The sequence below is a fragment of the Suncus etruscus genome, chromosome 19, assembly GCF_024139225.1.
Source record: "Suncus etruscus isolate mSunEtr1 chromosome 19, mSunEtr1.pri.cur, whole genome shotgun sequence".
Classification (NCBI taxonomy): Eukaryota; Metazoa; Chordata; class Mammalia; order Eulipotyphla; family Soricidae; genus Suncus; species Suncus etruscus.
The window spans coordinates 1,782,023-1,842,970 of NC_064866.1; the positions used below are offsets into that span (position 1 = coordinate 1,782,023).

The window sequence follows — 60,948 nt, forward strand, 5'->3', positions numbered from 1 at the left end:
GGAAGGAAGGAGGGAGGGAGGGAAAGAAGGAAGGAGGGAAAAATGAAGGAAGAAAGGAAGGAGGAAAAGGGAAGGAGGGAAGGGAGGAAAGAAGGAGAGATGGAAGGAAGGAGGGAAGGAAGGATGGAGGGAGGGAAAGAAGGAAGGAAGGAAAAAATAAAAAGGAAGGAAGGAGAGAAGAAAGGAAGGATGGAGGGAGGGAAGAAAGGAAAGAAGGTGAGGCCGGGCGGTGGCGCTGGAGGTAAGGTGCCTGCCTTGCCTGCGCTAGCCTAGGACGGACCGCAGTTCGATCTCCCGGCGTCCCATATGGTCCCCCAAGCCAGGAGCGACTTCTGAGCGCATAGCCAGGAGTAACCCCTGAGCGTCACCGGGTGTGGCCCAAAAACCAAAAAAAAAAAGAAAGGAAAGAAGGAAGGAAAGAGGAAAGAAAGGAGGAAAAGGGAAGGAAAGGAGAGAAGGAAGGATGGAGGGAGGAAAGGAAGGAGGGAAGAAAGGAAGAAAGGAAAGCAAGAAGGAAGAAAGAATGGAGGAAGAGAAAGAAGGAAGGAGGAAAGGAAAGAAGAGGGAAAGGAGGAAAGGAAGGAAAGGGAAAGAAAAAAGGAGGGAAGGAGGGAAAGGGAAGGAGGGAGGGAAAGATGGAGAGAAGGGGTGTAAGAGGAAGGAAGGAAGGAAGGAAGGAAGGAAGGAAGGAAGGAAGGAAGGAAGGAAGGAAGGAAGGAAGGAAGGAAGGAAGGAAGGAAGAAAGAAAGAAAGAAAGACAGAGGGAAGGAAGGATGGAAGGAAGAAAGAAAGGAAAGAAGGATGGCGGGAAGGAGGGAAGGAAGGAGGTCTCCCCAAAGTCAAGCCTTCCCTGCCTACCTCCAAGTTCCTGGGCTGCCCAGGGTAGGGTTGGGCCTCCTTAGTGATGCTAGGGCAGGCCTGTTGGGGCCTGTTGGACCTGCTGGGGCCTGCCTGGCTTGGCCTGGCCCGTCGCCTTGACGACCCAACGGGGTACAGGATGGCGCGGAGGGCAGAGCCGGTCCCCCTGAGCCGCCAGCAGCTGGAGGAGCTGCGGGTCTTCAAGGTGAGTGGGGTGGGGAGGGGTGTCTGCCTCCAGCTCTTGGGGTTCCCCGGGGTAGAAGCACTGGACTGAGAGGTGAGGGAGGAGGAAGGGACCAGGCCCCAAGGCCCAGCCCTAGGTTGCCAGGAGCCTCCAAACACCTCACAACTTGCAGGAGGGCAGAAAAAAAGCCAATCTGAGGGTCTGGGTTAGACATGGGCAGACTTGCCATTGAACAGCCAATCACATTTCCAGCCTTGACCCCTGAAATTGCTCTTTCCCTATCATCATCATCATCATCATCATCATCATCATCATCATCATCATCATCATCACCATTTTGTTGGGGGCCACACCGGACTATGCCCAGGGCTTATTTCTGGCCCTGCAAGCACTAAGGGATCACTCCTGGCGAAGCTGGAAGACCATGTGGGATGTTTGTGCCAGGCCAGGCGCTGGACTCTAGCCACACAGTTGCCCTCTTGAGCCAGCCTGACCCTTAGCTCTTGCCTCCCACCCTCCACCCCCAGATTCAGACCCGGATCGCTAACGAGAAGTACCTGAGAACCCACAAAGAGGTGGACCTGCTCATAAGTGGTTTCTTCAGGTAGGTGGTTTTCCAGGCTGGTCTTAAGTCTTCACCAACCACTTCCCCCTACCCCCCAGTGCCTTTCGGTATGGCAGCTGTGCGAATGGAAAACTGTCCAAAGGAAGGAAAGGCCAAAAACTCAAGGCAGGAACACCATTGATTAGAAGACTCCATCTTAGATGCTGGTTGGCTAGAGACGGAGGTAAAACTGAGCTAGCAATAGTTTCTTTTTTAAAAAAAACTTTTATTTATTTATTTATTTTTCTGTCAAACCCGGTGACACTCAGGGGTTACTCCTGGCTCTGTGCTCAGAAATTTCTCCTGGCAGGTACGGGGGACCCTATGGGATGCTGGGATTCGAACCACCATCTGTCCTGGATCAGATGCAAATGCCCTACTACTGTGCTATCTCTCCAGCCCCTGAACTAGCAATAGTTTCTGTTTCTGGGCACTGCCTCGGTCTCAACCCTGCAATACCATATTGAATCAGCCCTGCATTAATTATTTACCCTTCTTTCTCTCTCTCTCTCCTTGCCCTGAATCAAAGTTCAAAGCTGGTGAAGACTTTTGTGTCTCTGGTGCAAAAAAAAAAAAAAAAGAAAGAAAGAGATAGAGAGAGAGAAGAAAAGAAAAAAAAAAAGAAAGAGAGAGAAGAAAAGAAAAAAAAGAAGAAAAGAAGAGAGGAGAGGAGAGAGAGACCGAGACAGAGAGAGTGAGAAAGAGACAGACAGAAAAAAGAGAGAAAGAGAAAGACAGAGCGACAGAAAGAAAGAAAGAAGGAAGGAAGGAAGGAAGGAAGGAAGGAAGGAAGGAAGGAAGGAAGGAAGGAAGGAAGGAAGGAAGGAAAGGAAAGGAAGGGAAGGGAAGGGAAAGGGAAAGGGAAAGGGAAAGGGAAAAAGGGAAAGGGAAAAAGGGAAAGGGGAAGGGAAAGGGGAAGGGAAAGGGGAAGGAAAAGGGGAAGGGAAAGGGGAAAGGAAAGGGGAAAGGAAAGGGGAAAGGAAAGGGGAAAGGAAAGGGGAAAGGAAAGGGGAAAGGAAAGGGGAAAGGGGAAGGGAAAGGGGAAGGGAAAGGGGAAGGGAAAGGGGAAGGGAAAAGGAAAGGGGAAAGGAAAGGGGAAAGGAAAGGGGAAAGGAAAGGGGAAAGGAAAGGGGAAAGGAAAGGGGAAAGGGAAAGGGGAAAGGAAAGGGGAAAGGGGAAAGGAAAGGGGAAAGGGGAAAGGAAAGGGGAAAGGGGAAAGGAAAGGGGAAAGGAAAGGGGAAAGGGGAAAGGAAAGGGGAAAGGGAAAAGGAAAGGGGAAAGGGGAAAGGAAAGGGGAAAGGGGAAAGGAAAGGGGAAAGGGGAAAGGAAAGGGGAAAGGGGAAAGGAAAGGGGAAAGGAGAAAGGAAAGGGGAAAGGAGAAAGGAAAGGGGAAAGGAGAAAGGAAAGGGGAAAGGAGAAAGGAAAGGGGAAAGGAAAAAGGAAAGGGGAAAGGAAAAAGGAAAGGGGAAAGGAAAAAGGAAAGGGGAAAGGAAAAAGGAAAGGGGAAAGAAAAAAGGAAAGGGGAAAGGAAAAAGGAAAGGGGAAAGGAAAAAGGAAAGGGGAAAGGAAAAAGGAAAGAGGAAAGGGGAAAGGAAAAAGGAAAGGAAAAAGGAAAAAGGAAAGGAAAAAGGAAAAAGGAAAGGAAAAAGGAAAAAGAAAAGGAAAAAGGAAAAAGGAAAGGAAAAAGGAAAAAGGAACGGAAAAAGGAAAAAGGAAAGGAAAAAAGGAAAAAGAAAAGGAAAAAGGAAAGGAAAAAGGAAAAAGGAAAAAGGAAAGGAAAAAGGAAAAAGGAAAGAAAGAAAGAAAGAGAAAGAAAGAAAGAAAGAAAGAAAGAAGAAAGAAAGAAAGAAGAAAGAAAGAAAGAAAGAAAGAAAGAAAGAAAGAAAGAAAGAAAGAAAGAAAGAAAGAAAGAAAGAAAGAGAGAGAAAGAAAGAAAGGAGGGAGGGAGGGAGGAAGGGAGGAAGGAAGAAAGGAAGGGAGGAAGGAAGGAAGGGAGGAAGGAAGAAAGGAAGGGAGGAAGGAAGGGAGGGAGGAAGAAAGGGAGGAAGGAAGGGAGGGAGGGAGGGGAGGAAAGAAGGAAGGGAGGGAGGGGAGGGAGGAAGGGAGGGAGGAAGGGAAGGGAGGGAGGGAGGAAGGAAGGGAGGGAGGGAGGGAGGAAGGAAGGGAGGGAGGGAGGGAAGGGAGGGAGGAAGGAAGGGAGGGAGGGAGGGAGGGAGGGAGGAAGGAAGGAGGAAGGAGGGAGGGAGGGAGGAAGGGAGGGAAGGGCATTCTTTAGTCTTTTTTGTTGTTATTGTTGCTTTGGTTTTTGAGCCACTCCTGGCTCTGCACTCAGGGGTCATTCCTGGTGGACCATATGGGATGCCAAGGATTGAACCGGGCTCAAACTTCGTGCAAGACGAATCCCTACCTGCTGGACTGCTGCTCCACTGGCATCCCATTTGGCTCCCTGAGCCCACCAGGCATGACAGCTGAGTGCAGAGCCAGGAGTTGCTAAGTCCACAGCTGGGTGTGGCCCCAAAGGAAACCAAGCAAAGCAAAAAGGAAAAGTTAAGTCCCCACAGCCAAGTTTCTCCTCTTAAGTTGCCCAACGAGGATCCAGCCCCTTCCCTGATTTGCAGCTGGATCTGTATTGGACCCCAGAGGAGCTGGGGTTCAGGGTCAAAACCCTCTTCTTTTTTTTTTTTTGTATCAACATTGCATCAGTTTAGGTGCTAACATGGTTTGTTTTTTGTTTGTTTGTTTTTTAAACACCTTGATTACATACATGATTGTGATTGGGTTTCAGTCATGTAAAGAACACCACCCATCACCAGTGCAACGTTCCCATCACCAATGTCCCAAGTCTCCCTCCTCCCAACCCGACCCCTGCCTGTACTCTAAACAGGCTCTCCATTTCCCTCATACATTCTCATTATTAGGACAGTTCAAAATGTAATTATTTCTCTAACTAAACTCATCACTCTTTGTGGTGAGCTTCCTGACCTCCTCTTCTTAAAGTTGACTCTGAGGGATCTGTTTCCCAGTTTTTCCTGCTACTGTATTCCTCTCCCTCCTTGCTTTTCACTGTTTCTCATTTAGTTTAATTCAATTTATTATTATTATTATTATTATTATTATTATTATTATTTTATTTATTTGGTGATACTCAGGGCTCTATGCTCAGGAACCAATCGTGGTAGGGCTTAGGGGTCCATCTGGGGTGCCAGGAGTTGAACCCAGATTGTCAACATGCAAGGCCAGCACCCTATCTGCTCTCCACTCCTACTGTTGATCCATTTTAGCCATTTTTCGAAGTTGCAGCTGAGTCTCAGAGAATAAATAAATTGAGAATAAGAGGATACAAGAAATCCTCTGTGAAATTTGGGCTTGCAGAGTTTGGCTTGGGCCAAAGGTAGTTTAGGGTTCCTCTTTCCTGTGTGCAATAAGAATCAGGCCATCATTGACAGCGTTTTAGCTTCTAGGGGGAAATAAAAGATGATTTGTGCCTCTCCTGCGGAGCTGGTTATCCAAGTGAGGGAGGATTCCAGTGGAAGGTTGGGGATTGCTCATGTTTTTGTTTTTGATTTTGGGCCACACCTGGCGGCACTCAGGGGTTACTCCTGGCTCTGTGCTCAGAAATTGCTCCTGGCAGGCTCGGGGAACCATAAAAGATGCCGGAATTCGAACCACCATTGGTCCTGGGTTGGCTGCTTGCAAGGCAAACGTCCTAAAGCTGTGCTATCTCTCCTGGGGATAGCTCTTAAAAGGTTGAATTTTATTTCTTTTTGCATTATTCACAAAGAATTCGAACGTGTGTGTGTGTGTGTGTGTGTGTGTGTGTGTGTGTGTGTGTGTGTGTGTGCGCGCGCGCGCGCGCGCCCACACATGCATGCAGGAGGAGGGGAGAATGTTTTAGCCACACATCAGAGATGGCTTTTCAGGGGCTGGAGAGATGGCACAGCGTAGGGGCATTTGCCTTGCATGCGATTGACCCAGGAGGGACCTGGTTCAATTCCTGGAAATCCCCCTCAAGCCTGCTTGGAGCAATTTCTGAGCCCCCCCCCAAAGGAATGGAACAAGAAGGGTGGGTGTCCACAATCACGAACCTTGACAGCATGACCCCTTTCTGCCTGAGCAAAGCAATGCGGACGAGTGCTGCCAGGAACACCTGAATTCGGGATGCAGTTGGTTTTGAATTAACGTTTGGTCATGGAAGGTTCAGTAACCTTTTACTATCGCCAGCCATAACTGTCATACTATTTCCCACCCACTCCTGGTGTTATGACAGTTGAAGAAGATAAAGCCTGCTCTGTAGCCCCTTTGCTCTTCCTGCTTCTCTGGTTTTGGAATATTGTTCTCCCTCAGTCATTTACTGACATCCCAGTGGGACCACAGGGTCCCAGTGAATGCAAGCCCTTTGGAGACTCCAGAGGTTTTGCACTTTAGTACAGCTGGGAGGGCATTGGCCTTGCACACGGCCAACCTGAGTTCAATTCCTGATCCCCCAGATGATCCCCTGAGCACTGCCCGGTGACACCTCTGAGTGCTCAGACCTGAGTATCAGCAGATATGGTTCCAAAATGAATACACAAATGAAAATAAAAAAGAAAGAAAAAGGAAAGAAAAATCATTCTCTTTGGATCTCCTGGTGCCCAATTTATTTTTATTTTATTTTATTTTTGATTTTGGTGATGCTCAGGGGTTACTCCTGGCGATGCACTCAGAAATTGCTCCTGACTTGGGGGACCATATGAGATGCTGGGATCGAACCCAGGTCTATCCTGCGTCAGCCGCGTGCAAGGCAAACACCCTACCGCTGTGCTATTGCTCTGGCCCCCTGGTGCCCAATTTAATCCCCTCTTATATCAAACATTTCCTGGGAGTGACATGACCTTTTGGGCATCTGACAACTTGGTCATTTCTTTGAAGTGAGGGTTTTGTTTATTTGTTTGGTCGGTTGGTTTTTGGGTCATAATCAGCAGTGCTCAGGCCTTTATCCTTTTTTTAATTTATTTTTTTATTTTTTCTTTTTGGGCCACACCCGGTGATGCTCAGGAGTTACTCCTGGCTATGTGCTCAGAAATTGCTTCTGAATTGGGGGACCATATGGAACTCTAGGGGATCGAACCATGGTTCGTTCCCAGGTTAGTGCGCGTAACGCAAATGCCCCACTGCTTGTGCTCCAGCCCAGGTCTTTGTTCCTATATCATCACTCAGGAATTACTCCTGGTAGTACTGGGGAATCAGGAATTGAACCCTGTTCTGCCTGGTACATGGTAAGCACCTGACCCACTTTACTCCCTTTTCAGCTCCAAGGTGCAGTTATTTTATATCTTTGGTTTCAAAATCAACCTCCCCTCTTACCTGGTACAATAAGTCGATAGAATTTGTGCTAAATTATAAGCAAAATAAATGAGAGAAGCAGAACATCTTTGGCCCACAAGGTTTCCAGGATGGCCACTTGGGAAGCTTATAGAATGACTTACAGAATGACTCAATTTAGGAACTTGAGCTAGTAATTAACTTCAAAAAGTCTAGTTTCCACAGGGCCAGAGCGATGGCACAGTGGTAGGGCATTTGCCTTGCATGCGGCTGACCCAGGACAGGCCTGGTTCGATCCCTGACATCCCATATGGTTCCTCAAGCCAGGAGCGATTTCTGAGCTCAGAGCCAGGAGTAACCCCTGAGTGTCACTGGGTGTGATCCAAACACCAAAAACAAAACAAAACAGTGTTTTCACTGAGACAATATTTGTGAATGGACTTTATGAATCATATACTCTGTGGTATTTTCACATCTCCAGGGGTGCTAGGACTGAGGAGGTGGGGTGACTCCAGGATCCGTCCCTGGACTGCAGGCTCAGTAGCCTTTTGGGGGTCCTCCTCACCTCATTTCAGGACCAAAATTTCTCCAGAGATTCGCCCACCACTCAGGATCTGACTGTTACGTTGATGCTTAAGTTCCATGAAAGCATTCCCTGGATGAAAGCCTTGGGGCCTGCTGCTAGAAACTCAGTGGGCTGTTGCCCCCAGACTGACTGCTTCCTGGCCCCCCCCAAAGAACCCCCTCTTTCCCCTTATTCCTTGATGTTTTCCAGAGAAATACTGCAAAGACGACCAGAAAACATCCCTGAGTTTGCTGCTGGTGAGTATCTTTGTGTCCCAGCGAACTAGTGATTTGACTAAGCTCAGTCTGGGAACCCCAAGCTTCATTCCCTCCCCTCTTCACCCGAGGAGCTCTAGGGCTCTGCTCACTGCCCATGAGGACAGACAGACGTGCAAGATGATCAATGAAGCCAAACATCCTCCTGTGGTGGAATGAAGGCTGTGGAGATTCCCCTAGGATCTCTTAGCAGCTATTTGTGCAGAAATCTTCAAGGCCGAGTTTCCACCCTGGCTGCCCATTAAAACCACCAGGGGAATGTTTAGGGAATGCGTGTGTGTGTGTGTGTGTGTGTGTGTGTGTGTGTGTGTGTGTGTGTGTGTGTGTTGGGGGTTGGAGAATGCCAAAACTCCTCCCCCAGGTGGGTATTTCATTACTGGGGTGCAGTTCAGAAAGGCTCCCAGGGTGAGGCTAATGGGCCTCTGCCCCCAGTGGCTGAAGGGCTGGAGCTTGAAGGGCTGGAGTAGGAGCTGAGAGTCCCCCAGCCTTGCTGGCGACTCTTGGCCTAGCAATGGGGCCACTTATCTTAGACCTGGAGTACTGGGAGGAAAGGACCAGTGTTTAAAATCCTGCTTGCAAAGTCTCTGCTGCAGCTCAGAAGCCAGAACATGTCCCTAGCCCACGTGGACATGGGCCCCAGTTACAGTCCTGCAGGGTAGGGTAGGGTAGGGTCCCTTTCTCGGTCTGATCATCTTATTTATAAAGAGCAGGGGACAGCAAGTTATATTTTTTTAAACTTTATTTATTACTGATTGCTTGGTTTTGGGACCATACCCAGCAGCGCTCATGGGTTACTCCTGGCTTTGCGCTCAGAAATAGCCCCTGGCTGGCTGGGGGACCATATGGGATGCCGGGAATCGAACCGAGTTCGTCCCGGATGGGCTGCCTGCAAGGCAAATGCACTACCTCCGTGCTATCTCTTCGGCCCCTTTGCTTCTATTTTTTGGCAGGGGGCTGGAGAGGGGGCTCCCACCTGGTGGTGCTCAGGGCCCTGTTCTCCAACCCTGCACTTGGGAATTACTCCTCCGGGCAGTGCTCAGGGGTCCATATGGGATGCCAGGCATCGAACCCGGGTGGTCACACGCAAGGCCAGTGCCCTTCCTGCTGTACTTTCGTTTCAGTCGCTTCTTTTTTTAATTTTTATCCCAGTCTATTTCACGGATCCAGAACTTCCCAATAAGATTCAGATGGAGCTAATGAAAGAGAAGAAAGTGACTTAATTAGCAGAATCTTGACGCTCGGCGGCTGCTGAGAACCCCACAGCTAGCTGGCCTCGACGGTGGACGCCTCCCTTTCCCTTCCCAGCAGAGGCGCCTTACTTCTCTCTGGTGAGAGGATGCTCTGGCTCTCAGCTGGGGTGTGAACAAAGCCAGACTGGGGAGCCAAAGAGAAATCCGTGCAAGTGTTTTGTTCTCTTGACACTATTTTGGGAACTGGGGACTGCGAAGAGAGGCCCAGAGTCTGTCTGGCATGTCTGGGCAGGCAGAGAGCTCTGAGGAGCCAGGGAGCAACATCAGAAAGGGAGGGAGTAGGCCAAGGGCCTATAGAGATACTAGAGTGGAAACAAGCCTGCTGGCTATGCACCCCACACTGTAGCGCACACACTACAGAGGCCTTTTCTGTGTCCTTGGAATGGCCAGTGGGGAAAGGAGGGTTCCATTGCTTCTGGAAGAAGAGGTGCCCTTTTCCTCCATGCTTCGAGCTCTCCAGCCAGTCTCTGTCCTTCCAACTCTTTTTTTTTTTTTTTTTTTTTTTTGGTTTTTGGGCCACACCCGGTGACGCTCAGGGGTTACTCCTGGCTATGTGCTCAGAAGTCGCTCCTGGCTTGGGGGACCATATGGGACGCCGGGGGATCAAACTGAGGTCCGTCCTAGGCTAGCACAGGTAAGGCAGGCACCTTACCTTTAGCGCCACCGCCCGGCCCCTGTCCTTCCAACTCTTGCACATGGCAGAAGAGTTCTGAAGGACTCCAAAGATTGGCTGGATTTGTTTGTTTGTTTTTGGGTCCCACCCAGTGATGCTCAGGGGTTCCTCCTGGCTAGGCGCTCAGAAATTGCTCCTGGCTTGGGGACCATATGGGATCAAACCATGGTCCGTCCTAAGACAGTACATGCAAGGCAAACGTCCTACCACTTGCGCCACCGCACCAGCCCTGCTTGGATATTTTTCTTTGGGCGGAGAAAGACACATTTCTGACTTCATGGCACCACTTCTGCCTTGCAGGATCCTTCAGAAGCAAGCAGGTCTGTGTCCATGAGCTTGGCTTTGGTGCTGCCTTGGACTCTGTTGGCTTTAGCAGATGTGACTCAGACTAAGCAGACCCTCATGCTTGGCTGTGACTCAGAAAGTGGGGCTCTTCAGCCCCCTGCTGAAGGCCTGTCTCCCCACTAGCGCCTTCAGTCAGTTCCCTCTCAGGCCCATGAATGGAAGCGAGCTACCCTCGAGGCACCCACTGGATTTAGCCAAGGCCACAGGACCACCTGGTGTTCGTGTTCTGAGCTTCCTCCTGGGTCCACAGCACAAGGGGGAGAAAAACTTATTTCCACAGAAATAGAACTAGAAGATAAATAGATAAAGGAGAGAGAAAGAGAATAATCAGCCACGGATTTTCCACTAGGGCTTGTGGCAATCACAAATCATGAGTCTCATAGGCAAGTGGGGTTTTGTGGCCTTGTCTCCGGAGGAATATTCCTTCCCGAGGTCCTTGGGTCCTTGGGGCCACACTCGGTGGTGCTCTGTGCTGGGATGAGCTCCCCGTGTTAGTTATTGGGGCCTGAAGAGAGTTGATCAATCACATGCCAGTCAAATGCATCCCCCATAGCATAGTAGTAGGGCATTTGCCTTTCACACAGCTGACCCAGGATGGACCTGGTTCGATCCCCGATGTCCCATAGGGTCCCTCGAGCCAGGAGCGATTTCTGAGCATCTAGCCAGGAGTAACCCCTGAGCATCATCATGTATGGCTCCAAAACAAAATCAAACAAAATCAAAAGCATTCCCTTGTCCCCCACTAGAGGACCTCAGGAACAGTCTGTCCACCTGCTTTTTCACTTAGGCTGAGCAGGGGGCCAGTTGGTCGCAGTTGTCCTCCAGGCCTTGGAGGTGGAGGCTGCCTGTATCATGTCCCGCCTTTTCCCTCCTTTACCCACGGGCTCCTCTTGTATTGCCATGCACCTGAGCCAGGAGTGATTTCTGAGCACAGCCAGGAGGAACCCCTGAGCGTCACCGGGCGTGGCCCCAAAATAATTTAAAAATAAAAATAAATCATATTTTAGCAGCCACAGCTCTGACAAAGAGGTCGCCCCGTTTAGAACATCTGAATGGATGGCACCTCAAAAGACACCTCAGCTGCGAAGTGGTGGCATCTTGCCTGGCAGACCCGCGACAATGCTGGGAGGGAGTGGAGTGAGTGGCTTTCAAGAGGGGTGATTTAGTCTGTGGAGAGTGCAATGACTCATCCTGGGGGAGATCTGGGGTGTTCCTGGTGGAAATGAGAACTGCAGTGTAGGTGGCTGTACTCGTGACCCCCACGACTGTGGTCACACCCGGTGATGCTCAGGGGTTACTCCTGGCTCTGCACTCAGAAATTGCTCCTGAAAAAAAAAAAAGAAAAAGAAAGAAATCACTCCTGGCAGGCTCAGGGGACCATATGGGATGCAGGATTCGAACCACCAGACTGGAGAGATAGCACAGTGGTAGGATGTTTGCCTTGCACACAGCCAACCCAAGAAGGACGGTGGTTCAAATCCGGCATCCCATATGGTTCCCTGAGCCTGCCAGGAGCGATTTCTGAGTGCAGAACCAGGAGTAACCCCTGAGTGCCGCCAGGTGTGGCCCACAAACAAAAATAAATAAATAAATAAAACAAATAAAAATAAGTCAAATAAATAAGAGAGGCTGGAGCAATAATAGTACAGTGGGTAGAGTGTTTGTCTTAGACTCAGCAGACCCAGATTTGATCCCTCCCACTTCATATGGTCTTCTAAGTCTGTATTAGAAGTAATCCCTGGGGGCCAGAGAGATAGCATGGAGGTAAAGTGTTTGCCTTGCATGCAGAAGGTTGGTGGTTTGAATCCCGGCGTCCCATATGGTCCCCTGAGCCTGCCAGGAGTGATTTCTGAGCATAGAGCCAGGAGTAACCCCTGAGTGTTGCCGGGTGTGACCCCCCCCCCCCAAAAAAAAAACAAGAAGTAATCCCTGAGGGGCTGAGGCAGTGGGGCAGGGCATAAGGCATCTGCCTTGCCTAAGCTAGCTTAGGAAAGACCACAGTTCAATCCCCTGGCATCCCACATGGTCCCCCAAGCCAGGAGCCATTTCTGAGCGCAGAGCCAGGAGGAACCCTTGAGCACCGTGGGTTATGGTCCCAAAACAAAAACCAAAACAATGCAAGAAATTACTCCTGGCAGTCTCAGGGGACTAGATGGGATGCCGGGGATCAAACCCAGGTTGGCCTCATCCAAGGCAAATGCTGTGCAAGCTCTTCAGCCCCTAAAGAGGAGATTTTTATCCAATAAATGGCAATAGGCAAGGGACAACAAATAATGCCAGCATAATGCCAGGGGGGGGGGGTCTTAACGGGCTGTCGCCTCACTACTACCTGACTTCACCTGTGGACTCTGGGTGAGGTTGAGTGTCCAGGGGTCTCCTGAACATTCTCCGGAAAGGATGAAAGTAGGGGTGCTATGATACATTCCACATATCTCCCATCATTCCTGAGAGCTCTAAACTTGCTGCTGTCACCTTGTTTGTATGCGGGAAACCCAATCTTCAACAGTATTGTAAATCATGGGGGGTCTTCAAAAGAGCTTGGACCCCACCTCCTCTACTGGCCTCTAGGCCTAGCAGCAGAAAGAAAGAAGGTTCGAGAACCTAGAGTTCTGGGGGCACTAGAAACCCCCGGGAAAATAACTGTGCATCTCTGCTGGGCTGATAAAAGTCAGACTGGATGGGAGCATTTGTTGTTGTTGCTCTGTTTGTTTGTTTGTTTTGGGATCACACCCTGCAGTGCTCAGGGGTTACTCCTGGTTCTGTACTCATAAATCGCTCCTGGCAAGCCCCAGGGACCATATGGGATGCTGGGATTCAAACCACCTGTCTGTCTTGGGTCGGCTGCTTGAATGGCAAATGCCCTACTGCTGTGCAATCTCTCTGGCAGATGGGAGTATTTGTGAGTTGAGCTTGCCCAGAGCTGGTGGCGATGTCCTCTGGAGTCTGGAGGAAGGACAGCAAGAAGGGGAAACTGAGTCAGTGCTGGGCTTCTGGACAGGAGACAAGTGAATATCCAAACATGTTTGCTGTTTTCCATCCATCACTGGGCTCTGTTTAACTTTGAGGCCAACATGAGGGGCTTCTTGGAAATGTAGAGAGTGGGCCTACTCTCTTGGGATCGGGGACCACAGGGCCAACCCCGTCATCCCCAGGATTGCTGTTCCTAGACAGGAGAGGGAGGCTGTGGCCAGAACCCCACAGCTTGGGCCTCTGCTGCCCCCTCATGGGGCATGAGAAATTCTGTCTCAGCTGGGGGAAAAGGAAGGTGGAAGGAATGGAAACAGCCACAAATTTAGATTCCTGGGGAGAGACAGATAATACAGTAGGGAGAGCAGTTGCTTGGCATGCTGTGGAGCTGGGTTCAATCCCCGGCATCCCATATGATCTTCAGGTCACCAGGAGTAACCCCTAAGTTTATGATTCAAAACCCATAAAACTAACAAAAATCTAGATTTCTGTAACCAAGATTTTTTTTAGGGGTTACAAAATCTAGGGCCTGAGCCTAAGCACCTTGTGTGTTTCCTTCTTGCAGGTGCCTGAAGAGGGCCCCAAGATCAGTGAAGCGGCTGAGGTGCTTTCTTGCTTCGATCTCTGGCTTTGCATTCAGTCCCTCTGAGCACCCGGATTATGGCCCCCAAACCAAATAAAGCGAAGAAAGAAACGTTGCAGGGTGAATCAATGATGTAGTCACTCGTTGAGTCAACAACTATTAGAACGCATAATCAGGTTGCAAAGTTTTGGAAATAAGACCTAGTCTTTCCTAGTAGTGTGCAGAGATGGTAGGTACAGTTGGTAGGGCATTTGCCTGGCATGCAAGTAACCTGGTTCAATCTCTGGCACCACCAGGGTTGGCACCACCAACTCTGTCAGGAATGACCCCTGAGCACAGTCAGTAGTATGAAAACACAACCAGGTATGGTATGGCCCCAAAGCTAAAGAAGCCAATCAAAAACAAAAACAAAACAAAATAAAAACATATTCTTTCCTCAAGAAACTTATAGTGAATGAAGACATCCAAGTATTGTAATCAGAGGCTGGAGGGATAGCACAGTGGGTAGAGTGTTTTCCTTACTGTTGACCTGGGTTTGATTTCTGGCACCCCATATGGTTCCCCCTGGAGCGATCCCTAAGTGCAGAGTCAGGAATAACCCCTGAGCATCCCTGGGTGTGAAGCAAAACCCACACACAGAAACAGAGACTGGTCATCACGTCTCATGAGTGAAATGTGGAGATGCGAGCCTAGCGGAGAACCCTCTCTTTACCAACCCCAACAACAACCAACATGGGTGATGGGGCGGCAGGAATCAGAAAACATTTCTCCACATGGGGAGTATATGTGGGAATCGTAGGCACGAGTTATTAATCTAATCCCTTTTCTCCCCATTATTCAATATTAATCAATTAATCATTACATTATTACATCTGAAAGGACATTCTTGTTTGTTTTGGGGCCACACTCAGCTATTCTTGGATCTGCCGGGGAAAGTCCTTCTAGAAGTTCTCCCTCATTCTTTTTCTTTGGGGGGGGGTGATGCTCAGGGGTTACTCCTGGCTCTGTGCTCAGAAATCGCTCCTGGCTTGGGGGACCATATGGGATGCCGGGGATTGAACCCATTTCTGTCCTGGGCCAGCCGAATGCAAGGCAAACACCATACTGCGATGCCATTGCTCCGCACCCCCCCCTCATTCTTGCCTCAGTTTTGAACACAGTTCAGGGCTATGGTCGACATTAGGTCTGCCACTAGAAGAAAGTGTTTTTTGTTTGTTTGTTTGTTTGTTTTTGTGGTTTTTGGGTCACACCTGGCAGTGCTCAAGGGTTATTCCTGGCTCCATGCTCAGAAATTGCTCCTGGCAGGCACGGGGGACCATATGGGACGCCGGGATTCGAACCGATGACCTCCTGCATGAAAGGCAAATGCCTTACCTCCATGCTATCTCTCCAGCCTCGAAGTGGTTTGATAATCACCTCTGCCTCGTGGAAGTGACTGAGGCACAGATGCTAGGAAATGTCTGCTTGAGAGCAGCTGGCCTCTAAACACACCGCACTTACATACATACATATAAACACATGTGCGCACTGAGGTATTCAGCATCCATGGGAATGTTTCCAAAGAACCACATGTGCTTTGCATGGACAACTTCTCACAGCCCTGTGAAAAAAGAACCACTTCTCAGCTTTGGTGAATGAACCCAGCTGCTGTTTCCAGGTGTGTGAGCACACCTGGCTGTGCTCTGAATTCAGGGGTCACTCCTGGTGGGGCTCAGGAAACTGCAGATATTAAAACCTGGGCTGGCCATGTACAAGGCAGATACGCTGCAGGTTAGGGGATTTAATTAATTAATTAATTAATTAGAGGCAAAAGGAGAGATGGAGCCAGAGAGATAGGACAGTGGGTGAGGCACTTTCTTTTTTTTCTTTTTTTGGTTTTTGGGCCACACTGGTGACGCTCAGAGGTTACTCCTGGCTCTGTGCTCAGAAATTGCCCCTGGCTTGGGGGACCATATGGGACTCTGGGAGATCACGGTCGTCCTAGGTTAGCATGCACAAGGCAGATGCCTTACGCCCTGTGCCACTGCTCTGGCCCCAGGGAGGCGCTTTCCTTGCATGCTCCAAAACTGGGTGTGATTACTGCCACCACATATGATTCCCTGAGATCTACTAGGAATAATCCCTTGTTGCAAGTCAACCCCTGAAGAGGTTGACTGATGGAGGAATGAGGATGAGGCCTTTCTCCTCCAGTTCGGACCACAGTTACCCTGTTCAGCCGACGGTTCTGAGGTGAAGCGGCGGGAAGAAGGCCAACAGGCAGTCAGGCTTCCGAAGAAAACAGCTCTTTATTCCGTGAAGAGGCCGAAGCCCAAAGGCCTAAGAATAGGCCCAGGAAAAAAAGCGCCCCCTGCCTTCCACAGACCCTTGCTTTTATCTCCCAGAATCAGGGACCACCCAATGGTGTGATCAGGTATCACCCAATGGTGGGAGCAGAATCAGGTACCACCCTAGGATGGGAGCAGAATGCCAGGTCCCACCCTAGGGTAGGACACAATCACCGATCAGGGTAGGGTCAGTAACATAATAATCCCATTAATATGTTTACATACAAAACAATCCCTGAGCACAGAGCCAAGAATAAGCTTGTTGACTGTGGCCTCAAAACAAAAAAATTATTTTTGCTTGTTTTTTTTTTTTTTTTGGGTATTATTACACCTGGCAATAATCATGGAAAACTCCTGGCATGACTCAGGGGACCATAAGGGCCATTGCTGGGGATTGAACCCAGGTTGGCACTGTGCAAGACAAGTGTCCTATCCATTGTACTGGGACCCTCGCCCATAGAAAGCAGTGCAAAGGGTTTTTACTTTGCATGTGGCTGACCTGGGTTCAGTCCCTGGCATCCCATATGGTCCCTTGAGCATCACCAGGAATAACCTCTAAGAGCAAAGCCAGGAGTAATCCCTGAGCACTGTTGGGTGTGTCCCCCCCCCCAAAAAAAACAAAGAATTTCACATAAATGAAATAATGTTTTGGGTTATTTTTGTTTGAAGTTCATACCTGGCAGTGCTCAGGTGCTACTCCTGGCTTTGCACTCAGGAGTAAATTTATTCCTGGTAGGTCCCGGAGAGATAGCACAGCGGCGTTTGCCTTGCCAGCAGCCGATCCAGGACCTAACGTGGTTGGTTCGAATCCGGGTGTCCCATAGGGTCCCCCGTGCCTGCCAGGAGCTATTTCTGAGCAGACAGCCAGGAGTAACCCTTGAGCACCGTTGGGTGTGGCCCAAGAACCAAATAAATAAATAAATAAATAAAAATTTATTCCTGGTAGTGCTCGGTGAACTCTATGGAGTGCCAGGGGTTGAACCCAGGTTAGCTGTGTGAGGCAAGCACTAGACTTGCTGTACTGTTATTGCTGTCACCCGAACGGAATGATGTTTTTTTTTGTTTTTTTTTTTTTGTTTTTTTTTTTTTGTTTTTTGGGCCACACCCTGTGACGATCAGGGGTTACTCCTGGCTATGCGCTCAGAAGTTGCTCCTGGCTTCTTGGGGGACCATATGGGACGCTGGGGGATCGAACCGTGGTCCGTCCTAGGCTAGCGCAGGCAAGGCAGGCACCTTACCTCCAGCGCCACCGCCCGGCCCCAGAATGATGTTTTAATCAATATTTCGTCCTTATTTTGTGTCTTTATTTTGTTCAGTATGATTCTATTGCTTACACAACAGTTAATAGGCATTCAGATGTTATCACTGGGGGAATAAAGGTTAGGTAATCATCAACATATGAGTAACTTCTCATTCTCTTTAGTAAATGTTTAGGTACAAATTCCCTGAAATAGTTTTTGTCTCACTTTGTAAGGAATTGCCAAATCTTTCTACATTCCTACCAGCTAGTTTCTCTGCATTCTTCTTAGTATTTGACATTGTTATAATTTTTATTTTAGTCCTTCTGATAGCTTACAGTGCTATTTCATTGTGAGTTTTTATTTATTTTTTTTAATTTTGGGGCCACATCCGATGGTGCTTAGGGGTTACTCCTGGTTCCGAGCTCAGAAATCGCTCCTGGCAGACTCCGGGGACTATAGAGGAAGCTAGAGATGGAAACCAGGTCAGTCGAGTGCAAGGCAAATGCCCTACCCACTCTCCGATCGCTGGCCCCTTGTTGTGGTTTTAATTAGTTTGATGGCTGATTGTTAAGCATCTTATTTTTTATTTTTTTGGTTTTGGGGTCACACCCGGCAGCGCTCAGGGGTTCCTTCTGGCTCTACACTCAGAAATTGCTCCTGGCAGGCTCGGGGGACCATATGGGATACTGGGATTCGAACCACCAACCTTCTGCATGCAAGGCAAATGCCCTACTGCTGTGCTATCTCTCTGGCCCCAGCATCTTATTTTTAAAAATATTCTTTTAGATGAAATATAGTCATGTCTTCTATTTTCAGATTGGGTTGCTTGTGGATTTTTTTGGTGTGTGTGTGTGTGTGTGTGTGTGTGTGGTGTGTGTGTGTGTGTGTGTGTGTGTGTGTGTGTGTGTGTGTGTGTGTGTGTGTGTGTGTGTGTAATACTTCTAAGGACTTGGGATGCTGAAGATCTAACTCAGGTTGGCTGCATGCAAAGTCAACACCCTAATTGCTCCAATTTATTTTTGTTCACATGTGGCTGTGCCCAGGTTTGACTTCTTGCTCTGAGCTCAGGGATCACTCTTAGTAGCCCAGGGAAACCATCTGCAGTGCCAGGGATTGAACCTGGGTCTCTTGTGTGCAAGGCAGCGCCCTACCCACTGTACTAGCTGCCTCCACCGATTTGTCTTATCAATCCTTTTTTCGGGTTTGTTTTTGGGCCACACCCGGCAGCACTCAGGGGTTACTCAGAAATTGCTCCTGGCAGGCTTGGGGATGCGGGGATTTGAACCACCGTCCTTCTTCATGCAAGGCAAACACCCTACCTTCATGCTATCTCTCCAGTCCCTTATCAATCAATTCAATTGATTCTTCTTCCAATAGTCTGCTCTTCATTCCATTGATTTGGATTTTGGATCACACCTGTAATGCTCAGGGGTTACTCCTGGCTCTGCACTCAAGAACCAGTCCTGGCCATATATGATGCTGGAGACTGAACCTGGGTGGGCTGTGAGCAAGGCTAGTGCCCTACCTGCTGTACTATCTCTCTGGCCCATTTTTTTTTAAACTGGTGTTTATGGGGGCTGGAGTGATAGCACAGTGGATAGGGTGCTAGTCTATTCATCAGTTAATATTAATATTACTTAATTAATATTGAGCTGGATTTAATCCCCCGAAGCCCATATGGTCCCACTAGTCTGCCACACAAGGCAGTGTTCATGGCTTATTTCTGGCTCTGCATTAAGAACCCTGAGTGTGACGGGCCCGGAGAGATAGCACAGTGGTGTTTGCCTTGCAAGCAGCCAATCCAGGACCAAAGGTGGTTGGTTCGAATCCCGGTGTCCCATATGATCCCCTGTGCCTGCCAGGAGCTATTTCTTTTTTTTTTTTTTTCTGAGGATAATTTTTTTATTATGAATTATGAGAACAAAAGATGCAAAGAAAGAGGATAAGGTAAAGTTACAGTGGAAGGACAATCACCCATAACATAATTATCAGAAGTCCCCTTGCTGATATCTTAACTTTGAACTTTCACCAAAGAAAGTTAAGATAAATAAAACAGAATCCATGTGCAATTACTTTGTCCCTCAAGTCCCCAGATTGTAGCACATTATAATATTTCTTAACACAGGAGCTATTTCTGAGCAGACAGCCAGGAGTAACCCCTGAGCACCGCCGGGTGTGGCCCAAAAACCAAAAAAAAAAAAAAAAAAGAACCCTGAGTGTCGGGCCCGGAGATTTAGCACAGTGGCATTTGCCTTGCAAGCAGCCGATCCAGGACCAAAGGTGGTTGGTTCGAATCCCGGTGTCCCATATGGTCCCCTGTGCCTGCCAGGAGCTATTTCTGAGCAGACATCCAAGAGTAACCCCTGAGCACTGCCGGGTGTGACCCAAAAACCAAAAACCAAAACCAAACCAAAACAAAACAAACAAAAAATAAAGAACCCTGAGTGTGGACCAAACCTCTTGCCCCCCACCCCCCAAAAAGTAGAAACCAATGTCTAAGCTGGTTTTACCCTCCCAAAGTTGCAGGACTTCTACTTGTCAACAATTGTTTCTTTTATTTATTGTCTGGGTTTTGGGCCACCCTTAGCAGTGCCCAGGGGTTATTATTTTTTTATTATTATTTTTTTGGGGGGTCACACCCGGCAGCGCTCAGGGGTTCCTCCTGGCTCTAGGCTCTGAAGTCTCTCCTGGCAGGCTCGGGGGACCATATGGGATGCTGGGATTCAAACCACCATCCTTATGCATGCAAGGCAAATGCCTTACCTCCATGCTATCTCTCTGGACCCTCAGGGGTCATTTCTGGCTCTGCACTCAGAAATCACTCCTGGCAGGCTTGGGGGACCATATGGGATACTGGGGTTCGAACCTGGGTTGGCCACATGGAAGGCATCACCCCATAACAATTGTTTTATACGGACAAGCCTACACAGTTTTACTTCATTGCCTGTCTGGACATCCATTTCACAACTACCCAACAATAAGTAGTCTCAAATCCTGTGATATAGAAACCATGTTTTTCTTTTTCAACATTTCTATAAATGATTTACAAATAGAACAAATTCCCCAGGGACTGTGATAATACAGCAGGTAGGGTACTAGCCTTACATGCAGCTGACCTGGGTTTGGTCCCGGGCATCCCATATAGTCCCCCAAGCACTGGCAGGATTGGTTCTTGAGTGTAGAGCCAGGAATAAGTCCTGAGCACCACCGATTATAGCCCCAGAGCGGAATCAAACCTTAAACACATCTTGCATTGAGGCTTTTTATTGCAGCTTCATTTTCTCCAATGATTAACCATAGGCCTTAGAGTTCCACAAGGAATCCATTCAGTGACTTTATCATAAATAGAGCTTATTAGAATTCTTTTTTTGAGGAGGCCACAGCTGGTCTGTGCTCAGGGCTTCTTCGTGGCTCTGCATTTAAGGATCATTCCTGGTGGGCTGGAGGGACCAGATAGGATACTGGGTATTGAATTTGGGCTGGCTACAAGCAAAGCAAGATCCTTGCTGTACTATCACTGTAAGGAATCATATGTTAGCAATCAAACCTGGGTCTGGCTGTATGCAAGGCAAGTGCCCTTTTTGCTATATATACTTCTCTTTGGCCCAATACATTCTTTTCTTTTTTGGGGGGACACACACCCAGTGATGCTCAGGGGTTCCTCCTGGCTATACGCTCAGAAATCACTCCTGGCTTGTGGGACCATATGGGATGCCTGGGGATCAAACCGAAGTCCATCCTAGGTTAGCACATGCAAGGCAAACACCTTACTGTCTGCGCCGAAGCTCTAACCCTGTGTTCTTTTCTTTTTTGGGGGCCACCTGGCAATGCTCAGGGTTATTCCTGGCTCATACTTAGGAACTACTACTGATAGTGCTCAGGGGGGCCTTTCAGAATATAGGATGTCAGATTGACTGTGTGCAAGGCATCTTCTTTCCACCTCTTCTTTAGCAGTGGAGCCTCAGTGAACCAAGAAGACACCCCATTTGTCCTACACCCAATTCAAGAATCACAGTCAACACCGCCTAAGAATATTATATCTTTATTTCTGAGAAAAATTCAGTTGGACGGTGAATGATGGGCCAAGTTCGATACAAGGAGACAAGGCTACTTCTTCCTATGTTCCAGTGAGTTCCAACAGAGGAAGAGACAAATAAGATCTTGATCTTCTGCTGCTTTTCTCTTCATTCAAACTACAGCCCAGTAGCTGAAGCAACACGGGCCTAGCAAGGTTGACTGTGCTGAGAGATGATGTGAGAACTTAAGCAGGTCCCTGGGGGGTTGACTGGGCTTGGTGGAATCAGGGTGCTGGTCTGTCTGTGTCCCTGTACCGTCATCCATGAGAATGAACGCTCAGGTCACCTGGAGCTGTTCAGGGCAGCTCCTCTGGCAGCTTGCTGGGCTAACCAGTGCTTGTATCGCTTCGTTTTGGGCCTTTCAAAATTCACCACCGACATAGGGACCCTCACGGTGTCAATTCCATTTACCTGCACACAAAACAAAATTTGGTTTTGTTTTGATTTGAAGAAATCCGACAGATTGGTGTCAACAGCACCGAATCTTTTTTTTTTTTTGGTTTTTGGGTCACACCCAGTGATGCTCAGGGGTTACTCCTGGCTCTGCACTCAGAAATCACTCCTGGCTTGGGGGGACCATATGGGACACCGGGGGATTGAACCACTGTCCGTCCTAGATTAGAGAATGCCACGCAAACGCCGTACCACTTGTGCCACCGCTCTGGCTCCTCAGTTTGGTTCTTTACGGTTATAAAAAGGACACAAACACAGTTCGGTTTTTAGCACTGCATGGTCCCCAAAACAACACTGGGATGGGGTGGCTCTGGTGGCCCCAGATGCCCCGGAGCAAGTGCTGCTTGGGGACTATCCCACCAAAAACATATATATACATGTACACACACTTACTGTCACGTCACACCAATACTCGCCCCACCGTGTTATGGACTCTTCTGGTAACTTCAATGCATGTGGGGCGACCACTATACCAAGCTGCAAAAAATAGCCAAGAGTCGTTCTGCTTCTCTGGCTGCCACAGCAGGCGACCTTAAAAGACAATTCTAAATTTTTTTTTTAGTTTGTTTTGTGTCATCTCCAGCAGTTCTCAGGGTTTACTCCTGGCACTGTGCTCAGGGGACCAGAAGTGATGCCAGGAAACAAACTTGGGTCAGCTATGTGCAAGGCAAACAAGCACCCCACCTGCTGTATCATTGCTCCAGCCCCTGGATTCTAGAATTTGCTGACCTGGGTTCAATTTCTAGCATCCCACATGGTCATGTGGGCCAGGTAGGAGTAATTCCTGAAATGCAGAGCCATGAGTAACCCCTGAGCACAGCTAGGTGTGATAACCCCCCCCTCCCCAAAAACCCCTCTATAACTGGTGGCAAAGGATCTCAGTTCCAATTTCTCCTCATAAAGGAAGCTGGATTCACAAAGGCAACTATGGCCAAAGTAATCCATCCACTAAAATCAAAATCCGCCAGTGAGTCACAGTTCCTCATGACAGAAGAAATAAAACTATTTTTTCTGTCAGTTTTCAAATTTATGTGCCCAATATAAAAAAAATAGTGCTCGCCATCACTCCTGATTAGGGAAATGCAAATCAAAATAGCTGAGGGGTTAGAGTGGTAGTTGAGTGCTTAGGGTGCTTGCTTGAAGCCAACCTGGCTTCGACCCCTGTGCTCCGTATGATCCTCTGAGATTATCAGGAGTACTTCCAGAATATAGCCAGGAGTACATCCTGAGGATCACTGAATGTGGCTCCAAAATAAAATGATAACACTGATATACATTATCTCACACATGAGAGAATGGCACATATCAATAAATCTAGAAATAACCAGTGTTGTTGAAAATATGTGGAGAAGGAACCTTCAGCCACTGCTGGCAGGAATGTCTGGTTCAGGCTCTATGGAAAAGCAATAGCAATCTATACACAAAATAGCAATAAAATTCACATGGAACCAGCAATACCATTTCTTGGTACCTATACCCATAACACAAAACATTAATTCAAAAGTATATGCACCTATGTTCATAGCAATTGGTACAATAACCAAGATATGGAAGAGTATACAGCTTCTATAAGAACAAAAATAAAGCAATCTTCAGAAACATGAATGGAACGAAAGGTTACCATGCTGAGTGAAGTTAGGAGATGTATGATACAATATGATCTTGTCTGCCGTGTACAAGGTAAACACCTAACAGTCCCGGGAAACTGCCATTTACAATATTAAAAATCCTGGGGACAGAGAGATCACACAATGGTGGGGTGTTTGCCTTGCATGTGGCTGACCTGGGATGGACCTGGTTTGATTCCTGGATTCCCATATGGTTCTCCAGCCTGCCAGAGGCAATTTCTGAGTGCAGAGTCAGGAGTAACTTCTGAGCGCCACCAGGGGTGACCCAAAAACCAATCAATCAAGTTAAAAAAATTTTTTTTTTACAAATCCAGTACCTGGGGAATGGAAGGGAGATGCCCAGAACAACAGTACAGTAGGTAGGGAATTTGTTTTGCATCCATCTGACCTGGATTCAATCTCTGGCATCCTATATGGTCCCCTGAGCCCACCAGAAATGATTCCAGAGTTCAGAGCCAAGAGTAAACCTCTGTGCACAGCCAGGTGTGGTCCCCAAATGGGGAAAGACAAAAAACAAAACAAAACAAAACACCCTAGTACCTCGATAGGAAAAAATAAAAGACTGCTCTTCCCTAGGATAATTTCCTTAATAATAGAAATTAAAATTTATATATGTGTACATTGCAATATTTCTTAGAAAGGCAAAGAAAACATAATGAAATACAAAGATAAAGGACCTCCAAACTTATACGGTCACTCTTTATTCTGTTCTTTGTTTTGGGGTCACACACGTGTTCATTCTGGCCCTGTATGCCCACTCTTTTTATTTTAATTCTTTATTGATTAATTGATTGGTTATTGGGCCACACCCAGCGATGATCAGGGACTACTCCTCGCCCTGCACTCAGAAATCACCACTGGCAGGCTGGGGGACCATATGGGATGCTGGGAATCGAACCAGGTCCTTCCACAGGGTTGGCTGCATGCAAGGCAAACGCCCTACTGTTGTGCTATCTCTCCGGCCCCTGTATGCCCACTCTTGATCCTAACCCTTAGCCATTTCATTCCTGCTATGCTTGGAACTGACCAAGATGACTTCCTGGACCCTAATAAGGGTATCAGTTCTGGCCAAGGGTCTAGTGATTTTTTGGGGGATACTCACATTTTTGAAGAAGTGGCGGGCAACTATTTCAGGATTTAGTTCCCACTTGACGTTGTTCTTCATCCCCACTTCCAGATGGCAACTTTTTAGAAATTTCACTGTCTGAGAGAAACAATAGGTATAAGACGGGTTAGAACTGTAACCCAAGGGCTGGAGAGATAGCATGGAGGTAGGGCGTTGGCCTTGCATGCAGAAGGACAGTGGTCGAATCCCGGCATCCCATAGGGTCCCCTGTGCCTGCCAAAGAGCAATTTCTGAGCGTAGAGCCAGGAGTAACCCCTGAGAGCTGCCGGGTGTGACCCAAAAACCAAAATAAAAAGAAAGAAAAAAAGAATTAGAACCCAAGAGCTGGAGTGATAGTACAGTGGGCAGGGCACTTGCCTTGCACACAGCCAATCCAGTTTCAATCCCCAACATCCCATCTGACTCCCCAAGCACTGCCAGGAGTCATTCTTGAACACCACCAGGTATGGCCCAAAACCAAATAAAGAAAAATAAGAACTGGAATCAAGGGGCCAGAGGGATAGCACAGTGGTAGGGCATTTGCATTGCATGTGACCGACCTGGGAGGGACCAGGTTCGATTCCTGTCATCCCATGTGGTCCCCCAGCCTGCCAGGAGTGATTTCTGAGTGCACAGCCAGGAGTAACCCCTGAGCACTTCTAGGTGTGGCCCCCAAACCAAACAACCAATCAATCAATCAATAAAGTTAAAAAAAAAGAATTGGAACCCAAGGAGAAAACATGCCATTAAGAGGCAAAGGACAGGAAAAGAATTTCTGTCTTGAATTGGATCAGTGAGAAGAGGAAAGGAAGGGCGAGAACATTCTAACCATCCCAAAACTCAAGTAGTCAAGAATGACTTGGGGGACTGTGCTGGGCTCACATGGTCCAAAGGAGGACCAGGACCCTCAGGAGTTACTCCTGGCTATGTGCTCAGAAATTGCTCCTGGCTTGGGGGAACATATGGGATGCCGGGGGATCGAACCATGGTCAGTCATAGGCTAGTGATGGCAAGGCAGACCTTACCGCTCTGCGCCACCGCTCTGGCCCCTCAAGGCAGTTTTCTTTCTGCTGAAGGAGACTGGCCTGTTTGGGCCTTATCAAACAGTACTTATCATGAAGTACTCTGTATAATGTGCTGGGGCTTGCTCTTGAAGGTGCTCAGAGCACCACGCAGTGACTGAACCTGGCTATTGACCCTGGACTCTCCCTCTAGCCCTGGAGTGACTGCCAGAAGCCATTTTCACCAACGCTGTGGGCTTCCAATCCTATCCCCACAACAGGAAGAATTCACCTGAGGAGGACAGCTTCCAGCTTCCCGGTGAGCGACAACCAAAGAATACCTCAGTGGAAAAAAAAGAGCGCCGCAGCTGCACACTTCTAGAATATGAACCCCATCATAACATGTAGTAAGAAACACACTACGAGTGTGGCAATGGGGAAAAAATGCAGGACAACAGCATGCAGAGAGAATCAATCAAGATGGCAGCTCTGATGACCCAAATAATGCCAACCACTTAATGAACCTCTCAGATAAGGAGTTTAGAATAGAAATATGGAGGATGTTCCTAGAATTCAAAGAAAGCACAAATCGATTTGATCAGACCACAAAGATGGAAATCAGAAAACTCCAAACTGAAATAATGGGACTGAAAAACTCAGCAGATGAAATAAAATGATCAGACAACGAAAAAAATACTCAAAGAATGCAAACAGATGAAAAGAGAAGTCTTTGATAAATTCAACAGAAATAACATGAGAACCATTGGAGTCCCAGGGCCCAGAAAGTAGATCCCAAGGAAGCATCAACAGTTAAGAACATCATCACAGAAAAACTCCCAGAGCTAAAGACTGCATGCAATCAAATCCTGCATGCCCTAAGAATGCTGGCTAGAAAAGACCCGAAGAAAACACCCCAAGACACACAATGATAAGTCCCACAGATAAAGAATACTAAAAGCAGCAAGATCCAAAAGGGAAATTATGGGGCTGGAGAGATAGCATGGAGGTAAAGTGTTTGCCTTGCATGCAGAAGGTCGGTGGTTCGAGTCCCAGCATCCCAGATGTTCCTCCGAGCCTGCCCGGAGCAATTTCTGAGCGTAGAACCAGGAGGAAACCCTAAGTGCTGCCAGGTGTAACCCCAAAACCAAAATAAACAAACAAAAAAAAAACCATACTTCAACAGGGGCAGAAGCAATAGCACAGTGAATAGGGTGTTTGCCTTGAATGTGGTCAACCCCGGTTCAATCCCCAGCATCCCATAGGTTTTTGACCGAGCATATCAGGAGGCACCCCTGAGCATCACTAACTGCGTGCCAGAGTCTGAGGAACCCCAGACCTGCCAGAGGCTGACCATGATGTTTCCTTAAGCCTGTTTTTTAATAAACAGGAAGGATAGAGAGGCCTGGGGCTTTATGATACTGGGAGAGGGAGAAAGGAGGACAAAGAGCTGCATTTGGTACAAGGTAAGGTCAGATGGAGGGCCAGGTAAACAAGGCAAAAGGATAAACCATCCAGGAGCAAACAGGTGAAGTAGGTAGGAACCAGAAGCAAGCTGCATCCAGGAATAGAAACTGGCTGCTGCACAAACTGCCTTTCACAACATCCACCACCAAGCCTCACTCGGATGGGGTTTTATACCTCCAAACTGCCAGCCAATGACAATTGGTTAAGGACCTTCTTTTTCTTTTCGTTTTTGGGCTATACCCAGTGATGCTTAAGGGCTACTCCTGGCTCTGCGCTCAGAAATCGCTCCTGGCAGGCTCAGGGGACCATATGGGATTCAAACCACAGTCTCCTGGGTTGGCCTAGTGCAAGGCAATGCTCTACCGCTGTGCTATTCCTCTGATCCTTTAAGGTCCTTCTAAAAAGAAGCAGATCTCTTATGGCTGCTGCTGGGGTGTTATAGGGGTAATAGAGTAATGTAGGGTAAGAGGTGTGGCCCAAAAACCAAAACAAAAAAAGAACATACTTAAACATACATATACTTTCCTTTCTTTAAAAAAAAAAAACCACACCCTTTCCCTGAGGCTGAATAGATGGAAGAATGAAGATGCTTGCCTTACATAGAGCCAACCCTATTTTAATCCTTGACACCCCTATGATCTGAAAAGGGCCAGAAGTGATCCCCAGCACAAAGCCAGAAGTCAGCCCTATTTGTTAACAAAACACACACCCCCTCAAAAAAGAGAAAACTCTCCCATCTTCCAGACTTCTCCAAAGCACAGTGCATCTATTTAGTGCCATGGAGAAAAGACCCTCTCAATCATCCTAGTCTATTCTGGTCCATGTCATTCATACTTTTTGGTCTAGAGCCTCAAACATCACCTTCTAATTCATAGGTTTACTGTTTTTTATTTTTAGTTTTTTGGTTTTTGGGTCACACCCGGTGACACTCAGGGGTTACTCCTGGCTATGTGCTCAGAAATCGCTCCTGGCTTGGGAGACCATATGGGATGTTGGGGATCGAACCCAGGTCTGTCCAGGGTCAGCCACATGCAAGGCAAACGCCCTACCGCTGTGCTATCGCTCCAGCCCCTAATCCACAGGTTTTTATGTGTCTATGTTCTCTCCAATATGTCTGTAAATGGCCCTGAAGATAAGAGTTTCCATTTTCGCCTTTGCTTGAGAGCTGGTGCCCAGACTGGGATCTCCCTCACAGACCACTGACTGCCATCTCTGTGCTTCCTTTGCCCTCGAACTCTGGGTGTGCCATCAGAACTAATTCAAAAAGCATCTCAGGAACAGGATGCCAGAGCCATAGTACCTGATGTGATGTTGGCCTTGCAGGTAGCCAACAGGTTTGATCTCTTGTGCCTGATATGGTCCCCAGAGCAAATTCCAAATGATCCTGAATGCAGAGCCAGGATAAACCCCCGAAAGTCGCTGGGTATAGCCCCCCACAAAAACAAACAGGAAGCCTCTCAGGAAGAAGCTTGTGAGTCCTATAGGTTTCCAATAAATATTCTTTTTTTTTGTTTTTTGGGCCACACCTGGCAATGCTCAGGGGTTACTCCTGGCTGTCTGCTCAGAAATAGCTCCTGGCAGGCACGGGGGACCATATGGGACATCGGGATTCGAACCAACCACCTTAGGTCCTGGATTGGCTGCTTACAAGGCAAACACCGCTGTGCTATCTCTCCGGGCCCTCCAATAAATATTCTATTTTTTAAAATTTATTTAAAGAAAATGCATCACATAGTTGACATAACTGATCATAATACGTATGTTTTAGGAAGACCAAAAGCAACAGGATTTTAAAAAAATAGAAAATCAAAAGAAAAACTAAAGATATGGAAGAGAAAGGAAAGAAGAAAAAGTTAAGTAGCAAGTATATTTTTTGAAAATTATGGAATCACCAATGAACTCATTCAAGCACTAGCAGAAAGTCCAATAAATGTTCTGTACATTTTACTCACCGCCTCTCCTGCCTTGGTCTGCAGCTTCTCCAATTTTCCTTCTTGTCTCATCTAGAACAATAAAATAATGTTATGAAAGAAAATGATTCTTTTAGTCCATGATAAAAAAAAAAATCAACCCACGTTTTTATGCTGGGCTTGTGGATTGATTTCCACTCTGGTGTCTACTTCACTTCCAAAGTATTCATCAGATGAAAGGAAAGTGCTAGAAAAATATTCATTAGCTGGGGACAGAGAGATAGTACAGCAGTAGAAGGGCATTTGCCTTGCAAGTGGCTGACTCAGGACTGATGTTTATTCGAACTCAGGCATCCCGTATGGCTCCCCAAGCCTGCCAGGAGCGATTTCTGAGTGCAGAGCCAGGAGTAACCCGAGTGCCGCCAGGTGTGGCCCCAAAACAAAACAAAAAATAAATAAAAAATATTCATTATTTATTTTATTTTTTAATTTTATGGGGGGAAAAGTGGATCATATCCAACTGTGTTTGGAGTTACTCCTGGTTCTGTGCTGTCAACCTTCTGTGATAGCCAGGCCTTGGCAGCAATGACCTTTTCTACATATTTTATTTAATCTTATTCCTATTCTTTCATAGTTCCTCAGAGCTCACCCGTCTTTCCTCTTCGAATAGTTTCTTATTTTCGGGGGATGCGTAGACGGCCAGGCCTTGAGGCAGCAGCCGGTTGCGGCCCAGGGATTTCTTCACTGACACCAAATCACCCCGGACTCCGAGCTCTGCCAGGAGAGAATAGGAGAGACAATGGAGCCAAAGCATAAGGGGGGGGGGGTTCTAATGACTTTGGGGGGTTAATCAAACATTCCTAATTCAATCAATTAATTAGGGGTCATGGGGGGGCAACATGGAACAAGACTTAAGACTGCTATTTTTTGGGGGAGGGCAATACCTGGTGGGCTCTGCCAGAAGAGACAGTGGATCCAAAGCATAAATGGGGGGGGATTTCTACTGACTTGGGGGGCTGATAAAACATTCCTAATTAAATTAATTAATTAGGGATCATGGGGGCAACATGGAACAAGACTTAAGACTGCTATTTTTGGGGGGAGGGCAATACCTGGAGGGCTCTGCCAGAAGAGACAGTGGATCCAAAGCATAAATGTGGGGGGGGATTTCTACTGACTTGGGGAGCTAACCAAACATTCCTAATTAAAGGAATTAATTAGGGGTCATGGGGAGGCAACATGGAACAAGACTTAAGACTGCTTTTTTTTGGGGGGTGGAGGCAATATCTGGAGGTGCTCATGGCTTACACCTGGCCTGCACTCCCTCAAGGGGTTAGTTCTGGGAGGATCTGGGGGAACCCTATGCAAGTGAGATTTGGGGGTTCGACTCCCAGCCCGGCCTCACCTTCCACGGACTGTGTGAGCAGCAGCTGCAGGGGCTCCTGGGGTCGGTGCTTGGTGTCCTCCAGCAGCCGGTACACCCGGTGTCTCCTGCGCAGTCTTGGGGTTCGGCCCAATTGGGCCAACGGTACCGACCACCAGCGTTCCACGATCACTGTGTCCCGCTGGACTGACAGGCCGAACCTGCGATCTGGGACCAGGGAGGTGCCAGGCCGGGGGAGCAGACGCCGGCCCAGGGCACCCAGGCCCGGAATCAGGCCCCAAACCAGGCCAGGTGCCCCCATGTTCTGCCCTGGGAAGGGCCAGGCCGGAACCAGCAGAATGCAAAGCACCCCAAGTCTCCTCCCCTTCCTCCCCACTCTCCTCCCCTTTCTCCTCCTCTTCCTGCCCCTTCTGTCTCTCTTCCCTTCCCTACCCTCCAAGAGCTGCTGCCTGTTTGGGCTTTCTCTTTCTTTTCTAGAATTAGACACAGTTTATGACATGAAATCAAAATTAAATTGAATTTAAACAGATAAAAGGATTAGCAACATTTTATGAAATGAAATAAAATAAGCATTCCATTGAATTTGAAAATAAAAAATGAAATAATCATTTTCTATGAAATGCAACCCTTTCATGATTGACTTCATGAAAGGATTCATTACAATGGAACATGGCATGAAATATTAAGTCGAATGAACATGGGATTGAATTCAAATGCATACATGAACTAGACTTTTTATGACATGAAACGATCAAATGATTCATTTTATTAAAGGATTAAGATGGAACATGAAATAGTCATTAAATGAAATAAACGTTTTATGAAAATAGCATTGGTGACATTACATTTATATATATATTTAAATATTATAATATTAAATTTTTATATATTACTAGAAATGAAACCAAGACTACAATCTAGGTCAGACACTCAAGGAAAAGACACATATAGATGTCTATCTAATAAATAAAATTGATTAAGCTATTTTTTCTTGGATGGTGTGGGCAGCCCCAAACTGCCCCAACCAACAGTTTTGGTTTTTCTGATTTCCATTCTGATGGTTCTTTGATGGTTTGCGTGCTCCGTGGGGGCTAATAGATCGTTTCTGACTGATGAATTAACCATTAATTAATCAGTCCATTAATTAGTGTTCATGGGGGGGGGCAACACAGAACAAGACTTAGACTGCTTTTTTGGGGGGGCTGGGGGCAATACCTGGATGTGCTCATGGGGTGGGGAGGGATGGAGGTGTTTGGGGATACGACCTGGTTCCTCTTGCAAAGCTGTACTGCAGAGCTCGATCATAATGATGAATAGCAATCATTAGGATATTTATTTATCATTGTATTCATAAACCAATCAATTTTAATCATTGTATAATGATGATATATCAATTTGACAGTATGATACTATTTATGTGATTATATATATGTTTGGTTTTTGGGTCACACTCAGCAGCGCTCAGAGGTCACTCCTGGCTCTATGCTCAGAAACCACTCCTGGCAGGTTCGGGGGACTATATGGGATGCCGGGATTCGAACCACCGTCCTTCTGCATGCAAGGCAAACATCCTACCTCCATGCTCTCCGGCCTTGAATATGATATTATTTATGATACTCTGATATTATTATTATTATTTTTGTTTTGGTTTGGTTTTTGGGCCACACCCGGCGATGCTCAGGGGTTACTCCTGGCTGTCTGCTCAGAAATAGCTCCTGGCAGGCACGGGGGACCATAGGGGACACCGGGATCGAACCAACCACCTTTGGTCCTGGATCGGCTGCTTGCAAGGCAACGCCGCTGTGCTATCTCTCCGGACCCACTCTGATATTATTTATTATTATGCCTTACGCGCACAGTGCTACTGCAGTCATGCACCACCTACAAAAACAAAAAGAGACCCAAAAACACATTTCCAGAAAGCAGTGACAAGCCTTTCTCCCGCCTGCACAAAGATACAGTTTGATTCCAGGTTTGATTCCCAGAAATCACATCTCCAACACTCCCTGAGTGCCCTGAACACGACTGCCTGTCCCAAAAGAAAAAGAGACGTTCACAGAGAAAACAAAAATATTTGCCCCAGAGACAGGAAGGGGAGAGGGAGAAGCCACTGGGGACACTGGGGGCTGAAAATGCACACTGGTGAAGGCTGTTGGACAAGGGATGACAGTCACTCAATCAGGAACATCTATCTGTTAAAAAATAAGTTGTAGGGGCCCGGAGAGATAGCACAGTGGCGTTTGCCTTGCAAGCAGTCAATCCAGGACCAAAGGTGGTTGGTTCGAATCCCGGTGTCCCATATGGTCCCCCGTGCCTGCCAGGAGCTATTTCTGAGCAGACAGCCAGGAGGAACTCCTGAGCACCGCTGGGTGTGGCCCAAAAAACCAAAAAAAAAAAAAAAAAAAAGTTGTATTATAAACAATCTTATAACCATGGCGTTTACATAGTTAAGAGACAAAAAATTGTGATAATAAAAACCCCTTATTTTTTGGACTTCCATACTGTTTCCAAAAGCCAACGTAGGACTATTTTTTCCTTAGATTACAGTGAGCTTCCCAATATCTCCTTAACTCTCTCCCATTTATAATAGCCTCTATTTTTTTCAGTTGTAACTCAGGCCAAGGGATGTAACCAAGAGTAGCATACATACATGTCTTGACCCCTCCTTTCCCTTTGAGTAGGTCATACACAGCCCATTCTCTCCTCCTATTCTCCTTGCACCTGAAAGTGTTGGTATCCACATGGTCTCTCATGGTCTCTTGAAAATTATCTTCTCTCATTTTATATATATATGTATTATTGGTTTTTGGATCTCAGTTGGCTGATGCTCAGAGATCACTCTTGGCAGGCCTTAAGGCAAATAACCAGTGCCCTACCTGATATAATATTGTTCTAGCCTCTAATCATTATTTTTGGGTTTTGGGTCACACCTGGCATCATTCTGTGTACAGAAACTACTCCTGGCAGACTCGGGGGACCATCATTGGATGCCAAGGATTGAACCCAGGTCTGCTGCGTACAAGGCAAAGACTACCCACTGAGCTACCGCTCCAGCCCTACAATCATTATTTTAAATTTTTTTGTTAGGATCCAACCTTTCCTTGAAATTTAGGCAAAATTGAACCACAAACATGTCTTTCCATTATAATGGAAAATGTCATGATTCAGTCCATGAATTTTCACATGGCAATGAGATAGGGGATGGAATGCTTTTAGATAGAGCTGTTTTGCTGTGACCCCATTCAGCAGCTCCCCTGATTTCCACTGTCCACAAAGGCAGTTCATCTATGTATTTTCCATTCTTGTTAATAGGATAGTACAATGGTCGGCAACCTGCTGCTCAGGAGCCACATGTGGCTCTTTACACTTTGAATTTGGCTCTTCTGTGTGCCGGGTGGCCGCTCCAGGAGTCAGGACTCTGCTCCTAGCCTGTCAGTGCTCGCCCTGTGTGCAGCCCCTGCACAGGCTCCAAGAGTGTAAGATGATGCCCAGTATCAACCCCAAACAAAGGTGTTTCCCCAACTTCATCCTTTCTTAAACCTCTTCCTTTGATATGCAAAAGCCCACTGAATATGTACTTTTGTCTCTCTCTCTCTTGACCTGAAGCCTCCTGGGAATTGGTTTTAATAAAGAGGTGTTCTAGCTTTTGGGGCTCTTGGCAGAGTGTACACGGTAAAAGGCCATGGACTCCACGATCATCCTTTCCTGGCTAGCTTGGTTTATTATTTCTTTCCTGCTACCCTGCTTCTTCAGACCAGGTTGGGTGGGGTTTAGAAATACAGTGCCTGGAGTGATCTTAAAACACATATTTTATTTTGCACAAAAGTGGGCATCTTCCATGAAGGAATTCTCAACCCAGAGTTTTCTTTTCCATGGATTCTCATGTTCAGAGTACTCATAATTAAAGTTGTGAGCTATTGCCCTTAACTGCTGTTTTTCATATTGATTATGGCTTTCTGCATAATATAAGTGCCAATCAGAATTTTTTTTGCAAGAGTGGAAACATTCTAATATCTCCTCAGACACAGCTTACCCAGAATCAGATTCTTTTTTGAACACATCCATCTTATGTCTCCCTGTAAAAACTGCTTGTGAAACTCCCATGCAGAGAAATATTAAGTTTATAGAGGAAATGAACAATGTCTGCCAAATACACAAGCTTAGCTACCCATTCCTTGTCCAACTGGGGCTGTACAAAGTCAGAGTTCTGCTCTCACAGGAACTGCATTGTTTCTTCCCTCTTGCCAACAAGGCGAGAGAGCACCCTTCTCCTGAACAGCCACTTCACTTCTTCATAGAGAAGATGCTAGTAGTGGGCATCCATACTCTCACCCAGGGTGGTGAGTAGTCTGGATTTGATCACAATTGTGAATTTCACAACTTATCTTTACTGTGTCATCTGTCACAGAGTTAGTTCAGCAGGGAGTTTTTTTGAATCCAGTCTATCATACAATGAGTGGATACAATGTACGGGTGTGCAACTTCTGTTTCTTGTGACTACACAAAAACACTGAGCCATGCACAGTGCATCATCTGTACGTACATCAATACATCAGATTATTATTCTAAGTGAAATGAGTCAGAAGGAGAAGTATAGACACAGCATAATCATCTGTGGCATCTAAGAATAATAAATGGCAATATGGTAATAATATCTAGAGAAAATAGGGATGAGGGACAGGAGGACTAGTCCATGATAGGAAGCTTTCCATAAAAAGTGGTAAGTTCAGTTAGAATAGAGAAAGGTACATTATGACATTGATAGTTGGAACATATCACTCTGGACAAGAACTGGATGCTGAAAATGGATAAGTCACATGCATGGCACCTTTTAAATAACAATATTGCAAACCACGGTGTCATAAAGGAAATTTTGCAAGCCTCAGTGTCATAAAGGAAAAGAGCAATAGAGAGAAAAGAGCAAAATGCCTGCCCCTGACATAGGCAGAGGAGGGGGAAGGGGAAGGAAACAAGGGACATTGTTGATGGGGAAAGTGCACTGGTGAAGGGTGGTGTATATTCTATGAAACTCAAGTATGAATAATTTTGTAACAAATATGCTTAAATAAAAATTTATTTTTAAAATGTTTCAGGCACTCTATCATAATTCCTTTATGATATATCATATGCCTTTAACAAGTGCCATTTTTGTTTCTGTGTGTATTTTAGTTTGGTTTCTTGCAGCACACACTAAAGTGTCAATAGATTTTTTTTTCCCTTTCAGTGAAATCACTACTTTTCTCTGGAATGCTGTCCTTGCTTTTAAAGATTGTTAAAAGATTTTTCTCTTTTACCTGTTCCATCTCCGTATAGTAGGGTTTCAAATTTTCAGCACATTTTGGTTATCAAGAGGAAACATTTTGAAATGTTTTGCTTCCTTATTATCAGAAATCAAAGCATTTTTCCTCAAGAAGGGTGTTCACTATCCAGAATTAACAAACGATCAGTGGATTCAAACACTGTTTCATGATGGATGTTACTTCACATCTAAATCAGCTTAATCATAAACTACAGGGGAAAGGAAACACAATTTTTCGATGTTAGAAGAAGTTATTTCTTTTGAAAACAACTTATCTGTTTTTGCTCAAGATTTTGACAGAGAAACTTTGATTCACCTTCCAAGCCTGTTGAAACATCACCTAGAAAATAATTCTGATATTGACATTACCTATTTTAAAACAGCACTTTTAAATATGAGGGAAGCTTTTCTCAAGAGGTTTCAGGATTTCAGAACCAGCAAAGCTACGTTGGCCTTTGTTAACAAACCTCTGGATGCCACTGTAACGGAACTAAATTTTTCTCCCTTTAATATCGACATTGGCAACTTTAAAATGCAATTTCTGGATTTAAAAAACAAAGAACTGTGGAGCTTGAAATTTGAATGTCTTTATACTAATTTAGAAAGATTGGAGAAACACAAATGTGAACTTAGTTCACAGCACAAGTGGTCTGCTTTGAAAGACCTGGAGAAGGAAGATATGTTGATTTTTAACACCTAAAATAGTATTCTTGACTCATATAATCAATTAAAAAAGCTAGTGTTTGCTGTTCTTTCCTTGTTCGGGTCTATATATTTATGCGAACAATTATTTTCAAGCATGAATCTTATCAAGAGTAAATTGAGAAACCGTCTCATTGATGAGAACCTGGAATCGTGCCTAAAATTAAAAACAACAACATACATACCTGACTTACTCAAACTATCCAAAGAAATGCAAGGCCAATGTTCACATTATTGTTTGTGACTTTGTCAGTCATTGTCAGGATGTAATTTCCTCTACATTGTAAGGCAAATTTTATGGAATTTAACGTTATCGATAAATAATATCGTTCTAAAATTTTTGTTTTATTAGTTGTGTTATTTGTATCCTCCCGACCTATGTGGATACTTGCATGCAGAATATTCTCAATAAAAACTTATTGAAACTAAAAACAGTGTACCATCCTATGTATTTTCGGTTTTAAAAATGTGGCTCTCGGGACCGGAGAGATAGCATGGAGGTAAGGAGCTTGCCTCTCCTGCAGAAGGTCGGTGGTTCAAATTCCAGCATCCCATATGGTCCCCTGAGCCTGCCAGTAGCGATTTCTGAGCATGGAGCCAGGAGTAACCCCTGAGCGCTGCCAAAAAAAAAAAAAAAAAAAAAAGAATGTGGCTCTCAAAATAAATTTCAATTGTGGTTTTGGCGAGATTTGGCTGTTGAAAAAAAAAAAAGGTTGCTGACCACTGGGATAGTACAATGAAATGAGTAGGAATGAGGAGACATTTGGGTCAGATGGTGAATCTGGGCCTCAGATGCCTCCCATCATTGCTGGAATGCAACCAAACCTTTAAATAAATTTTAGGGGAAGTGTACGAAGTCCAGACTGGGTAAATGTCAACACTTAAGTCACCAACCATCTTGTGAAGTGTGTTAACCCCTGGCATAGCTATGAAGGGACCAGAAATGGGACAGATGCCTTGGTTTTTGGGGGTAAAGTGGGGGCAAGGCTTACCTCAGCTTGTCACAGTGCCAGTCTAGGTCACAATGGCATCAGTTTGCCTACATTCCTGCCAGTGATCTCTGAACCTCCTTGCTGCAGGGAGAAACTGTCTTCTTACGGGGAGGAAGCAGAAACCCAAGGACTTAGGCTAAATGCAAGATCTGGGGCCTTGAGTGCCTCCTGACTTCATTGGATGGCAAGCAGTCCTTAAAAACTGAGTTACAGACTGAGGGCTACGTATAAATAATGTTCAGGTGTAACTGTTCACCGACAGGCACGGAAGCTGTTCCACCCCATGGCAGAGCCATAAAGTGAGTAGTTGAACTACTCGGTGGAGGGGGATAGAGAAGGGCAGGGCTTGGGTTGGTTACTGACACAGGGTGATGTCAGTCCATGTCACAGTTGTCAAGTGAAGTCACAATGGTACCAGTTGAGCTAAAACCCTGCTGCTGGCCTCTGAAGCTCACTTTGCCCAGGGAGGCACTGAGCTGAGAAACTGCCTTGTTTCAGGTCCCCCTCCACCTACTCCCTCACTTTTATCAAGAGGGGAAGAACACGGAACTATCTCTATCCACTCTGGTCGCCATTCGCCTATTACCTCTACTGCTACAAATACCGGGTCACCCTCCGGGAAAAGATGATGCCTTGCTGGCCGTGTACTAAGAGGTAATGGTGATTTCTAGCTGTCGTGGGTGATACAGGACTTCTGGGAAAAGCTTGAAAAATATTTTGACAAGTGAGCGAATGAATTATAACACAGGTTGGAAGGCTGGCATGATGTCTTCTCTTCCGAAGGCTTTATCTTCAAGTTGACTTGGGGAAATGAAAATTGACATTGTAACAGGATAATGACCTCAGAAACTAATTTTTGGTCGTCTCCCCCCACCCCATTAGTATCACTTATAAGGAAGAGGAGGACTTGACACTCCGGCCCCGCTGCTGCCTTCAGTGCTCCTGAGTCCCAAGCAGGACTCCGGGTGGGCGGAAGTCCCGAGCAGGGTGAAAAAGATGAATTCAAGGAACTTTATTCAGTAAGTGGACTATGACTTGGGACAGAGACTTGGGAATGTTCACCCTGGTTAGAGCTCATGAATGTGATGTTTCAATCTCTGGAATTACCAAAAAACAACAACAACAACAACAAAACCCCCCCAATCTTTTGCTTTATAGACCATTCTAGCCCAGGCTAGTATGCTAGAATGATAGCATAGCCGGTAGGGCATATGCCTTGTATGTGACCGACTTGGGTTCAAGCCCTGGCATCTCATGGTGTGCCCCCCCAAGCCAGCCAGCCGTGATTTCTGGGTGCAGAGCCAGGAGGAATCTAAGTGCTCCTGAGTTTGGCCCAAATTGCCCCACCCCTCCATCAAACTGGCCTAGAATCTTAAATCAAGGTCACAGACTAGGTGAAAGGGAAAGCAGGGGGAAAACTGATGGGATGTAGTGCTGTTTAGATGCTAACTGGGGTTAGAAATCGAACCTCCTAAGTCATAAAACTTAAATAAAACATAAAAATCATTATAAACTATTGCATTTGAAACGAGAAGTGGGAGAACTTAGAGAAAAAGATGGGGAAATGTACCCTTGTGGTGGAAATAGATGGTATGGTACGACTTTCCTTGATAAGTCCTCTAGTGTAAATGCCATTATCTGATGAAAGATTCATGGCACTGAACTCAGATCGTGAGGCAGTGTCTAGCTTTCAAGAATATTAGAACAGACATGGAGTTAGAAAGCCAAGCTCTTGGCTCCAGTTCTGGCCTAGACGCCACCTGGCCAATCTTGACATGTGATGAGATGAGCTTGTGAGCAGGTGACTGCCATTTATGCTCGTTTTTCCAGGCTGGGAACTTAACGGTGCTTTCTACTGACCCCCTGCTCCATAAACACCCGGTTCAGTTAGACTTCTACTTCCGCCTCACCCCCCAGACTTCGGCCCACTGGCACGGCCTTCTCTGTGACCATCGCCTCTTCTTGGATATCCCCTATCAAGTCGTGGACCAAGGCAACAGGGAAAGGTGGGGGTTCCACTCATGCTGTCACGAGGAGGCGGAGGGTGTGTTAACTGAGGGGAGGCCCCAGAGCTTGACGTGTTTCACCACCAAGCCTCGACTGAAATTGCGTCTTAAATACACAGGACTGCCCTGGGGAGGTTGTCATGCTTGGATTCAGAAATACGATGGAAGGTCAGAATAGGGAGTCCGGCTGCTTTCTGGGACAGCCCTTTGTCCCTAGGCCCATTTTACGGCCTGGTCCACTCATGGCTTCAGAAAAGGCCATCAAAATGAGTTAGCAACTTTTCAAGGGAAAAGTAACCCGAATGATTTCTTCTGCTCCCAGTTGATCTTTCTGGATCTTGGGCAATATTTCACCAATGGTTTTCCTCTGACCCCCCAGTTTGATCGCAATCCTGGAGTATGTGGAGGAGAAGACCGGCGTGGACTCCGTGTTTGTAAACTTCCAAAGCAACCGAAAGGACAGAGGTAGAGACAGTTTTGGCCTTTAGTGTGGAAGCAGTTAGCAGCAGCTTTCCCTCTGACTCCTTCCCCCCGCCCCCCCCCCCCCCCATATTAAAATACGCACCTGTGGGCATTTCAGGGATTTGTCAAAACCCTCCACCAAGGAATTCAAACATTTTCAAGTTTAAGATAAGACAAATGTATTAACTCAACACATACAAAGAAATTCATTAGAATTAGTTCACAGAACATCACAAAGTGAGAGCCTGGAGGGCTTCGAAGTTTTTAGATTCCAAAGCAATGTGCTTTCTCATCACTGCTCTTGAGTGGAATGGAAGTTAACTCCCTGGGGAAACTTCAGTTGGCAGCTTCCCGAGTGTGTTCTAACGGGCTCTTCCCTCCACAGGTGCCCTCCTCAGGGCCTTCAGCTACATGGGCTTTGAAGTCGTCAGGCCAGATCACCCTGCTCTCCCTCCCTGGGATAATGCCATCTTCATGGTGTACCCCCTGGAACGGGACCTGAGCCCCCTCTCTGAACACGCGGACGTGGGCTCGGCCACCGAATAACTGGGAATCAGGGGCCAAGGATGTGATTCGGAACACCTTCCATCCTAGCGATTAAAGGGTAGTGCAACCATCCTGCGTTCACCGTGCTTTTTCCTTTTTGGGGGGGGGGGTGGAGAATGAAGTGCAAGTAGGAAATAAATCTTATCAAGAGAAACTCATTGAATACACATTTCAGGAACGAAAACAAAGGTTTGTTTTACATTTTAGGGGGTGGGTGCTTTTGGGTGCTCAGAGGCCACTCCTCAGGGATCCCTTGGTGATCGCTTCTCATATGACTGGACAGCAGGGATGGGCCTTACTCCTAGCTCGTTTGCCATTCTACCACCCATATCAGACATATTTATAGATATTATATATTAAAAATATGCATACTATGTACAGGGGCCGGCGAGGTGGCGCTAGAGGTGTTTGCCTTGCCAGCGCTAGCCAAGGAAGGACGGTGGTTCAATCCCCCAGCATCCCATATGGTCCCCCCAAGCCAGGGGCAATTTCTGAGCACTTAGCCAGGAGTAACCTCTGAGCATCAAAGGGGTGTGGCCCGAAAAACCAAAAAAACAAAAACAACCCCCCCCCAAAATATAATGTACATACATGTTTTTTCAGGTGACCCATCATTGTGCTCTCACAAGATTATAAAGAAACAAATTTGAAATAACAAAGACTTGTAAGAACCATACAAATTCTATTCCTGAAACCAGCATTTGTTTTTGGTTTTTGGGTCACACCCGGCAGCGCTCAGGGTTCCTCCTGGCTCTACGCTCAGAAATCGCTCCTGGCAGGCTTGGGGGACCAAATGGGATGCCGGGATTCGAACCACCATCCTTCCGCATGTAAGGCAAACGCCTTGCCTCTGTGCTCTCTCTCCAGCCCTGAAACCCATATTTGTATGTAGACTCCCAGTCCAGGCCTTTTCTTCCAAATAGGTTATGTAGGGTCTTATTCACACAGCTTAACCCAAAACTGGTTCTGTTCTTGGCGAGCTCTAAGTATTTCACTAGACAATGGACAGTGCCGAGGGGCTGTACCCCTGGTGCATGTGTTCTCCTGGGGCACGTGAACATGCTGCCTGCAAAATCAAGTCGTCCACATCTCCTTTCCTAGACTTTCGACCCTCAACTCTGGATTATGGACTGGGGCTCCCTCCCGCTTTGGAGAAGCCTGCAACTTACTTAGCCCCTCCCTCCCGCTTTAGTACCCCAGAATAAGACCTGCTCTTGTATTAAAAAAAAAAAATCACTCCTGTTGTTTCTTGGAGAACTACATGCAGTTCTGGGGATCAATATACATGCGGCAAGCATATGACCATCCTATCCTAATCGTCATGTTAGTGGACATGACATTTTGGGGAACGATCCCTCTAGGGAAGGTCTGTTCTGCAACTCTCGCCAGCTCAGACGACATCCCAAAGACCGGCTTCCACCAGTCATCCCACCATCTTGGCTTCACATAATTCTGAGAACTTTATTCAGCAAAGGCTCCACACAAATGATTGAAAGAAACATTCTCTTGAGTGTAGTGTAGTATGTAGCGTTTTAGGATCACTCTGTATACATATAACCAAAGTTTATAGCAAACAGCCAGAGCCACCATTCCCCAAAACGTCATGTCCACTAACACCAGCAGTTGAAACTGGGAGGCTGGACTTTTGGAGGTGGCTGGACAAAACCATGCTGGAATTTTGCCTTTGCCTCTGACACGAGGACAGTCTTGAGGCTCACCACTCCAAAACTGCCCTTAATCAGTCCCCTGATGAGATCAAAGTCTGTAAATGACTTCTGGTCCTGCTCACATACTTTCAGGCAGAGTGCTGGAAAGAGAAAATGCTCTTCACATCATAGATAGGTGAATCCCATCCATAATCCTGGAAGGACTGCGCAGGTCTCTCACAGATTCCTTTCTGTAGGCACCAAATCCTGCCAAAGACACAAAACAGTAACAGGAATGGGTGTGAGCATTGCGGAGCATCATCAGTAAGCTAGGCTGTGGGAAGGTCCAAAACCCCAGTCCCTGTTGGTGCCCTCATTCCTTTCCTGGAATGTGGCTACCAAGAGATGCGCTTGACTCACGGCAGATGGCAGAGGGAGCTGAAGCCGGCTTCAGACTTAGAAATCATCTTTCGGATCATCATCCCCCGAGAACGAGGCAGCCTCTATTCGGGAGAAAGGAGGAGAGGGTGAGAGGCATTGTTCTCTTCTAGCAGACACTGCTGGGTCTGGGGGAAGATGGCTTCTCAGTGATGGCTTGATAGGCCACGATGATCTAGTTTGGACACTGGGTGGGAACCAAGAACTTCCAGAGACAAGGTGGGTGGGGGAACTGCTGTCTGTACCTGAGAGGCTGAAGCAGGACAGAGTTCTGGGGATCTCTCTGGGGCCCTTCATGGCGTCAATGAGCATGCTGCTGCTGTGAGATATGTCTGCTTCTGTGGTCTGAAGGAATGAAAAGAAGAAAGTGTTGCTGGTGGAAAGGAGAGGCTGACGTGTAACTGTTCTGAGGACCTGTCTGACAACAGCGAAGGTTGGCTGGGGAGAGGACAACTGTCTCCTTTGATGAGAACTAGTAAAGCAATTCAGAAATCTTTGCGAAGCTCTCTACGAAAGTATCATGACCAGATGCCTCCCTGTCCTGGGCTCTCCTCTGGGTTCTCCTGGTACCTGACTGGCCCGATGGTCCCTGCTGATAAAAAAAAAAAAGAGCACTCACCATTTCCTGCAACACAGCTCGGACAGCTTTGCTTTCTTCCACGTCCTCAGGAACCTCAACGGCATATCCTTTACGAACCAATTCCAACCCGATATCAAGATTCTGAGAATTAAAATGGAAAGGGAAGCATTTTCTCTAGCGAGGAAACAGTGGAAGAGCAAAGAAATGTTAAGGTTCCTTGGGGGGAAGGTGAACGGAAGTTGACAAGATAGCGACCTTGGACACAGGTTTCTAGGAGGAAAAGGAAAGGAAGAGTGGGAACCACATGTGACGGCACCTTTCCATTGCTGGTATCGTATAAGTAGATCTTGGGCCACGTGGAGACCCCAGACTGGACGTAGCTAGAGATCTTGGCCACCAAGGGCTTCCAGTCCGCACAGTGCGTCAGTCTCTCGAACTCGTCCAGGGCTGCTTCTTCCCACTTTCCGCCTGGCAACAGATGAGAGTACGCCCAAGTGTGAACTGGTGCTGCTGGGGGCGGGATTATATCCCGGGGGTGGGGTGGGGGACGGAAATTATGATTGGAGGCGATACGCAGGCTACTTCTGGCTCAGTGCTCGGTAACCAGGTAACCACGGAGAGCTGGGGATTGCTCCATCATTCAAAGCATGCACTCAGGCCCCGTGAGCCATCTCACCAGAATTCTCTTTTTCCACTCGAGGAGACTCTGATGTCAGACGTTCTTTTCGTTATTTTGTTTTGGGACAGTCAGTGGTCCTACACTCAGGAATTATGCCTGGCAGGCACAGGGGACCATCTGAGATGCAGGGGATCGGACCTGGCTTGGCTGCGTACAAGGCAAACACACTTATCTGCTGTGTATCGCTCTGGACAATATTAGTATATTTCTGGCTACTTTCCAGAATTTGCGAGGAAAAGGTAACCAAGCCCCCACAAAAAGTCTGCGACTGTGGAATCTCTCCTGTATACTACATACAACATTTCTGTACTTAGAAGCAAGGTCAATAAGGCAATAAAGTCACCAATTTACCTGCAGGGGCGATCTGTGCCAAGCTACACTCGATTGCTTGAAATGGAAGGCTGAGGAAGTCACTCCTGAAGTGGAAGAAATTGCAATTAGAATCCTAGGGGCCAGAGTGATAGATAGCACAGCAGGTAGAGAGGGCATTTGCTTTGTATGCGGCTGACCCGGGTCTGATCCCTGGCATCCCATATGGTCCCCTGAGCCTGCCAGGAGCGACTTCTGAGCGCAGAGCCAGGAGTAACCTGAGTGGCTCTAGGTATGGTTAAAAAAAAACAAAAAACCAGGGCCGGAGAAATAGCTTGGAGGTAGGGTGTTTGCCTCGCATGCAGAAGGACGGCATCCCATATGGTCCCCAAAGCCTGCCAGGAGTGATTTCTGGGCATAGAGCCAGGAGTAATCCCTCAGTGCTGCCGGGTGTGGCCCCAAAACAAAAACAACAAAAAAAAACCCCAGTGTTGTAGGAACGGCCTTTACAAATTCCTCCCTTCTACATAGCACCAGCCAGCCTTGGAGAATGTGATCGTTCGTTTTCACATGCCCCTGACTCCAGCCTGATTTTCCCTGGCCTCTCTACAGACCTGAGTTTCCTGAGGTCCCCCAATGGGCATTCTCCGTTATCTCCAAAGTCAACATAGTAGAGGTCCATGTTTCCATTTTCCAAGGTGCCAAGGACCCGGGCTCGATACCAGGAATCATTTGAAGGTAAAGGCGCAGCTATGATGTCACCTACATTCACAGTCAAGTCTTCAGGCTACGCGTGGGAAGAATGAGAAGTCAGGAAGCGGGAGAGTCAGGAAAGGGTCAGTTAAAGAATCAGACAAACGAAAACCTAAGCTGGGAATACCAGGAGGAAGAGGGAGCTGGTTCCCAGGAAGGACGTTGCATAATAAAAGGGCAAAGGCCCCTGTCCGTAACCCCACGCTCTTCCGAGGAGAACGTACCAGGCTATTCTCATAGTGCTGGGTCATCTCGCTTACGAGCTTGTCCAACTGCAGGCTGCGGGAGCCAACGATCTGGATCCAGAAGTGGTTTGGATGTTCCGAGGCAGAGACATACACTTCCAAGAACTCATCAGCGTGGAAGCTGAAGTCAGGGCTGGGGACTTAATCACAGAGATAAGCGCTGGTTCATTACCCTCGCAGAAGCAGGTCTAGTAAGAACGGGGAGACCAGCCCTTGGGAGTGAGAAGCCACATGCGGGAGTAGCTACGACCATTCCAAATGGCTGCAGGAGAGACCCAAACATCCTGAGGAAAGGGATGTTCTGCAGCCTCCCGTTTTTTGGGATGGGTGTGTGGATTTGATCAGGACTAATCTGGGCTCTGCTTCAGAAACCATGTTTGGGAGGGCATAGGAGACCATATAGGATGCTGGGGATCAAACCCAGGTTAGTTGCATGTACAAGACAGGTGGCTATCACTTTTTTATTGCTCTGGCCCTTGCTCTGTGTCCTATGCAATTAACAAGGGAGTTTATGTTCTTTTTGGTTTTTGGGTGACTCCTGGTGGCGATCAGGGGTTACTCCTGGTGCTGCACTCAGAAATCACTCCTGGCAGGGTTGGGGGACCATATGGGATGCTGGGAATTCAACTGGGGTCTGTCGGGGGTTCGCACATGCAAGACAAACGCCCCACTGCTTGCTGTGCTCTCTCTGGTCCCTGAGTTTACATTCTAAATTATTTGCCATGTATTCAAATCAGCCCCATATACTGTGTCTTGGAGCAGTGACAGTGGCCTGCCTACTCGAGACCCTCGTCTGTCACAGACTCTGGTGACCCTGAACTAGTCTGAATTCTTCGGGGACCTCCTTTGCTCTAACCATCCCAGTACAATATATGCACGCACATGCTTTTCACGTTTCTGTTCTCATGCTCTACCAAAGATGATCAGCTGCTGCACTCAAGGTTTACTCCCAGGAGAATTTGGGGGACCATATGAAATGCCAGGGATCAAACTCATCTATGCTCAACTCATTGTTCTCTTTCTAGCACCTGAATAAAGATTTTTAAAGCAAGGATGGAGGCGGGAGGGAAAGTATCGAATATTCTGTCTAACAAGTATGTTTGCTGAAATACATGTATTTGATTTAACTATGTAGACTAGTTCCCTGTTAATTAGCGTACTCTTGTTTTGGGGTTATGCCTGGCAGGGCTCACTGGACCACATGGGGTTCTGGGGGCCAAACTTGGGCTGGTCATGTGCCAGGCAAGCACCCTCCCCAGTACTATCACTCTGGTCCTATCCTACTTCTTTATCATTCTCCATCACTAGTTGTTTATCTCTGGATTTACTTGGAATTTTTGGGCCATATCCAGTGCTACTCAGGCATTACTCCTAGTCATGCTTGGGATCAAACAAGGTCAGCCATGTACAAGAAAGACATGGACTCTACCCACTGTACTATCAGCTCCAGCACCCCCAAACTTCAGTTGTTTTGTTTTGAGCCACACATACTGGTGCTCAGGGGATACTCCTGGCTCTGCACTCAGGAATCACTGTTGGGGGGCTCAGGGGACCATACAGGATGCTGGGAATCAAACTCAGGTTGACCCTTATCAACTGTACTATTGCTCTATCCCTAAAACTTCATTGTTTTGGCAACATTCCTAATGGTACTTGGGGAATCATAGGGGCTCTGGGATCAAACTTGGGTCTGCCAGTTTCAAAGCAAATGCCTTAAGCCCTGTGTTAGCTCCCTGGCTACACAGGTTTTTATTTTTCCCTAAAAAAATTATTATTTATGCTTATGACTTAGTACTACCAAATAAAATATTTCCATAAAATTTTATCTGAAATACAAAGACTTATTTACAAGTATTGGCAAGGAAATAGAAGCTATCCAATTTTGGCTTATCTAACTCGGTATTTCCATCTCCTACCGGCTACTACGTCCCCTGTTACATACTTTCAAACATGGACGTCTCTGAGCTGGTCCCATCTGCAGGCTTTTGAGAGCGATCGTCACGGGGTTTCTCCCAGGGCCCTTCTTCTGGACCCACGCCAACACAGTCGCTGCTTCTGGTGGGAGGAGGACCAGCTGGCGTTGACACCCGCATCACGTTTTTCCAGGGAACCGGCTCTCCTGCTCCCCCAGCCTCGGCTACGTCCTCTCTTCTGACACTGATGGGCTGTTTGCGGGGGACTCTGGTTTCTGCGGAATGAACGATTCTTTTCCGAAGTTCTTCGTCTTCTGAAACTTTCTCCAGTATCAAATGCTACGGGAAATAAGAGGAGAAATGTCACTCCAGGGCCAGGCATTTGGAGCCCAGGTTCAGTGGGGACACGGAGTCTTCTCTTCGATAGTCTAAGTCTGTCAGTTACTTGCCTTGGCCGCTGCCACTTCCTTCTGTGTTCCTGAGATCTTGATAAGTCTTGATAGCAGTAACGACCCCTCTGATTCTTTGTCGCAAGTAATTTTAGCTCCGGAGGCCTTACAGATAGAACGGATTGTCTCGCCGCCTCTTCCTGCATGGAACGATAGATAGATCAAATCTAAGTCTGGCCTTCCCTCGAAGCTCACCTTCACTACTGGAGAAATTACTATCAGAGATGGGAGGAGACAGTTTTCATTGCTAAACTGAGCAGATAGAAGACAGTGAGCAGAAAGCAGGAGCTACTGATGTTCTTCCAATACCGTATCATCTGTTGGGATCACTTTCAATTCTACACCTGAGTTCCCACTGTTGATTCCTCCACCCACTCCGCTTCCCTCAGGTGGGAGACCCTGGCCTGAAGGGCCTCTGCCTGCCTCTCCCACCAGTGGAGAAATGTCCTTAGAAAGTCTCCCTGGAAGCATTGTTTCTCAACCGCTTTTTGTCCATGGCCCCTCTGATCTTGTTTCCTTCTTGTGGCCCACCCTCCCATCCCTGCCCCCTTGGTGTCTCCTAGTTGGTACCCTACTTCCACGCTATGGTTGAGCTTCCCCCACCCTGCCATTTATATAATTTTTCACTTGGACCCTCTTGGAATATTCAGGGAGTCCCCCTGGCTCCCTCAGTTACCTTAGCTCTCAAGATCTGGGATAACAAAGATTTGGAACTTCCCATCAAACCTCTAGCATGTGGGAAAAATATTCACCTGAACCCTCAGGTGACCTATTTATAAGGTTCAGATCATATACTTCTTACAGTGAAGGGTTTGGTTTTACCGGAGGTTTTTCTCCCCATTTTTCTCCTTTAGCCACACCCAGTCATGCTCAGGGGTTACTCCTGGCAGTGGTTTGGGGACCATATGGGATGCTGGGGATGGAACCCAGATCACCACATGCACTGTACCCACCTGGGCCCTAACCAGGGGGGTTCTTGCTTTACCAGAACTACAAGTAAAACTCTAGTTTCAGAGTCTATTTTTTTATGTCCCAGCAAGGGAAGAGAGGCCAGGAAACCTCCTTGAGAAGGTCTGAAATAAAGGGAAAGGTCGACAGAAAGGAAGTTGCTCATTGATACCTATGATCCTGCCCACAGATCTCTGGGGAACAGAGAGCTGCTCAGACACCGTGCTGTTCTCCGACAGGATTTGATGGATCGCGGCCTTGGCCTTGCACACCTGCACGGGAAAGCCGCTGATGAGCAACACTCGCTCATCGCCCACATCTTCCGTGTCCACGTTGATCCGAGCGCCGGTCTGCTTCCGCAGCTGTGAGGAAAGGACACAGGTCAGCTTGCTGAGAGAGCTTCCGTTTACAGCTCAGGGATTTCTAAACCAAACCCTGGAAGTAGGTGGAAGGGCTTGGGTCACGCCCAGGGGTGCTCAGGGGTTATTCCTGGTTTTGCCCTCAGGAATTAGTCCTGGTGATGCTCAGGGGACCAAGCGGAATGCTGGGGCTAGAACACGGGGTGGCCACAGGGCAATGCCTTCCTACACTACTGCTCCAGCGCCCACACAGATGGGATTAGCTGCAAGTACTAGGTAACTCATGGTGTTCTGGTATTTGTGTTTTGCATTACTTTTATTATTTTATTTGTTTATTATTTATTTATTATTATTATTTACTCAAAAACTTCTTTCCCCCTGATTTTATTTGTATCATAGAAGTATTTTGGGACCGTAGAGATAGCACAGTGATAGGCCGTTTGTCTTGCATGTGGCTGACCCAGGACGGACCTGGGTTTGATTTCTGGCATCCCACATGGTCCCCAGAGCCTGCCAGGAGCTCTGAGCTCAGAGCCAGGAGTCGCCCCTGAGCGCCACCAGGTGTGGCCCCCAAACCAAAAAAATAAAAAAATGGTTTTATTGACTTTCCAACTAAACAGGAGAAACCAGACAGCAATATAATACTATGTGTTAATAAGAACTCATGAATTTCACCGCAGAATGACTCAAACTCGACTAAGCTAAGAAGCACTTAATCAAAAATGTCAATTCAAGCTATACTTTGGTTTCTCTTTAGGAAGCAGGACTCACCTTTAGGAAACAGAAGGGAAATAGCCCAGTCAATTAAAAAGTGCCTTTACGCCGCTATAAATGTGTATTGCATGTATGTAGAAGTGCGCGCGCACACACATACACACACACAGTATGGGCCTGTCTCCTGGGATGGGTGCAAGAGGGAAACCAGGAGTCATCAGAGTCAAGACCCACAGAATTCTGAACCGCACTCACCTGCTTGATATTGGCTCCCTGCCGGCCAATGATAAGCTTCACGGCCTCCTGGGGAACTCGCATCTCGATCTCAATGTCGTCTTCTCCCACGAAGGTGAGCCGCTCGTCTGCACAATGGATTCATGGTTCGTCAGGTCAGACTTAAGCAGCCCAGAGCTATGACTAGCCCTCCCTAGAATCTGGCAAAGAAACACTGCGCCAGGAGGTAACGGAGGATCTCAACCACAATGATGAGCCTGATTGGGTCCTCCAGGCCCAGAGAAAGGGGATTATCTCCGAGCTACTTCTTCAGATGCTAAAATGGAAAAGGCGCCTGGCTCTAGGAAGATGGGGTTCTGGATGGTGGGAAAATGACAACTTCCAGAACATACCTTTTACAGAAGGAAGACACCAAAAGCACAGAAGAGAGAGGCTAAAAAAGTAGCGCCCGAGGATACATTCATTAGGCGATTCAAAAGTTCTCGTTCTGAATAATTATTTGGGTCCTATATCCAAGGTCCAAAATATCAGGAAACCCAATTGCTAATCTCTTAACAACTTAAATCACACAAGGAGATAATGAGTAAAGAAACTAGGGGCAGGAGGGACATTACAGCACTGACGATGCTGAAGGGTACCAATTGAGTCTGTAAAAGTACTGTACATTAAGGCGATAGAAAGAAAGAAAATCAGTTCCCAAGATCCCTCAGAGAAAACCATCAACAAGCCTACAAACGAGCCTTCCAGTCTAGCTAGGCAAGTTTCCAAGTTAACACGGAACAAGGTCTGGGTGAACGCTCCATGCGGATCAGCCCTGGGCTCACACACCTCTGCTTTCTCTGAATCTGCGGTATAGGATGTAGGCGATTGTGGCGCTGGCGGGAATCCCGAGGAGGAGTGCGATTTTCTGAATGGTGGACAAGCTTGCCCAAGAAGTCCGCTCGGTGGGCATTTTCAAACTGCAGTGCTCTGACCTCTATCCTGAAATGCGAAAAGAAGAGGGGAAAAGAGCCTCATCTCCAGCACCATCTGACTGGCAGAGGGGAATGTGCACTGTGGGCCTGGGAAGAGAGGGCTGCTTGTGGAGGCAACACACCCTGAGAGCTGACAATGTCCTCAGCAGGCCAGAGTTTGAGGATCACTGTTCTAGGACCACTGTTACTAAGTACACGAATATAAATCACCTTAGGAAATGGGTCTCCCTCTGCCGTAACTCCTTCCTCTCCTTTTCAGTTGGGTGAAAAAAACCCAGGTGGGCTTTGAAGTAGAATTAAAAGCTGGATAAAATTGGGCTGGAGTGAGGACGTGCCCAGGGGCAATGCCTTCTTCTGTGCTCAAGAGACCACATTAGTGCAGGAATAGAACCTGAGTCAGCCCCACACAAAGCAAGCGCCTTTACTCTCCGTACTAGCCCCATCCCCTTTCTTTTTCAGATAGGAGCTCCGTGCAGCATCAGAAATAGAACTCACGGCCTGGATCATGTACTGTACCACCTGAGCAGAACTTCATTCCCCAAGCTGCAAATAAAACCTTTCACCAAAGTTTGAGTTCCATATTCATCCCTGTAACCTGAGTTAGTCATTGTCAATGCATGAAGAATTTAAAAAATTTGGGCCAGAGCGGTGGCACAGTGGTAGGGTGTTTGCCTTGCACGTGGCTAACCTAGGAACGACCGCAGTTTGATCCCCGGCGCCCCCTATGTTCCCCTAAGCTAGGAGCGATTTCTGAGCACAGAGCCAGGAGAAATTCCTGCACACCATCAGGTGTGGCTCAAAAACAAATTCAAATTCTGTGTTTAAACTCAGACCAAAGACTGAAATTCAATCTAATAGGAAAGACAAACACTCAATTTATACAACGGAGAAACAAAATAAACTTTGGTAAGTACAACAGCCTGGAAGAGCTAGACATTAAGACTTCTTAAAGAGGGGATCGTTGAGAACTCAAGATATAAATCAAAAGATAGCACAGGTATCGCATGCAGGAAGCATAGGTGAGAGGATTCCTGGCACTGCCATGTCAGGAGAGAGGGGAGAGAGGGAGGGAGGGAGAGACAGACAGAGAGACAGAGAGAGAGAGAGACAGAGAGAGAGAGAGAGAGAGAGAGAGAGAGAGAGAGAGAGAGAGGGAGGGAGGGAGGGAGAGGGAGAGCGGGAGAGGGTGGGAAGGAGGAAGAGAGGGAGGGATGGGGAGAGGAGGGAGAGAGGGAGGGAGGGGGAGAGGGGGAGGGAAAGAGAGAGAGGGAGAGAGAGGGAGAAAGGGAGGGGAGAGAGAGGGAGAGACAGAGAGACAGAGAGAGAGGGAGAGAGAGGGAGAGAGGGAGGGGAGAGAGAGAGGGAGAGACAGAGAGACAGAGAGAGAGGGAGAGAGGGAGGGTGGGAAGGAGGAAGAGAGGGAGGGATGGGGAGAGGGGGAGAGGGAGGGAGAGACAGAGAGAGAGGGAGAGAGGGAGGGAAGGAGGGAAGAAGAGAGGGGGAGGGAGGGAGGGGGAGAGGGAGAGAGGGAGGGTGGGAGGGGAGGGGGAGGGAAAGAGAGAGAGGGAGAGAGAGGGAGAAAGGGAGGGGAGAGAGAGGGAGAGACAGAGAGACAGAGAGAGAGGGAGAGAGAGGGAGAGAGGGAGGGGAGAGAGAGAGGGAGAGACAGAGAGACAGAGAGAGAGGGAGAGAGGGAGGGTGGGAAGGAGGAAGAGAGGGAGGGATGGGGAGAGGGGGAGAGGGAGGGAGAGACAGAGAGAGAGGGAGAGAGGGAGGGAAGGAGGGAAGAAGAGAGGGGGAGGGAGGGAGGGGGAGAGGGAGAGAGGGAGGGTGGGAGGGGAGGGGGAGGGAGGGGGAGAGAGAGAGGGAGGGAGGGAGACAGAGGGGGAGAGAGAGAGAGAGAGAGAGAGAGAGAGAGAGAGAGAGAGAGAGAGAGAGAGAGAACCATAGGCACTGAACCAGGAGTAGACTTAGGGCACAATTACCAACAAGTAAAATTCAGATCATTCATCTTACAAACTCAATGCACTGGTTGATTATCCAATGTGTGCTACTCTGGTGATGACCAGAGTTTGAAAACCTAGCAATCAGCTTTCAGTCAGGAGGTTAGTAAACGTGATGAGAAGGTCATTAGGCTTTAAAGACTTGGGGATCAAAACCGACTGTGAACCAACAATAGCAGGAGATGATCCAGAATCTTACACTGTCTGCTTTCACTACCACCTTCAAGCAATAACTGTGCTTAAAGAGCAAAGTGATGTTTCAGAACTTGACGCTTAAAACCCAGAGATAACCTGATTTCACGGCTCGAGGTACCAACTGGTAAACTGAGGCTTATGGTAATAGGGATTTCCATACAACACAATTTGCAACGAGACTTAAAGCAGGACTTTTATTTTCATGGGCCACATCTGATTACTTCTGGCTCTGCACTCTGAAATTACTCCTGGGGTGCTAGGGCCTGAACTTGGGTCTGCCACATGCAAAACAAAGGCCCTACCTGCAGTAGGGCCTCTCTAGCTCCAGGACTTCTGGTTCTGATGTCAGGGATTGAACCAGGGCCTCTTACAAGCAAGGCAAACTATCTACCCCAGAGCCACTTACCCGGTCCAATGGATTCGGGTTAACTGCTTGCTTTGGAACACATTATTTATACCCATTAAAACTACTACTGTACTTGAAACGAAAAAAGTCAGGCTTCTTAAATTCTTTCCACTGACCACCCCGTCTTTTTAAAATTATGTTGTTTTTTCTTTTTTTTTTTTTGGTTTTTGGAATACACCCGGTGGCATTCAGGGGTTACTCCTGGTTCTGCACTCAGAAATTACTCTTGGCAGACTTGGGGGACCATAGGGGATGCTGGGATCAAACCTGCATGCAAGGCAAACACCCTACTCATTGTGCCATCAGTCTCTAAACCTTTTTTTCTTTTGTTGTTGCTATGCTCAGGGCTTATTCCTGGTACAGTCTGAGGGTTGTGTATATGTTCGGACCCTGGTCAGCATGCAAGGCAAGCACCCCATCCATGCACTATCTCTCTAATCCCTCATCATGTCTTTTTGCTAGGAATAATTCTGGATTTTTGCAAACCCAACATTCATCTAGTTTAAGTAGCTTTGGTTCAAAGAACAATTTGTGACGGTATATCATAATGGAGACTTGGAAATTAAAATCTCCCTTCCCCAAATGCATAAGACCAAATGTTATCTGGTATTTGTCTCTGAGACAATCACCACTCCAATTCTGACCCTCCATACTGGACTAAATTTTACTCCTACAGGCTTCCATAGTATCCAAAAATTCCTTTGATAACTCATGTATTCCTTGTAAAACTTTAATTGGGGAGGGGCCAGAGCGGTGGCGCCAGACATAAGGCGTCTGCTTTGCAAGGACTAGCCTAGGTCGGACCGCGGTTCAATCCCCAGCGTCCCATATGGTCCTCCAAGCCAGGAGCGATTTCTAAGTGCAGAGCCCTGAGTGCCAACGGGTGTGGCCCCAAAACAACAACAAAAAAACCCCTTTAATTATGGGTGTGTTTTTAGTATCAAAGATGTGGGAGGGCTGGAGTGGAGACACGAGCGGTAGGGCATGTCTCGCACGCACTGACCTAGCACAGACCGCGGTTTGATCCCCTGTGTCCCATATGATCCCCTAAGCCAGGAGCAATTTCTGAGTGCAGAGCCAGGAGGAACCCCTGAGCGTCACTGGGTGCAGCCCAAAAAAAAAAAAAAAAAAAAAAAAAGCGTGGGAAGACCAATTCAAATGCTAGGCCAGGTGCCAATGATATCTATAAAAAAGGCCAGAGCAATAGCACAGCAGGTAGGTTTGCCTTGCACGCAGCCGACCCAGGTCCATTCCTCAGCATCCCACATAGCTTCCTGAGCCTGCCAGGAGTAATTTCTGAGCACATAGCCCCCCCCCCCCCCCCCCGAAAAAGAAAAAAGGGTAGATGGATTAAAGTTTTATTTACTCTTGGCTTTTGGATCACACACCTGGTGACGAACAATAGGCGGTATTGGAGGACCTAACAAGGGTTCAACAGCTGCAAGAGCAAGTGCCTTGGGGACGGAGTGATAGCACAATGGGTAGGGCATTTGCCTTCAGCACTGCTAACCTGAGTTTGATCCTCCGCAGCACGGTCCCCTGTAGACCCCTAAGCCCACCAGAAGTGACCTGAGTGCTGTCCTCCCCCCAAAAAAGCAAGTGCCCTGTACCATTTCTCTGGCCCGAATCTCAAGAGTTCTTATAGAAGTTCTAATCTAGTAGAAGACGTAAAGCCCAAGAGCTGGCCCCTCTTCGGAGCCTACCAAGAAGGATTCCTGAGCAGAGAGTCAGGAGTGACCCCAGCGCACCATTGGGGGCACCCCCCCCACGAAATAACCTGCAAACCAAAGGACTGAGTTATGAGAAATTCATTAATTGGGAAGAAACTGGCTACAGGTTTTTCATTTAAGCATTGGCGTCGAGAGTTTAAACAAGAGAACACTGAAAACTTGGTGGAGGGGCAGTTGTTACTATGCAGCACTAAGGGGCCAGAGATAAAACAGTAGGTATGGTTTGATCCCCAGGATCCCATAAGGCCCCCCGAACTTGCCAGGAGTGATTTCTAAGCGCAGAGCCAGGAGCAACCCGAGAGCCGTTGGATGTGGCTGCCACCCTCCCAAACACTACGGAGCCGTCAGAAATTGAATCTGTGGGGACAGAGAGATAGCATGCAGAAGGACGGGGGTTCAAATCCCAGCATCCCATATGGTCCCCTGAGCCTGCCGGGGGGCAATTTCTGAGCATGGAGCCAGGAGTAAACCCTGAGCGCTGCTGGGTGTGACCCAAAAACAAAACAAAACAAAACGAAACGAAAAAAAAGAAATTGAAGTTGTGCTAATTATCTGCTGATATTTATGTAAGATATTCAGTCACAAACAATATTTACTTAGCATAGTTTGTTTACAATTCACCTATTTACAAATCACACTATTCTTTTGAGAAAAATAAGAAAAATTAAAAAACACAGAAACAAGAATACCGAATGCTAGTTTTTATTAGTAGTTTTTTCAATCGAATTAAAAGAGATTAAAATTAAAGACCTTGGAGAAGAAGCGATAGTACTGGGTGCAGGAGCGATAGAGCTGGGAAGGACCGAGGCTGGGCCTAAATTTGAACCGCACCCCACATGGTCTCCCAGCTTGCACCACCAAGAATGATCCCTGAATAAGGCCCGAGTACCTCTGGGCGTGTGATCCCAGATGCCAGGCATCCCACCTGGTACCCCCAGCACTACCATGTTTACTACTCACTACCATGAGTGCAGAGCCAAGTAGTAATCTCTGAGCACTGTTAGGTGTGGTCTCAGAAAAAGAAAAAAACAAAAAAAAGTCGGCAGAGAGGCGAAGCAGCAGGAAAGGTGGATGAAGATAATGGGTTTTCAGCTGCAAACAACTGAATTGATGGGGAGGTGTGTGGGTGTGTAGGCGAAGCAGCAGGAAAAGTGGATGAAGATAATGGTTTTCATTTGCAAACAATTGTAGGGAAAGGGGGGGGAGGAGGAGAGAAGAGGGGAAGGAGAAGGAGAATGTGTGTAGGTGAAGGAGCAGAAAAACTGGGTGAAGATAATGGCTTTCAGTTGCAAACAACTGTGTGAATTAAGGGGTGTGTGTGAGAGAGAAAGAGGAGAGAGGGCAGAGGGAAAGAGACAGACACACAGACAGACCGACTCCATGTGTGTAGGTGAAGGAGCAGAAAAACTGGGTGAAGATAATGGCTTTCAGTTGCAAACAACTGTGTGAATTAAGGGGTGTGTGTGAGGGAGAAAGAGGAGAGAGGGCAGAGGGAAAGAGACAGACACACAGACAGACCGACTCCAGCAATGCTCAGGGCTTACTTCTAGCTCAGCTCCCAGGAATCACTCCCTCCAGGGGACCCTATGGGAGGAGCTTTCCAGGAAGGCAACAAACAACCCTTCCCATAAGGGAATAGAATCCAATCACTGCAGCCTCAAGCTGGGTTCTAATGTCCTTTCAACAGCTGGCAGTCAAATCAAGCATCCCCCGTTGGGTTCCTGTGGGTCAAGCTCTTCTTCCTCTTTTTCTTTCCTTCCTTCCTCCCTTGCTTTCATCCCCTGTTGGGTTCCGTTGGGTCAAGCTTTTTTTCCTTCCTTCCTTCCTTCCTTCCTTCCTTCCTTCCTTCCTTCCTTCCTTCCTTCCCTCCTTCCCCTTCCTTTCTTCCCTCCCTCCCTCTTTTCTTCTTTCCTTCCAGCCAGGTCCCACCAAGGAGCCAAACCTACAACCCCAAAGCAGCAGCAATGGCATAACCCAAGAGGGGTGCTGCATTACAGCAACTCTCGACTCTCCTTCTTGCTCCAATGGGTGAGGGGGACGTCGGGGTAGACTTGGGGTGACTCTTGCATGCGAAGCTGCGACGTGGAGACTCTGCAGCTTGGGTGCTGCAAGATGATGATGATGTTGACAGGTGGGGAGCCAGGAGAGGAGAGATGGGGGGGTGGTGAACCCCTATTTCATGCCTTGCCAAGGATCCTCCTTCGACGCAGGCATCATCCAGAGGAGGGCATACAGGCACTGGAGCGTGCCTGCTGAGCTCAGAACTGGCTGGAGGGGAGCAGAACCCCAAATTCCAAAATTTTGGGGATGCAGCTCCAATTGCGCATGCGCAGCACGGCCACTTCCCCTGTGACGGCTCCAACTGCGCATGCGCGGGGGTCACTTCCGGCGGCGGTTGGGTCATGGCCCCCGCGGGGGATGCTGAGACCCCCCCCCCCGCACCGTGGAGGCGCCGCAGCCTCTCCATTCCTTCCTGCCGTGCTGCCCGACCACCCTCCCTTTGTCTCCTCAAAACTCCGCCCTCGCTGCTCCCCGCCCGCCATTACCGCGCCTCCGTCCGCCGCCGCAGCCAGCCGCACGTGCAGTTTCGCGCTTCGCTCCCGCCGCCACCGCCGCCTCTGCCTCCACTTCCGCCGCCGCACTCTCGCGAGACTTTAGCCGCCGCAAAGCCCCGCCCCGAGCTCGGCAGCAACCAATCAGCGCCCAGCTTTTTTCCCGAGCCAGCCAATCAGCTTCGAGCGACGGCGTCAACTCGCTCCGCAACGTGCGCCGAGCGACGGGACTTCAGCCGGCGCAAGCCCCGCCCTCGAGGCTCGTTAGCAACCAATCAGCGCCTGGCTTTTTACTAAGCCAGCCAATCAGCTTCGAGCAACGGCGTCAAATCCCTCCGCGGCGGCGTGCGCTGAGAGACGGGACTTCTGCCGCCGCAAGCCCCGCCCCGAGGCGCGTAAGCAACCAATCAGCGCCCGGTTTTTTCTAAACCAACCAATCGGCTTTGAGCGACGGCGTCAAAGCCCTCCGCGGCGTGGCGTGCGCTGAGCGACGGGACTTCAGTGCTGCCACAAGCCCCGCCCCCGAGGTGGGCGGGGTGAGCGTGTGTCTGTGTGCGCATGCGCGGGGGAGAAAAGTGGGCGGAGCTGGAGTCATCCTTACAGCATCCTTGGCTTGCACCATGTTGGTTGCCTTTGTACAAAGCCATTGGTTCCCCCAGCTCTTTAGATCAGTGGTTTTCAATCTTTTTTTGTGCAAAGGCACACATAGCATGGAGGTAGGGTGTTTGCCTTGCATGCAGAAGGACGTTGGTTCAAATCCCAGCATCCCATATGATCCCCCCTGTGCCTGCCAGGAGCAATTTCTGAGTGCAGAGCCAGGAGTAACCCCTGAGCACTGCCAGGTAGGACCCAAAACCAAAAACAAAAAAAGAAAAGAGAATCACACCACCATTAGAAAATGTTAAATTTTTTTTTACCTGTTTCTTGAACAGATATCTAGTCATGCTGACACCTAAGAAATCTTGGGTCCTTCTAGATCCAAATAGTCTGATTCTTTAAAAATAGAAGTCTGGGACCATGTAGATTTATAGTCAATATCTTTAAATCTCTACTAGTAACTTGCCAACTATTCGCTATCCCTCTTAAAGATACATAGCTTAAATATTAAACATTATTGTTTTTAAATAATCTTAATTTTTTTGTTTTGTTTTTGTTTTTGGGTCACACCCGGCAGTGCTCAGGGGTTACTCCTGGCTGTCTGCTCAGAAATAGCTCCTGGCAGGCATGGGGGACCATATGGGACACCGGGACTAGAACCAACCACCTTTAGTCCTGGATCGGCTGCTTGCAAGGCAAACGCCGCTGTGCTATCTCTCCGGGCCCAAATAATCTTAATTTTAATGAAGATTTAAAATATTTGACTTCTAAGATTTATAGCTTTTTAAAAAGACATTATGATTTACAAAGTTTTTCATAATAGAGCTGTTTCAAGCATACAATGTTCTAATACCTAACTCACCACCGATGTCGCCTTTCTTCCACAAGTTCCTTCCACCCCCTTGGCAGACTGTATAATAAATTTATTTCAAATTAATTGCTTTAATAAAACCTAAAGGAATGGGAAAATATTTATAGAAAGCAATTGTAAGAGCTACTTTTCCATGAACAGATACAATTAATTAAATCAAGATGAAAGGTGACTCAAAAAAAAATGTGTTGCTCAAAGTCAAGTATTGAAGAGGTCAAAAAGCATAAAACATGAAAATAACTCTCATTTCTGGCCACACTTTACCTCTCTTTTATCAAAAATTGTAATGCATAATAAAAGTTATTTGAGACCTTAAACTTCTTTTTTTAACTCGGAGTATATTGACTATATATAAAGTAATTCTCTTGAATAGGAATCAAATAAACACAAATTATCTTATCATTACTTTATTATGAGATAACAAAGTTTTTTTTTTTTCTATAATGATTGGTCTATATGTGAGCCAAAGCTGCATGTTATGGATAAAATTGGAATTTTTTTTTCCCCAAAGCACACCAGACAAGATCTCATGAGACACTAGTATGCCGTGGCACAGTGGTTGAAACATGCTGCTTTAGATGGAGGGATGAGCTGTCACTTTTCCCCACAATTCATCTTTTGGTTGCTCAGGCTGTGACAGGCCCTCAGGAGAGGTACTATCTCTTCTGTGTACTAGCTACAGACACAGTGCCTGACTCAGTGAATGTTTGTTGGATGAGTATTTGGAGTCCACCCGGAGGTGCATGGGTTTTTCTTCCTATTTTAAAAATTTGACTTTAAAGCTAAACTATATTTCATTGAAATACATCGAAGGGCCAGAGAGATAGCATGGAGGTAGGGTGTTTGCCTTGCGTGCAGAAGGATGGTGGTTCAAATCTTGGCATCCCATATGGTTCCCCGAGCCTGCCAGGAGCGATTTCTGAGCACAGAACCAGCAGTAACTCCTGAGCGCTGCCAGGTGTGATGCGAAAACAAAACAAAACAAAACAAAACAAACAAACAAACAAAACATTGAAAATGAACAGTGCATGCACAGCTTCCAAAGCCAAAGGAACAAAAACCCATCATAGCAAGAAAATAAGTCTCTTCTCTCAGAGACTATCAGATTCTTGTGGATTTTCCACAAGATACTATGACAAACATATATTTACAAATTTATGACAACTTGCTACTTTGCAATTTCTGTATAGTTCTCCTTAGTTACACACACACACACACACACACACACACACACACACACACACACACACTTGCCTCAGCAAATTTTCATAGTAAGCTGGAGGAATATAAAAACTCTGTTTAGCCCTTTAACATTATATTGATGTCTAAGTATGTTTCATTTGGCTTTTTTTGTTTACTTTTGGGCCACACCTGACTGTGCTCAGGGGATCACTCCTGGCGAGGCTCAGAAGACCATATGTGGTGTCAGGAATCAAACCAGGATTGACAAGACCTATCCACTGTACTCATTTCTATAGCTGAATATTAAATAGGAAGACAAATAAAATATTAGAGATGTGTGTGCATTGTTTGTTTTTAAAATTCGAATAGACACAATTCTGAACATTTACTTTCTCCCATGAAGATTCTTGTCATTTCAGTTCCAGTTGCATGTTTGATAGGGATTTTGTTAAGCACAGTATAATATTGCTTTAATTATTTTCTGCTGAAGTTTTCCACTAGCACAGTGAAAAGGGCTTGTTTGATGACATAGTGGAGTGTGTTATCAAACTACTATTTTTTTTATAAATAAGACTGAACATATTTAATATTTAACTGGCAGTTATTTGTAAATTTTATATTTATATACTTATATTCAAATTCTTTTGATTGGTTAAGTTTTTCTTTTTGGCATATGGGCCACACCTGACAACACTCAGGGGTTATTCCTAGCTCTGTGCTCAGGATTTACTACTGGCAGGTTTGGGGTAGGAACCAAATGGGATTCTGGGGGTTTAACCAGGTTGGCTGTGTGTAAGGCAAATGCCCTTCCAGTTGTGCTATTGCTCTGGTCACTGGTTTCGTCTTTCTGTAGTATTTAATTGGTTTGTGTATAAGTTAAACCTTTTGTTCCTTTTCCCAGTTCATCTGCCTTCTCTACATTTTTGGTGATTTTCTTTCTTTTTCTTTCTTTCTTTTTCTTTTTTTTTTTTTT

At 47.1% G+C, this 60,948-nt stretch overlaps 4 protein-coding genes across 4 annotated transcripts; 2 read left to right on the forward strand and 2 right to left on the reverse strand.

Annotated features, from left to right (window-relative positions):
* The first annotated feature begins 997 nt into the window (after window positions 1-997).
* RIIAD1 (regulatory subunit of type II PKA R-subunit domain containing 1) lies at window positions 998-10,250 on the forward strand. Its single transcript, XM_049765998.1, has 5 exons — window positions 998-1,063; window positions 1,570-1,646; window positions 7,723-7,769; window positions 8,937-9,115; window positions 10,011-10,250. The coding sequence occupies exons 1-4, from the start codon at window positions 998-1,000 to the stop codon at window positions 9,005-9,007; spliced, it is 261 nt and encodes an 86-aa protein (XP_049621955.1). The 3' UTR covers window positions 9,008-9,115; window positions 10,011-10,250.
* An 11,275-nt stretch (window positions 10,251-21,525) lies between these two features.
* MRPL9 (mitochondrial ribosomal protein L9) lies at window positions 21,526-30,536 on the reverse strand. The gene is made up of 6 exons (XM_049765948.1): window positions 30,213-30,536; window positions 29,457-29,581; window positions 28,850-28,900; window positions 24,430-24,531; window positions 22,093-22,176; window positions 21,526-21,657 (listed from the first exon to the last, which is right to left on the reverse strand). The coding sequence occupies exons 1-6, from the start codon at window positions 30,490-30,492 to the stop codon at window positions 21,529-21,531; spliced, it is 771 nt and encodes a 256-aa protein (XP_049621905.1). The 5' UTR covers window positions 30,493-30,536; the 3' UTR covers window positions 21,526-21,528.
* Window positions 30,537-37,565: 7,029 nt separating this feature from the next.
* On the forward strand, window positions 37,566-40,198 carry OAZ3 (ornithine decarboxylase antizyme 3). Its single transcript, XM_049765999.1, is given in 7 exon segments — window positions 37,566-37,581; window positions 37,661-37,838; window positions 38,067-38,127; window positions 38,129-38,203; window positions 39,015-39,190; window positions 39,570-39,655; window positions 40,038-40,198. Coding segments are annotated over 7 exon segments (753 nt in total).
* A 1,905-nt stretch (window positions 40,199-42,103) lies between these two features.
* TDRKH (tudor and KH domain containing) lies at window positions 42,104-57,390 on the reverse strand. Its single transcript, XM_049765974.1, has 13 exons — window positions 57,320-57,390; window positions 50,294-50,446; window positions 49,487-49,593; window positions 48,331-48,520; window positions 47,211-47,350; window positions 46,791-47,100; window positions 44,828-44,988; window positions 44,465-44,637; window positions 43,893-43,957; window positions 43,179-43,330; window positions 42,902-43,003; window positions 42,528-42,627; window positions 42,104-42,347 (listed from the first exon to the last, which is right to left on the reverse strand). The coding sequence occupies exons 2-13, from the start codon at window positions 50,415-50,417 to the stop codon at window positions 42,301-42,303; spliced, it is 1,671 nt and encodes a 556-aa protein (XP_049621931.1). The 5' UTR covers window positions 50,418-50,446; window positions 57,320-57,390; the 3' UTR covers window positions 42,104-42,300.
* Window positions 57,391-60,948: the final 3,558 nt, after the last annotated feature.

What these genes read in the sequence shown, in the direction of transcription:
- RIIAD1 (XM_049765998.1), top strand. Translation starts at nt 998, where the DNA reads ATGGCGCGGAGGGCAGAGCCGGTCCCCCTGAGCCGCCAGCAGCTGGAG. An exon ending in AGGAGCTGCGGGTCTTCAAG is followed by an intron (nt 1,064 to 1,569) that starts GTGAGTGGGGTG and finishes CTCCACCCCCAG; the next exon opens with ATTCAGACCCGGATCGCTAA. An exon ending in CATCCCTGAGTTTGCTGCTG is followed by an intron (nt 7,770 to 8,936) that starts GTGAGTATCTTT and finishes TTTTTATCCCAG; the next exon opens with TCTATTTCACGGATCCAGAA.
- MRPL9 (XM_049765948.1), bottom strand. Translation starts at nt 30,492, where the DNA reads ATGGGGGCACCTGGCCTGGTTTGGGGCCTGATTCCGGGCCTGGGTGCC. An exon ending in AGACCAAGGCAGGAGAGGCG is followed by an intron (nt 24,532 to 28,849) that starts GTGAGTAAAATG and finishes TGTTTCTCTCAG; the next exon opens with ACAGTGAAATTTCTAAAAAG. An exon ending in CCCGCCACTTCTTCAAAAAT is followed by an intron (nt 22,177 to 24,429) that starts GTGAGTATCCCC and finishes TATTTTTTGCAG; the next exon opens with CTTGGTATAGTGGTCGCCCC.
- TDRKH (XM_049765974.1), bottom strand. Translation starts at nt 50,417, where the DNA reads ATGCCCACCGAGCGGACTTCTTGGGCAAGCTTGTCCACCATTCAGAAA. An exon ending in AGGAAGTGGCAGCGGCCAAG is followed by an intron (nt 47,101 to 47,210) that starts GCAAGTAACTGA and finishes TATTTCCCGTAG; the next exon opens with CATTTGATACTGGAGAAAGT. An exon ending in GTCCTGCTTCAGCCTCTCAG is followed by an intron (nt 42,348 to 42,527) that starts GTACAGACAGCA and finishes TCTCCCGAATAG; the next exon opens with AGGCTGCCTCGTTCTCGGGG.